The sequence below is a fragment of the Poeciliopsis prolifica genome, unplaced genomic scaffold (genome assembly GCF_027474105.1).
Source record: "Poeciliopsis prolifica strain line A6 unplaced genomic scaffold, Auburn_PproV2 SCAFFOLD107, whole genome shotgun sequence".
In the NCBI taxonomy this organism is placed as follows: Eukaryota; Metazoa; Chordata; class Actinopteri; order Cyprinodontiformes; family Poeciliidae; genus Poeciliopsis; species Poeciliopsis prolifica.
The window spans coordinates 718,034-790,122 of record NW_026562482.1 but is presented as its reverse complement, the minus strand read 5'-3'; the positions used below and the strand labels follow the sequence as shown (position 1 = coordinate 790,122).

Genomic DNA, 72,089 nt, shown 5'->3' with positions numbered 1-72,089 from the left:
TAGTTCTAATTTATAATTCTAAAGGCCAGCTCCTTCCTCAGAGCTCTGCCACAGTAAAAACTACAGTGATGCGTTTTTGTAGTTCTAATTTATAATTCTAAAGGCCAGCTCCTTCCTCAGAGCTCTGCCACAGTAAAAACTACAGTGATGCGTATTTGTAGTTCTAATTTATAATTCTAAAGGCCAGCTCCTTCCTCAGAGCTCTGCCACAGTAAAAACTACAGTGATGCGTTTTTGTAGTTCTAATTTATAATTCTAAAGGCCAGCTCCTTCCTCAGAGCTCTGCCACAGTAAAAACTACAGTGATGCGTTTTTGTAGTTCTAATTTATAATTCTAAAGGCCAGCTCCTTCCTCAGAGCTCTGCCATAGTAAAAACTACAGTGATGCGTTTTTGTAGTTCTAATTATAATTCTAAAGGCCAGCTCCTTCCTCAGAGCTCTGCCATAGTAAAAACTACAGTGATGCGTATTTGTAGTTCTAATTTATAATTCTAAAGGCCAGCTCCTTCCTCAGAGCTCTGCCATAGTAAAAACTACAGTGATGCGTTTTTGTAGTTCTAATTTATAATTCTAAAGGCCAGCTCCTTCCTCAGAGCTCTGCCATAGTAAAAACTACAGTGATGCGTTTTTGTAGTTCTAATTTATAATTCTAAAGGCCAGCTCCTTCCTCAGAGCTCTGCCACAGTAAAAACTACAGTGATGCGTATTTGTAGTTCTAATTTATAATTCTAAAGGCCAGCTCCTTCCTCAGAGCTCTGCCACAGTAAAAACTACAGTGATGCGTTTTTGTAGTTCTAATTTATAATTCTAAAGGCCAGCTCCTTCCTCAGAGCTCTGCCACAGTAAAAACTACAGTGATGCGTATTTGTAGTTCTAATTTATAATTCTAAAGGCCAGCTCCTTCCTCAGAGCTCTGCCACAGTAAAAACTACAGTGATGCGTTTTTGTAGTTCTAATTTATAATTCTAAAGGCCAGCTCCTTCCTCAGAGCTCTGCCACAGTAAAAACTACAGTGATGCGTATTTGTAGTTCTAATTTATAATTCTAAAGGCCAGCTCCTTCCTCAGAGCTCTGCCACAGTAAAAACTACAGTGATGCGTATTTGTAGTTCTAATTTATAATTCTAAAGGCCAGCTCCTTCCTCAGAGCTCTGCCACAGTAAAAACTACAGTGATGCGTTTTTGTAGTTCTAATTTATAATTCTAAAGGCCAGCTCCTTCCTCAGAGCTCTGCCACAGTAAAAACTACAGTGATGCGTATTTGTAGTTCTAATTTATAATTCTAAAGGCCAGCTCCTTCCTCAGAGCTCTGCCACAGTAAAAACTACAGTGATGCGTTTTTGTAGTTCTAATTTATAATTCTAAAGGCCAGCTCCTTCCTCAGAGCTCTGCCACAGTAAAAACTACAGTGATGCGTATTTGTAGTTCTAATTTATAATTCTAAAGGCCAGCTCCTTCCTCAGAGCTCTGCCATAGTAAAAACTACAGTGATGCGTATTTGTAGTTCTAATTTATAATTCTAAAGGCCAGCTCCTTCCTCAGAGCTCTGCCATAGTAAAAACTACAGTGATGCGTTTTTGTAGTTCTAATTAGCTGCTTGGCCCTGCTGTGCTTCGTTGCTATGGTAATTAATCCTCTGCAACTGTCATGTGTGTGAGACAGAAAGAATTCTATCTTTGTGAGACACCCAGTCAGTTTTGACTGAAAAAAGCGGTCCGAACAACTCCTTCCCATTCGGAAACCGTGATACGTATAGGAAAACCGTTTGAAGCGTATGAGAGGGCTATCTTTCGTCTCCGATAGTCCCGCTATTCATATCTGTACATCACTCACAGTAATAACAGCGACGAGATAAAAATCTAAAGTGTGAGGTCTGACATTTTTCAGAAATACATGGAAGTGAACCTTGCTGAGCGAGTCGAAATCCTGTCGCATCACTTCGCTCTGAAGGCCCTAGATAGAAAACCGTAAGCCCTAGGAAAATTTTGAAAACATTTTACCGGAGCAGGCATGCGTATCTATGTCATGACCGAGTTTGATACCGATAGGGCGATATTTGTGGTCGTGACGGCGATTTCAAAATTTATTTTGGGTCAGAATCTCACTGCTTCCCACACTCTAACGAATCGTTGATTACACTCTAGTTTGGGCAGTTTCTAACTGACAAGAATTTTTGATGGTTTTTCGCTTTTTACTTTTTTATCGTTATCGTAATCCCCACCAAAAAGTAATAGCACCCCTCCCGGCGCCGAGCCGCCGATTTGATACCACTTTTGTGGGTGGGCTCGCAGCGGTACGCCCGGTTGACGGAAAAAAAATAAAAATAAAGAGACATTCTATTGGGTGTAGATTAATAGGTGCCTACCATGCAATGCATGGTCACAAGTCAAAGGTCAAGCCTAGGGTTAACCCTGACCCTAATCCGGCCTGATTCAAACCCGAAAGATGGCTCAAGCTTTGTCACAGCTGTGTGGTGAAGTGTTGCTTGATTGTTACACGTTTCAGCTTGGTTGAAACAAATGTAACAAATGATGTTTTTTTCCTGCTTCTTCTTTCTCCTGTAAACATGAACAAGTTTTGTAAATGAAGGAGCGACTGCAGTCTTCTTCCCCAAACTGTCTTTTATTAAAAAGTCACAAAATCATAAAGTCATAAAATTATACAATGAACATTCCTAACTGTAATCATGCCCTAGTGTCCTTCTGTTGCGTTAAAACAATCATATTATCCACCAGCTGTGACAGCATCAACGTGCAAAATCAAAACAATTCAATAATAAATTTAAATCTCACAGATTAAGATTAAAAAAACCATCGATTGTTTTGTAAAGCTAGGCACAAACTTGAGTTTGTCGGAGCAGAAATACGTTAAAGCGTTATTTTTAAGGGAAAAGATTTCTGGCGCCAGAAAGGTCGATCTGACCCGATTTTATCTGGAAAGTACAAAATGTTGGACCAAAACTCAGGTTGGAAAGTACGCTGTTTAGATAGATAAGAACAACAATTATTATTAATTGACTTGTTTTGCAGTTCTGAGATGGAGCAGATGTTCAGCTGAGAGGTCAGTAAGAAATTCGTGGAAACTCCAACACACACTCAGTCAATGGGCAGCCAGAATCTTGACGCAAACCGACGTCATTGGAAGCTATAAGAATGTTTGTAGACAAAGAAAGGGGAGATTTTGGGGACTTTTGATTTTGAGACTTTGAGATTTGAGAAACTATGTTTTGTACGATGCATCCATGGTAATGTGTTAATAAATCCCCCGGCCCGTCGTGGCTGGCAGTAAGAACTCGTCTCTGTGGTTTGTTATGTTTATCTATATATTCTCCCACTAGCTCAGGTTATAACAGAAAATAATATTAGCTACCATAACTATGCTGATGACACACAGCTCTACATTACGATGTCACCAGGTGACTCTGAACCCATCCAATCACTGAATAAATGCTTAGAGCAGATAAATGTGTGGATGCGCCAAAACTGTCTCCAGCTGAACAAAAACAAAACTGAAGTCATTATTTTTGGACCTAAAGAGGAACGATCTAAAGTCAATGCTCAGCTTCAGTTATTACAACTAAAAACTAGCGATCAGCCCGAAACCTGGGAGTAGTGATGGACTCGGACTTGAACCTCCAGAGCCACATAAAGACAGTTACAAAGTCGGCCTTCTATCACCTGAAGAACATCTCCAGGATTAGAGGACTAATGTCTCAGCCAGATCTAGAGAAACTCATCCATGCGTTTATCTTTAGTCACATTGATTATTGCAACAGCGTCTTCACAGGCCTGTCCAACAAATCAATCAAAGAGCTGCAGCTGATCCAGAAGCTGCTGCTCCTGTTCTCACTAGAACCAGGAAGATAGAGACATAACAGCAGTTTTAAAGTCCCTCCACTGGCTCCCTGTAGCTCAAAGAATAGATTTTAAAATACTGTTGGTAGTTTATAAATCACTGAACGGTTTAGCACCACAATACATCAAAGATCTGCTGTTGTTGTATCAACCTTCCAGACTCTCAGGTTCTGGTTCTGGTTCTGCTCTGCATCCCCAGAACCAGAACCAAAAGAGGAGAAGCAGCTTTCAGCATCTATGGACCAAAAATTTGGAACAAACTTCCAGAAAACTGTAAAACAGCGGAAACCCTGACTTCTTTTAATTTGAAATGTAATATGTACCAATGTATTGTCTATTATATGTTGCATGACTTTGTGTTCTTGTGTTTATGATGTAAAGCACTTTGAAATGCCTTGCTGCTGAAATGTGGTATACTAATAACATTTGATTGATTGATTGATATATTTGAGAGTTTTTCGCCTCACAATTCTCCAATAAGTTATGCTCTCTTTTTGAAAAGAAACCTCATAATGAGAAGAATTAATTTCTTAGGAGAAAAGGCATCTGTTTTGGTTGCCTGTGTACAGGGCACATAAGTAAAGAATGCAGAAAACACCTTTCATGTAAAATCTGTGGTTTCAGACATGCAAGCATACTCCATATTCACAACAATAAGAATGAAGTTCAACTTGTTGCTGAAGGAGCGAAATCTTCTGACACAGTTCAGACGAGTGGTCTTACTGGGGCTGGTGGACAGGACTGCAAGCTTGCTATTGTACCAGTCAAAGTGAAATCAAAGAAAGGTCAACGGATACTGGAAACGTATGCCTTTTTGGACCAAGGGAGTTCAGCATCCTTTTGTACAGTGGCTCTTTTGGATAAGCTGAATCTCATTGGGAGAAAAACAAAGATTCTCTTGTGCACCATGGGACAAGAGAAAGTTGTAGACAGCTTCATTGTACCTGAACTAGAAAATGCCAGATTTGACAATGACATGTATTATGACATGCCTGACCTCTTTACTCAGCACAAAATGCCTGTAGATCTGAGTAATATTCCAAAGCAACAAGATCTGGCTAATTGGCCACACTTGAAGCATGTTCATTCCAGAGATCAAAGCGCAGGTGGAGCTTTTGATTGGCATGAACATGCCCAGAACTCTAGAACCTTTGGAGGTCATCAGGAGCGAAGGTAATGGACCTTTCGCCATTAAAACTGTGCTCGGTTGTACAGTGAATGGTCCAATTGAACGAGAATGTTGGGAAAGAAGAAGTTGTATGTCAACTGTCACCATGAAAAGAATTTCTGTTGCTACATTGGACAACCTATGGAAGCAACAATTCAAGATAGATTTTCCTGAGAACAGCCATGATGAGCCGATGGGGCTGTCAAAGGAAGACTCTAAGTTTCTAGAGTTGGCCAGCAAGACAGTAAGGCCAGCAAGACTTTGCGTGATGGACACTACAACATTGACTTGCCTTTGAGAGACCGAGACATAAGAATGCCTGATAACTGTGTAATTGCGGAACAACTTGCTTTAAGTTTAAAGAAAAGGCTAATCAGAGATAAAGACTTCGACAAAGACTATATTGACTTTATGAAAGACCTTCTATCCAAAGATTATGCAAAAAGGGTGCCAACCATAGACTTGGGGCACAGTGATGGAAAGGTTTGGTATATCCCTCTCCATGGGGTGTACCAACCTACCAAGGGAAAGATTTGGGTTGTCCTCGACTGTGCTGCATCATTCCAGGGCATTTCTCTCAATGCACAACTCCTGAGTGGTCCCGATTTAACAAATAGCCTGGTTGGCGTGCTGACTAGGTTCAGAAAAGAGCCTGTTGTTTTGATGTCTGACATTGAAGCCATGTTCCAACAGGTGCATGTGTCAGATAAAGATGCTGACCTATTGAGGTTTTTCTGGTGGCCTTGTGGTGACTTCAGTCAGACCATGCAGGAGTACCGCGTGTGTGTTCATTTATTTGGAGCAACATCATCTCTGAGCTGTGCTAATTACACCCTGTGGAAATGTGCAGAAGATAACAAAGCATATATTAGCCAGCAGGTGATTGATACCGTTCTATATAGTTTCTATGTGGATGACTGTTGTCAAGAAAGTCCAAGATCATCCCACTTCCCCATGCTGGAGATTTAAGTTAACAGTAACAACAAATAAAGTTATCTTTAAAATAAGTCACACAAGTGACATCTAGACCCAGACTGCAATAAAATAAATCTGGTTGTGTGTTGTTTTGTCTCCTGCAAACTTAGCTTTAATTATTCTTATTTTTTCTATCTAATCATAAGAAATCATAGTCAGAGAGAGATGAGACAGGAAGAGCAGGTTTCCTGGAAAAAGAGGAAGTAAGTTTCCAGCTTGCAGCTGTATAAAAATAGCTGAGACCAGTCCTTTTTTAGAAGCATAAAAGTTTTAAAGGACAAAATCTAAACATTTTGAGTAATTAGATAAGATTTAAAGTAAAGTACTGATATTAATATTGGTTTACTTATAACAATATTTACTGACACTTGTGGAAAAACGTACAAGTAAAACAAGTAACTGTAACTTTGGTATCAAATAAGGAAAGAGTAAAATGTTGTGGTTATCATACAATTATAAATTAATGCTAAATTAAAGAAACTAATAGGTTTATGAATGTGATTTTGACATTGCACTTGAAATGGTGTAAAACATGTAACTGCTATTAAAGATGTGTGTGTTGGAGGTAGATAGTAGGTGAAAGGTCAGGGGTCAAATGGGGACTAACAGGAAAGCAGAGACGACCAAGACCGTATTAGGACATAGATTGTTGAAGAACTTATTTTGTGTCAGAGACATGGGAGGAACGTTGAGCAACCCTGAGACATTAGCCAAGACATCAGGACAAAATGTCTCAAAGACAGTGATGGATATGAGTTTATCTGTCCAAACATGTTACCCAATAAATCACAGCAACAGTGTTAGCCAATGAAAATGCACTGAAAGCGGGTATAAACCCTATATAAAGAGGAATCTTTGGTTGGATCCTCCAGGCAGCTTCGAGTCAAGACCGAGACGGACAAAGAACTCTGCAGCTGAAGAAGAGCCAGAGACACAAAGACGAAGACTGTCCTGCACACGGGGACCAACCCATCAGCCCCGCAACATGTGGCTTCAAATCGGACTTCTCTCATCGGCTGGGTTCAGACCCCAAGGACAAAGATGAAGACCAAGATGAAGATCAAGGCAAAGATGAAGACCAAGACAAAGACAAAGACCCAAGTCCTGTGTGACCTCACCATGGATGCAGAGACTAAAGCTCATCAGACCAACAGAGATCCCTGCCTTCATCAATCAACCTCCTTCTGCTGCAACACCTTCTTCATCATCGATCCGGGTCTGGGGTTCGAGACACCAAACTCCGTCCGTCTCTCTCTCTCTCAAAGGTTCCCTTTTTAGTTCTTAGTATCAGCGTTAGGGAAAGACAGGCTAGATGATTGATTTTACTTATTTGATTATTTCTGCTACTTAATTAAGCTGTACTGACCCTTGTAAAATTGCTTTACTAATAAAATATTTAGCATAAAGAAAATCTAAAAGATGTTGTGGACATTCAATTAATGAGTCACCTCAAAGTTCTTTGATGGTAGTAAAATAGCTGTGATGTTTGATTCTGGGGAAGAAAACTAGGTCATGTTTTATAGGTTGCTTTAGCCCAAATTTAAAACAACATCCTTGGGACTCGCCCGAGTCACTAAAACCAGCCTGATTCAGTAACAAGTGCAAGTTGCAAAAAAGAGAAGGAGCGACTGTTAACAGATGTGCTCTGTGAAACTAGTTGGCTGCAGGCTGCTCAGTCTGGCTAATTAACAGGGGAAGAAGGACGAGACATCTGGATGTAGGCCGTCAGTAACCAGGCGAATCCTTTCTAGAAACCAGCTTAAACAGAGTTTACTTCAGTTCTGGATCGGGTAAATCCCAGCAGATTTAGGAAACTCAATTTACCCGTTAGATGGAGAGCTGGTAGCACATCTGCCCTCTCAGAAGAGGAAGTAGTGACTGAGAGAGTAGAGAGTGAAGGAAGAGGGGGGGTTGCAGCGGCAACGACAGCTTTTAAGTAACTTTTATACATATCTATAAAGGTTTATATTTGAGAATTAACTGTAGAGTTAATGTTTTTTTTACAAAGTAAATTAAACTGGAAAATCAAGAATTAAATAAAATGTTTTAAGTTTTTAGGAATGTGGTGAGATGAAAAACTAACATGAAAGATACACACATAGTTTTGGACAAATGTAAAAAAGCTCCAACTACAAAGAGCTGCTTAGTAGAGTTAGCATTAAAGGTTATTGGACTACTGGTGAGCAGTCGGGTTCGGCTGAACCTTTCAGCCGAACCCAACATTTTAAAAAATCTGGATCAGATTTGAAAATGACATATTTCCTTAAAACTATGAAAATTTGTACAGAATGTAGGAAGAGGCAGATTTTAGGAAACGGTTTGGTTTGTTATTAGTGTTTGTCATTCTGATGGGGATGAATCTGAAACAGCCCAACCAATGAACCACCAGCTTCCTACCTTCACAAACGTCATTAAACAATGCTGTCCTCCTATTTGGTCACATAATCAATAATTTCTTTTACCATTTCCAAGGAACAACAACTTAACCTTTGACGCGACATACTTATGGCATGTTTTCCTACTTGGTTTTCTGTAAACATGTGGATGTGCTAAAATAATGTCTTGGTTTCCCTTCAGACTGTAGAAACAAATCCATTTCCTGCTGAGCAACATTGGATTTGACACAATATTAATCTGACTGACAAATGGAAACAGCAAACATCAGAGAAGACAGTTTTTCCTGTGTAATCAACCAAACAGTTGAAGATCAGGGCGATGAATTCACCTGTTCATTTCAGTTTATTTCTATAGCAACAATTCACAGCAGATTTCACTGAGCTGTCGACTTGCAACACTGGTTTAGACCCAGTTGATTGTAGTTCTAGTTAGAACAAGGTTACTGGTCTCTACACATGCAAGACATGGTGGATAAAATTCTAAGCCAGTGTAAAATATGTGCTGAAAACAATGCTCAAAAAAGCATAAAACCAAGTATCGGACACATTCCAGTTGCAGAAGAACCTTTTAGACATTTGCTGACACTTCAGTGTCATCGACATCCAGTAATTCATGAAGAAAGTTTCTCTTTCAGAAGTTTTGGTCCAAAAATGACAACTTCTCTCTTTAAAATCAAGAAAACCATCAAAGTCCCAGAGGAAATAAAGACAAAACTGCTCAACAGTTAAGAGGTTAAGTTGTTATTAACAGAAAGATTTTTCTTTTATTATCACTAGTCAACAGAAGAACAGAAATATTCTTCTGTTGACTAGTCTTAGAAAAATGCCAATTGTTTTTGAATATTCCAGTTTTTGGTCAAATCCCAATAAAATGTGCTTTTAACAGGTTTTCTTGTTCCAGGCATTAGTGTGTTCTGGAAACTACGTATGTTACTGTCAGAAACCAAAGTTCTCATGCATGCCGCAATGTCTCTGATGTAAATAACCCTGGGAGGAAAAGGTGTTTGAATAGGGGCTGATTTTGGCAGCATGTACGGAATGTGTTCCTACTTGATTTAGTCTCTCAGTTCCCCCTTCACACAATAGAGCTACAAAAACAAATCCATTTCCTGCTGAACAACATGTTTAGAAGCCATCCAGATTTTCAAGAACTGCTCTTCTGTTAGTAAATATTATTGAAGCAGAAATAACAAGAGAGAAAACAATTTTAGTCTGCTTTATCAACCAGATAAAATATTTTGCCTTAATACACCCACAGTGAGCATTTGATTACATCCAACTGAACGGTTTAACACCACAATACATCAAAGATCTGCTGTTGTTGTATCAACCTTCCAGACTCTCAGGTTCTGGTTCTGGTTCTGATCTGCATCCCCAGAACCAGAACCAAGAGAGGAGAAGCAGCTTTCAGCATCTATGCACCAAACATCTGGAACAAACTTCCAGAAAACTGTAAAACAGCAGAAACCCTGACTTCCTTTAAATCTCAACTAAAAACCAGCTGATTAGAGTTTCATTTGAAATGTAATATGTAACAATGTATTGTCTATTATATGTTGCATGACTTTGTGTTTATGATGTAAAGCACTTTGAAATGCCTTGCTGCTGAAATGTGCTATACTAATAAACCCTCAATCACGCTTTCTACTGCATTTACTGCATCTACGCTTTCCAGTTTATCAGCAGATAAACTGGAAAAAACGGTTTAGACAAATACTTGAAATTTAGTTTGAAATTTCAAAAATAAAGCAAATAATGGCTAAATGTAATATAAACAATTTAAACAGGCACTGAGAGGTTAAAACCCAAATTCAACAATTATGATCCAAGAAAATCTCAATAAAAGTGGATTATTTACTCCCCTGACTTTAGACAATGTGAACTTATTCTGCACAATCTAGTCGTGGATAATATCCCAGAACCAGTCTGAATGTGGCGATAAAACCAAAATAAAAATATTCAATTAGAAACAATTGTAGATTAATGTTTCTAATCTAAAGAGAAATAATTTCTGTAGATTAGAAACTTTCTTATCTACAGTGTAGATTGTATTTTATGAATTATATCTGTTAATTATTGACTGTTGCACAATGTTTTAAAACATCTGTTCGAGTATAATGTGTTTATTGTCAGACCGAACGAATCAAACTGAAGCTCAGCGTCGTTGGGAAGTCAAAGGTGAAAGAGCTCCTCATTTCCACATCAATGTTTAACTCTGTGAACATCATCCACTTCCTGACTGAAAACCTGCATTTACTGCATTTACTTCATCTACTGCATTTTACTGCATCTACTGCATTACTGCATACTGCATACTGCATTTACTGCATCTACTGCATTTACTGATCTACTGCAATTACTGCATCTACTGCATTTACTGCATTTACTGACTGCATCTACTGCATTTACTGCATTTACTGCATCTACTGCATTACAGCATTTACTGCATCTACTGCATTTACTGCATCCGCATTTACTGATCTACTGCATTTACTGATCTACCGCTTTACTGCATCTACTGCATTTACTTCTACTGCATTTACTGATCTACTGCATTTACTGCATCTACTGCATTTACTGCATTTACTTCATTTACTGCATCTACTGCATTTACTGCATTTACTGCATCTACTGCATTTACAGCATTTACTGCATTTACTTCATTTACTGCATCTACTGCATTTACTGCATCTACTGCATTTACTGCATCTACTGCATTTACTGATCTACTGCATTTACTGCATTTACTTCATTTACTGCATCTACTTCATTTACTGCATTTTCATTTACTGCATCTACTGCATTTACTGCATCTACTGCATTTACTGCATCTTACCGCATTTACTGCATTTACTTCATTTACTGCATCTACTGCATTTACTGCATTTCTTCATTTACTGCATCTACTTCATTTACTGCATCTACTGCATTTACTGATCTACTGCATTTACTGCAATACTTCATTTACTGCATACTGCATTACTGCATCTACTGCATTTACAGCATTTACTGCATTTACTGCATCTACCGCATTTACTGATCTACTGCATTTACTGCATTTACTGCATTTACTGCATCTACTGCATTTACTGCATTTACTTCATTTACTGCATTTACTGCATTTACTCATTTACTGCATTTTCATTACTGCATTTACTGCATCTACTGCATTTACTGCATCTACTGCATTTACAGCATTTACTGCATCTACTGCATTTACTGCATTTACTGCATTTACTGCATTTACTTCATTTACTGCATTTACTGCATCTACTGCATTTACTGCATCTACTGCATTTACTGCATCTACTGCATTTACAGCATTTACTGCATCTACCGCATTTACTGCATCTACTGCATTTACTGCATCTACCGCATTTACTGCATCTACCGCATTTACTGCATTTACTGCATTTACTGCATCTACTGCATTTACTGCATCTACCGCATTTACTGCATCTACTGCATTTACTGCATTTACTGCATCTACTGCATTTACTGCATCTACTGCATTTACTGCATCTACTGCATTTACAGCATTTACTGCATCTACCGCATTTACTGCATCTACTGCATTTACAGCATTTACTGCATCTAGTGCATTTACTGCATTTACTGCATCTACTGCATTTACTGCATTTACTGCATCTACTGCATTTACTGCATTTACTGCATTTACTGCATCTACCGCATTTACTGCATTTACTGCATTTACTACATCTACCGCATTTACTGCATGTACTGCATCTACTGCATTTACTGCATGTACTGCATTTATTGCATCTACTGCATTTACTGCATCTACTGCATTTACTGCATCTACTGCATTTACTGATCTACTGCATTTACTGCATTTACTGCATCTACCGCATTTACTGCATTTACTGCATTTACTGCATCTACCGCATTTACTGCATCTACTGCATTTACTGCATCTACTGCATTTACAGCATTTACTGCATCTAGTGCATTTACTGCATCTACCGCATTTACTGCATCTACTGCATTTACAGCATTTACTGCATCTAGTGCATTTACTGCATTTACTGCATCTACTGCATTACTGCATCTACCGCATTTACTGATCTACTGCATTTACTGCATCTACCGCATTTACTGCATCTACTGCATTTACTGCATCTACTGCATTTACTGCATCTACTGCATTTACAGCATTTACTGCATCTACTGCATTTACTGCATCTACTGCATTTACTGCATTTACTGCATCTACTGCATTTACTGCATCTACTGCATCTACTGCATTTACTGCATTTACGGCATCTACTGCATTTACTGCATCTACCGCATTTACGGCATCTACCGCATTTACTGCATGTACTGCATCTACTGCATTTACTGCATGTACTGCATTTATTGCATCTACTGCATTTACTGCATTTACTGCATCTACTGCATTTACTGCATTTACTGCATCTACCGCATTTACTGCATTTACTGCATTTACTGCATCTACCGCATCTACTGCATTTACTGCATCTACCGCATTTACTGCATCTACCGCATTTACTGCATTTACTGCATCTACCGCATTTACTGCATTTACTGCATCTACCGCATTTACTGCATTTACTGCATTTACTGCATCTACCGCATCTACTGCATTTACTGCATCTACCGCATTTACTGCATTTACTGCATCTACTGCATTTACTGCATCTACCGCATTTACTGCATTTACTGCATTTACTGCATCTACCGCATTTACTGCATCTACTGCATTTACTGCATCTACTGCATTTACTGCATCTACCGCATTTACTGCATTTACTGCATCTACTGCATTTACTGCATCTACCGCATTTACTGCATTTACTGCATCTACCGCATTTACTGCATTTACTGCATCTACCGCATTTACGGCATCTACTGCATTTACTGCATTTACTGCATTTACTGCATCTACTGCATTTACTGCATCTACTGCATTTACTGCATCTACTGCATTTACTGCATTTACTGCATTTACTGCATCTACTGCATTTACTGCATTTACTGCATTTACTGCATCTACTGCATCTACTGCATCTACTGCATCTACTGCATTTACTGCATTTACGGCATCTACTGCATTTACTGCATCTACCGCATTTACGGCGTCTACCGCATTTACGGCATCTACCGCATCTACTGCATTTACTGCATCTACTGCATTTACTGCATCTACTGCATTTACTGCATCTACTGCATTTACTGCATTTACTGCATTTACTGCATCTACTGCATTTACTGCATTTACTTCATTTACAGCATTTACTGCATCTACTGCATTTACTGCATTTACTGCATTTACGGCATCTACTGCATTTACTGCATCTACCGCATTTACGGCATCTACTGCATTTACTGCATCTACTGCATTTACTGCATTTATTGCATCTACTGCATTTACTGCATCTACTGCATTTACTGCATTTACTGCATCTACTGCATTTACTGCATCTACCGCATTTACGGGGTCTACCGCATTTACGGCATCTACCGCATTTACTGCATCTACCGCATTTACTGCATGTACTGCATCTACTGCATTTACTGCATCTACTGCATTTACTGCATTTATTGCATCTACTGCATTTACTGCATCTACTGCATTTACTGCATCTACCGCATTTACGGCATCTACTGCATTTACTGCATCTACCGCATTTACTGCATGTACTGCATCTACTGCATTTACTGCATCTACTGCATCTACCGCATTTACTGCATCTACTGCATTTACTGCATGTACTGCATCTACTGCATTTACTGCATTTACTGATCTACTGCATTTACTGCATTTACTGCATCTACTGCATTTACTGCATTTACTGCATCTACTGCATTTACTGCATCTACTGCATTTACTGATCTACTTATTTACTGCATCTACTGCATTTACCTGCATTACTGCATTTACTGCATCTACTGCATTACTGCATTTACTTCATTTACTGCATTTACTGCATTTACTGCATCTACTGCATTTACTGCATCTACTGCATTTACTGCATTTACTGCATCTACTGCATTTACTGCATCTACCGCATTTACTGCATCTACTGCATTTACTGCATCTACCGCATTTACTGCATCTACCGCATTTACTGCATTTACTGCATTTACTGCATCTACTGCATTTACTGCATTTACTGCATCTACTGCATTTTACTGCATCTACGCATTTACTGCATTTACCGCATTTACTGCACTGCATCTACTGCATTACAGCATTTACGCATCTACTGCATTTACTGCATCTACTGCATTTACAGCATTTACTGCATCTACTGCATTTACTGCATCTACTGCATTTACTGCATCTACTGCATTTACTGCATTTACTGCATCTACTGCATTTACTGCATCTACTGCATTTACTGCATCTACTGCATTTACTGCATCTACTGCATTTACTGCATCTACCGCATTTACTGCATGTACTGCATCTACTGCATTTACTGCATCTACTGCATTTACTGCATCTACCGCATTTACTGCATTTACTGCATCTACCGCATTTACTGCATTTACTGCATCTACCGCATTTACTGCATTTACTGCATTTACTGCATCTACCGCATTTATGCATTACTGCATTTACTGCATCTACCGCATCTACTGCACTTACTGCATCTACCGCATTTTACTGCATTACTGCATTTACTGCATCTACTGCATCTACTGCATTTACTGCATCTACCGCATTTACTGCATTTACTGCATCTACCGCATTTACTGCATTTACTGCATTTACTGCATCTACCGCATTTACTGCATTTACTGCATTTACTGCATCTACTGCATTTACTGCATCTACTGCATTTACTGCATCTACCGCATTTACTGCATTTACTGCATTACTGCATTTACTTGCATCTACTGCATTTACTGCATCTACCGCATTACTGCATTTACTGCATCTACCGCATTTACTGCATTTACTGCATCTACCGCATTTACTGCATTTACTGCATTTACTGCATTTACTGCATCTACCGCATTTACTGCATTTACTGCATCTACTGCATTTACTGCATCTACCACATTTACGGCATCTACTTTACTGCATTTACTGCATCTACCGCATTTACTGCATCTACTGCATTTACGCATCTACTGGTCCCAGAATGTTAAGACGAGTCGCTGCTTCAGAATCTGCAAATCACTGCAACTGACCATACAGATTTATCTGTGTCATGGTCACAGATAATGCATTTACTGCATTTACATTTTATCTACTGCATTTACAGCATTTACTGCATCTACTGCATTACATCTTTACTGCATCTGGCATACTGCATTTACTGCATCTACTGCATTTACTGCATTACTGCATCTACTGCATTTACTGCATCTACTGCATTTACTGCATCTACTGCATTTACTGCATGTACTGCATCTACTGCATTTACTGCATCTACTGCATTTACTGCATCTACCGCATTTACTGCATTTACTGCATCTACTGCATTTACTGCATCTACCGCATTTACTGCATCTACTGCATTTACTGCATCTACTGCATTTACTGCATCTACTGCATCTACCGCATTTACTGCATCTACCGCATTTACTGCATTTACTGCATCTACCGCATCTACTGCATTTACTGCATCTACTGCATTTACTGCATCTACTGCATTTACTGCATCTACTGCATCTACTGCATTTACTGCATCTACCGCATTTACTGCATTTACTGCATCTACTGCATTTACTGCATCTACTGCATCTACTGCATTTACTGCATCTACCGCATTTACTGCATTTACTGCATCTATTGCATTTACTGCATCTACCGCATTTACTGCATTTACTGCATTTACTGCATCTACCGCATTTACTGCATCTACTGCATTTACTGCATCTACTGCATTTACTGCATCTACCGCATTTACTGCATCTACTGCATTTACTGCATCTACCGCATTTACTGCATTTACTGCATCTACCGCATTTACTGCATTTACTGCATCTACCGCATTTACGGCATCTACTGCATTTACTTCATTTACTGCATCTACCGCATTTACTGCATCTACCGCATCTACTGCATTTACTGCATCTACCGCATTTACTGCATCTACTGCATTTACTGCATCTACTGCATTTACTTCATTTACTGCATTTACTGCATTACTGCATTTACTGTATTTACTGCATTTACTTCATTTACTGCATTACAGCATCTACTGCATTTACTGCATTTACTCATTTACAGCATTTACTGCATCTACTGTATTTACTGCATTTACTTCATTTACTGCATTTACAGCATCTACTGCATTTACTGCATCTACCGCATTTACGGCGTCTACCGCATTTACGGCATCTACTGCATTTACTGCATCTACTGCATTTACTGCATTTATTGCATCTACTGCATTTACTGCATCTACTGCATTTACTGCATTTACTGCATCTACTGCATTTACTGCATCTACCGCATTTACGGGGTCTACCGCATTTACGGCATCTACCGCATTTACTGCATGTACTGCATTTACTGATCTACTGCATTTACTGCATTTACTGCATCTACTGCATTTACTGCATCTACTGCATTTACTGCATCTACTGCATTTACTGCATCTACCGCATTTACTGCATTTACTGCATCTACTGCATTTACTGCATCTACTGCATTTACTGCATGTACTGCATTTACTGATCTACTGCATTTACTGCATTTACTGCATCTACTGCATTTACTGCATCTACAGCATTTACTGCATTTACTGCATTTACTGCATCTACTGCATTTACTGCATCTACTGCATTTACTGCATCTACCGCATTTACTGATCTACTTCATTTACTGCATTTACTGCATCTACCGCATTTACGGCATCTACTGCATTTACTGCATTTACTGCATCTACTGCATTTACTGCATTTACTGCATCTACCGCATTTACTGCATCTCCTGCATTTACTGCATCTACCGCATTTACTGCATCTACCGCATTTACTGCATCTACTGCATCTACTGCATTTACTGCATGTACTGCATTTATTGCATCTACTGCATTTACTGCATCTACTGCATTTACTGCATCTACTGCATTTACTGCATTTATTGCATCTACTGCATTTACTGCATTTACTGCATCTACTGCATTTACTGCATTTACTGCATTTACTGCATTTACTGCATTTACTGCATCTACCGCATTTACTGCATTTACTGCATCTACCGCATTTACTGCATCTACTGCATTTACGGCATCTACTGCATTTACTGCATCTACCGCATTTACTGCATCTACTGCATTTACGCATCTACTGCATTTACGCATCTACCGCATTTACTGCATTTACTGCATCTACCGCATTTACTGCTGCATTTACTGCATCTACCGCATTTACTGCATTTACTGCATTTACGCATTTACTGCATTTACTGCATCTACCGCATTACTGCATTTACTGCATCTACTGCATTTACTGCATCTACCGCATTTACTGCATCTACCGCATTTACTGCATCTACTGCATTTACTGCATTTACGCATCTACTGGTCCCAGAATGTTAAGACGAGTCGCTGCTGTCAGAATCTGCAAATCACTGCAACTGACCATGACACAGATTTATCTGCAACTTCTATCACAGACAAAACAAAGTCAATAAATGCAAGTTGCTGCTCTTGTGCTGCATCAACATTTAAAATCCATTTGGCTGATTTAAGCTAAATGAACTTGATGGGAGAACCATCACACACCCACATCAGCTGCAAAACGAGCCAGAGCGGAGTCGGGACACTACGGCAAGACGTTTGTATATTTATTCAATTATGCAATCACCCATAGTTTCTTTCTTCTTTTTTTTAAATTTAAAACTACAATTGAAACTTTTGCTGAAACCAGCTCAATGTTTTGCTAGCACCAAACTCACAGGTCTTTTGATGCAAAAGTTGAACACTGTACACATTTCAGTGAACTTGTTACATTTTAAAGATGCAGGAGTCGATCAGTGCATGTCAGGCTCACCAGTGAACCAGACATTTGCTTTTGCTACTCCACATGTTGGCGTTTTAAATGTTGACTAGTCATCAGCCTGCTAGTTTTACTAGTCATCAGCCTGCTAGTTTTACTAGTCATCAGCCTGCTAGTTTTACTAGTCATCAGCCTGCTAGTTTTACTAGTCATCAGCCTGCTAGTTTTACTAGTCATCAGCCTGCTAGTTTTACTAGTTTCTCCTGGAAGTTTGGTGAACTTCCAGGAGAAAAAGTTTTAAGAGTGATAAACTAATGTCTCTAAAAGTATTTTTTAAATCAGTGCATGTTAAAATGTGGGGAGGAAGATTTACCTGGTGCAGTTTAGTTTTAAACTGCAGACCCGGTTCTGAGTTATTTCTGCCGTAATGTGACCTCTAGCTGACCTTTTCATGAACAACACAGGCTGGACCCAACGTCCGGTTCGCATTCATCCAACCTGGATACCATCGATACCCGGCAAATCTCACTGTTCTGCATCCTGATTCTCACAAGCAGGAAGACAAACTGAACGGGGGTTTAGTTTAGTTGCTGTGACAGATTTAAAAAAAATGTTTTCTTTAACATCTCTGCTTTTCAGTCTTTCATCAAAGTTCACATGGATGCTCTGATGGAGAGAAGGGAGGTTTGACAGCATGTACTATACTAGATCTTATCTGAACAGGCGATGGTGCGTGAGTGTGTTGACACCTCTTGTCTGTGGATTGACAAAAAAATCTATTTCCTGCTGAGCAACATTTTTAAAAGCTGACCAGATTTTCAAGCAATGCTGCTTTGACTTTCTGTAAATGTTTCTGAGACAGAAATAACCATAGAGAAAAGTCTGCTTGCTTCTATCAATCAAACTGAAACACTTTCTCACTTGTGAACAAAACCCTAAGATACCTGAACTCCTCCAAATGAGGAAGGAACAAGAAAAAATGGAGAGGAGTTCAGGTCACTGTCCAGACTCAGACCTGCCTGCCTCTTATAGACAAACAGTCATAAAAATCCACTTGTGCTAACCTTCAAGCCAGACAAAGGAATGTAGCTTTGGAACTGGTTTGGCTGGAGAAATTCAGAACAGGAGAGAAAAGGAAAGTGTGCAAGCAGCAAGTCAGAGGCAAACAGAAGTTGTAAAAGATTATTTTGGTAATCAAGTATTCTATTGATTATCATACCAATTATTCAAGTAATGAATAAAAAGTTTATATAATAGCCATAACAGCATATAAACTAAAGATATCAACATTGAACCAATTTTTTTATTTCAGCATGCCTAACAAAAACTTTTCCATAATTTAGAAAATTAACTTGTAACAACCATTAATTTTCTAACTTCACCTGAAGAAAGGCTTCATGAAAATCTGAAATTATAAGGAACTTAGTAGAGCCATTTGTAAAAATGTGTATGCTCCAGTTTTCTGTTTATGTTTTTTTTTTTTTATCTTCAGTCAATTTAATACATGAACTCTCACTTTGTCCAGCCATTTATGTGAATGGTGGGATTTGGCTCCATCACACAGAAACCCATCTACCAGCTGTGTACCACCGTGACGTGGTCCAGCGCCCTGCTGCACTCAGTCTGCAAACAGAGTAATGTTACCTTTACTTTCTAGTTTGTCCGTAAAGCTACACTTACATTAAGCATCAACGAGACCACAGCTGCCTGCCGTGTTCAGTCTGCCTGCTCACCTGTATAAACACACCTGCTGCACTGTTCCCAGCTGTTTGCTCTGAACACCAGGTATTGCTACAGACATTTAAGGATGATTATGGATCCCCAAAACCAAGAAAATCCAGACATTATCATCATTCCATGAAATGCCCCCCTTTTACCTGGCCCAAACTTGAAAATTACTGCAAACACTTGGTACTCCTCAACAACTCAGAGGTGGAAGGATTCACACAGTAAGGAACATTTTGTTTCACAAAGTTTCTGTATTCTTGGAAAGGTGGATGATAAACAGACTCAAAGAAGTTTCATTTGTAATAAGTCCTGTACCTTTTTCTTGCTTGTCAAAGTTGAAAATACTAATGATCAGTGGTTAGAAAGCTGCTATGTGGTGTGAATGAAAAAAATACCTAACTGTCAAATTTCAAATGGAGAAACTTGTATAATAGTAGTAACTAGTTGCATGGTTTCAAGTAAACGGCAAACAGCGCCTCCTAGGGACCTGTTTAACCTTTTGTATTTGCACTTGTGTTTTTTAAGCCTTAATCCATGTACATCTTTACCACAAATGATGTGTTTTAAGATGCTTTTTATGCATTTTGAGGGAGCTTCATGCCCCAAAAAGATTTACTACAAGAATAATAAACATGTACTTTTCAATAGCCTTGCAGTTAATCTTTGGTATTCAAGTCTATTGTAAACTTTGATTAAGGGAGTTAAAATACTATATATTTTTTTCATAATTTATTAACCCAAAGTTTAAACAAAAGCTAATAAAACAGAAGGGTTTCTGTTGTCCTTCTAAATGAATTATCAACAGTAATTAAATGTAAATGCATCTCCTAGTCTTTGTTAATTAACAAACAAGTTAAAAAGTCTATTATTCTTTATTTTATGCCCTTTCATTTTGTGTCTGGCTGCTGTTTGTTGTGTTTTAACTTCAGGAAATGTTTCAGGGTGTGTTATTGGTCTCTTCAGCCAAAGATTTCATTTCATGATGAGCACATGTCAGAAACCATGTGATCAGTGTTTTGTCCTCCCTGACAGTATAAAACCGCAGCACACTGACTGACTTTAGATCTGCCTTCTCTCCCTGAGTTTCACAAGGAGCCACGGGGCAACTTACACACAGGTAGGCTCAGATTTTAATTAGTTTAGCTATATGAAATAAGAAACAACAGAATATTCACACAAATAGCATAGTTCAGAAAAATTAGGAAATTTTGAGGTTACTATTTTGCTTTTTCATCATTTGTAATTTAGCAATTTTAAATGGGAGTTTAATAATCAAAGAGCTCATGTATTTACTAACAAACAAATTTTTATCAAAATGGTATGTTATTAATGTCATGGTGACAGATATGAATAAATGTCTAATATTTGGTAACTGCTGTAGAAATGAATGAGAACAGCAGCTATATCTTTTTGATTTTTCTTGTTAGACACAAAGTGGTGTTCCAACGTGTGGAGATCTTTGGACGACTTCCTCACAATGGAAAGATCGTGAGTAACACTTAAATCGTCTCAACATCTGAAACCAGATGAACGTTATGTCAAATAATATCTGAGAAAGTCTCTAGTAGACATTTTAATGTGATAAGTGATTTTACCTTTGCTGTGGAACATTAACTAATGACTTTGTGACAGAAGCTCTTATTCAAAGCACAAATGCTAAACAGATCCTAAACATCTCTCAGCTGATGTTAAAAATTGTTCACAGAATATTTTAACCAAAGATAACAAAATGCACAAAGATGAAAACATGAATAAGTCTTGTGAAACAGTGCTGGACAGTTTTCACTTAACCCAAATGATTGGCTACTAAATTAAGACAGACCATCATCTGTTGCACTCATCGGCTCTGCTCTCAATTTAGCTGTAATTAAGGTGCTCATTTTGATGATGCCATTACTAAAATAGTGCAGGACGGATATGTAAAGGTAGTTTAAGTTATATAGCAGATTTCCAGAAACAAGGCAATACAAAGAGCTTTACAGGAACTAAAAGGAAATAACAAACCAAAAGAAAGAGCAAAGAAAAAGTTAATAATGTTGATACAAAGTAAATAAATTAGATACTCCTATTTTTTCCTGTGAGCAAGAGGAAAATGTCCTTATGAAAAACTGCACCCCTAAGTCAAGCTCCAGATTAACATGTCTCCCCTCCAATCCTCTCCCAGCAGGGGGTCATTTTGTTTGTTTTGTGTAATTGCACAGTGTCACCACAAGATGGCACAAACAAAACCATCACTCATGGATTTTTTCCACAAGCCTGTTCAAGTCACAAAGTATCACATAAAACAAATGTTTACTTTGTTAAAATTCAAACATTAAGACTTTGTAATGTAAATTTTACATTTTATTTAAATTGCACTTTTCAAACAGATGAGTTTCACATAAAATGCTTTACAGCAGGGGTGTCAAACTCCTGTCCTCAAGGGACACTGTCCTGCAGTTTTTCGATGTGCCACAGGTACAAAACACAGGAATGAAATGGCTTAATTACCTCCTCCTTGTGTGCATCAGTTCTCCAGAGCCTTGCTAATCACCTATTATTCTATTGAGGTGGTGCAGCAGAGGCTCATCTAAAAGTTGCAGGACACCGGCCCTTAAGGACTGGATGGTGACGCCCCTGCTTTACAGGATTTAACAGGTTGGAATATCTATCTATATATATATACATATAGGTGTGTATGTTAGTCTGTTAAGTCAAGATTATTACCCTCCTCCACAAAATTTAAAATTTTTCTGCTTAAACAGGTCATCAACTTTTCAATACTGCTTTTCCAAACATCAGTTTTATTTTAAATACTTGTATAACTATCAGTCAAAAATGATCAGCCCCTCAGATGCCAACAGTCAATTATGTCTTTCGTTCTGGGTTAGAGCATGTTGTAATTTATTATAGTTTGTATCAAGTCTTTACTGCCTATCCAGAGGAATTCCAGCCCATTCTTCTGATTGGTAACACTTTATTTGAAGCAGTGTATATGAGACTGACATGACGCTGTCATAAACACGACACAACCGCTCTTATATTGTTGAGTGTTTTCATTACATGTCATTCTGTACATAAAGACACTCTTAATGCATAGTTGACATTGTTGAAAATATTTTATTACAGTAGCCAAGACAAATAGTCTGTCAAACAGCCGTTTGCTATGTAACGCAGATGTGCAATAATGTTTAAGAACCTACAAGTTTCTCTAACCAGCTAAAAATAGCAGTAAAAAAATAGAGAAATGAAACATTACAAACCATAAAATAGTTTCAAATCTACAAATTTATAAACAAACTTGAAAAAACAGACTAGTTCAAAGATCAGAGACTTGACTGAAGTCTTTTGCTCCAAGACATGAACATCATCAAAAGACTTTAAAGAAGCATCCTCTGTGCCATTTACCTGGAAGTCTAATGACAGACCAATGCTTGATCTGAATATCTTTTCCAAACAGACATCTTGTCGGCATATAGCAGTGTTTAATATAGCAAGAAGACTAGGTAGCATCTGAGATCAGAAGACTAAATTCATCAACTGGAGCTGCTGTCAGTAATCAATAAAACAACACAAAATAACTGCTTTCAATACTATGCATTTTAAAGAGGGAAATAAGTAAACATTACAAGACAAAACATACAAAAAACAAAAATACAACATATACACAGTACTGCAGTAGATCTTCTATATAATTGTGCACAAAGAGTCCTTCACTTTTCCCCGCCTGGTCAGCACAACGTCTGACCGACACACATTTAAAAGTCCATGATGTGTTTGTCCAGATATTTAAGAGGAAAATATCCAAGACACACATCTCAAGATGAATAATGAGATGTGTGTCTATGTAGTGAGATGGAGGGGGAAATATTGTGGACCATCAGCCTCCTACCAGACCAGTATGGAGTCAATTTCAGGTTCTCCAGCCAGTTATCAGAAGCTCACCATCCCTTAACCCAAAAAGGGTCACCTGGCCTGTATTGAAATAAACAGGTCCAGTAAATTACCATCCTGCTAGTTAACTAGACTGTTTTTTCAGTTATATCCAGAAATAAATACAATCATATCCACAATCAAATCTTTAAAATAAAGATATCAGCATTCATCATTTCATTATCTTAAATACATGTATTGAATTTAAAAAGTTAGATGGTATGTTTGATGAACAATTAGCATTGGATACCACCACCAACATGTAAAACAACAAAACATTGTGTTCATTACTCACCAATTCCATTTATAGATCACTGTATGAGAACTTCATGGCTCCAAGCTCACTGGATACCCAGATCTACATGATTTTTATATTATGAGGTTTAAAAGTACATAACAAAGAGATGAACTAATTCTTTGGAAGCACAAACCTGCAGCTCCTTTGTCTCCAGCTCTCCCCCTCACACCTGATTGGGAAAAGCTGGAGCAGGCCTAAAAAAAACCACTCCAGGTGCAATGATTGGCTGAATACTCTGTGTGATTGATTATCACTCTAACCAATGGAGCAGCAAAGGCAGGATTAAGGGCAGTTTACCCTGGGTTACACGCACAAAGATAATTTTTCTAACTATGTAGGCATTCTTGATGTCGCACAGCAAGCTGCCCAGTAGAAATAGTGTTCACATCAAACTGGTTCTCATGTGACACCAGGCTGATAAATTTGAGAATAGGGGTTACATGATTTAATATTGTCATACAGTTGACATCAACATGATAAAAGTTGATACAGAGTTGTCCCTGAGACCTTATAGGAAGACACATGAAAATGCTTCATATCAACAGGTTAGATTAGCAATATACATGCAAATATTGACATGGTGTGTTATGCAGAACTATAAGAATAAAAAACAAGATGTCATCCCAGACTTCTTTGCCAGCAGCAGAGCAGAGGTGGTCCAATATGTTGAATCCGACCTTTTTTTTCTGAACAACGGTTCAGAAAAACCATAGAGCCTGCAAGTCAGTAGGATCTGCAGTAGGATGCTGCGCTGCAGCGGTTATCCATCTTTGCAGGATGGCATGTGACTGCAATTCTCTGTCCCACACTGACTGGTGTGTTGAGGGTTCCCCGATAGAGAAGAAACAGGACTAGTGTCCAAATATCTCATCAGACTTGCTAGTTCTCACTAGAATTGTGTGAAATAAAGGGGTTTGTCACGACAGAATTTTAGGTAATCAGTACACTTGAGCATGAAGACCCAACTGTCCATGCACAGTATGCTCAGAGTCCGCGTGGTTCAGGAAATGCCCGAGTATGTAGGGGTCTTTAGTTTGCTTTCTTATTGATGCTCTAGGGTAACACTAAGTAACCACCTGAGTAGCTTCCTGAGTAACCAGTGACTATTTGACAGGTAAAATCAATTATACCCAGAAAAATTTGTAAAATCTTTATAACTTTCTTGTTACACACTTAAATGCAACACAAGTGTGCATTCGCTCACCAAAATGAAAAAGAAGCTGTTCTTGATAAACTTGTATAAATAGTTCTAATACTAAAATATATTTTCTAATACCAAAGTAGTGAAGTCCTCCTATAACCTAAATAAGATGTCTCCAACTCTAGTCCTCAAGATCTAATGTCCTGCAGGTGTTAGATATATCGTCTCTACAACACAGTTGAATCAAATGATTGAAACCCTTCTTCAGTATACCATCAAAATTGGGAAATGCCTGAAGATGAGTGATTCATTTGATTGGAGTAGGATTGCATCTAAAACTTTGTGGACTGTAGATCTTGACGACAAGGGTTAGAGACCCCTGTCCTGCACAGTACCGTATGCAAACCTCCATGAAGCTTCAAAATGAACCATCAGCACAGAATACGCCATCAGAGGAATTATCTTTACTTCTGCTTCCAGTGTGATATAAAACACAAATCATTCCAAGTTTAGATTGAGATTAACTACAAACCTCTTGAAGTGTTACACAGCCAGTGAGTGTTTTGTCTCATACACCCAGTGCTGTTGTTGACAGACTACAGTACTCACTATGTCTCAGCTACATTTGCTCATTTCGTTATTCATTTACCCTACCCTATGCTACATGCTGAGACATTGTGACATTAAAATTGGATAAGAAACTCAAGGTTAAAAAAGCTCTTTCCAGTGCGCTGAAGTTGAACTGAACTGAAGTTGGCAGTGGATATCTTAAATGCAGTTAATACTTTTAGAAGTGGGAAAGTGTTTTTCTAAGTTTGGTGAGTTACTTTCACACGGTAATCTGATCTATAACGATCTTAATCAATGGTACCTGTTCTGTGTTTTCATGGCTTCTACTTTACAAATACAACCATAAGTTATAAAATGTTTTATAGCAGAAAAACTTTGTCAACTAGTGAATTAGTATATTAGTATATTTAGTATCAAATGTACAAATAACAAATGCTTCAACTGAAAAAGAGCCAAATTTATGTAGGGTACTCAGTGAATTCTACAGCAAAATTTGCACCGACCATGAATATTTCTATGATTACAATTAAGCCCAAAATCATTCATACCATTAGCAGATTTAATTTCAATATGATTTTCGTTCAAAAGAGAACTTTGTTTTTCAGAGAAAATGAGACAAGGTTCTCATAAACAACAGAAAACCAGTGGAAAACAATTCTTTATTTTTATTTACCATCCATTAAAAGAAATGCATTGAAAAAGTTATCCATAATAATATATGGAAAAATATTTGGCATTACAGCAGTAAAACCATTCTTCCAACGGTTGAGCAGCTCTCTGCATCTTGGCCCTTGTGATGGTTTATCTTTGTATTGAGGTTCAAGTCTTTTAGGATAGAGGGCCTCATTGTGACCACACCAAACCTTACCTCATTTCATATTAGGTCATGACACGGACTTAACCATTTAAGGACATTATGGCTTCCTGTAGGTCAAATTAAAAGATTAAACCTAAATCTGCCAGGGGTAGGAATAATTTTGGGCCTATTTTCTATACATCTTACATCTATAAGGGGTAAATTATTGATTTTTTCTACAGGAATTTCTCCACCAAATACAAGGATGTCATCTCTAAAAGTCTTCTGATCCAACCAGGATCTCCTGCTATCTACCAGCTAAAGCTAAAAAAGGAGGAGCTTGGACCTCTGACAAAAGTAACCTTGGGTAAAAAGAACATCAGCAAGATAAACAAAATCATCTTACTTGTTGGAGAATCAGGGGCTGGAAAATCAACCCTGATCAACACGATGGTCAACTACACCATGGGAGTTAAGTGGGAGGATAAAATCTGGTTTCAGATTGTAGAGGAGGACGGGAGGAGTCAGTCTGACAGTCAGACATCAGACGTGATTGTGTACGAGATCTTTGGATTTGAAGGTAAAACTATGCCGTTCTCCCTGACCATCATCGATACTCCTGGATTTGGAGACACCAGAGGGATTGAATATGACGCAATAGTCAGTCACAGATTGTTTGACTTGTTTCGATCAGAAGACGGAGTTCATGAGATTCATGCAGTGGGTTTGGTGATGAAGGCTACAGATAATCGTGTTAGTGACAGGTTATCATATGTCCTGAACTCAGTGATGTCTCTTTTTGGAAGAAACCTTGAGAACAACATTGTTGCTCTTCTCACTCACTCAGATGGACAGAGACCCAGAAACGCCATCGAAGCCCTTCAACAAACAAAAATTAAATGTGCCAAAAATGAAAAGAACCAGCCTGTTCACTTTCTGTTTGATAACTGCCAGAATGAAGACCGAACAGAAGAAGACGACGCAGAATTCCTGCAAATGGCAGACAAAATTTCAGACAAAGGAATGAGAGCACTCACAGGATTCCTGGAAAAAACTGCACCTACAACTGATGACCACTGCTGAAGTTTTGAATGAGCGCATCAGCCTGATATCCTCTCTCCAAAACCTCCAGGACAGAATCCAACTGACTGAACAGAAAGAGGTGGAAATTAATAAAACCCTAGAAGCTATCAGGAAACATTCAGAGGAAATGAAGAAGAATAAAAACTTCACTGTAGAAATTACAGAAGTCTACAAGGCGAAGGAACCTACTAAAGGTAAAAAGTTGATGAGGCTTAGTTATTTTGAAAAAGCTGTGTGCTGCACAGTCTGTGAGGAAAACTGTCACTATCCTGGATGTACACTTGTTCCGAGTCCGCAACACTGCGAGGTGATAAAGAGAGGCCGCTGCACTGTCTGCACTGGGAAGTGTCCTGCATCGGCTCATGTGAGAGAGGCCTGGAGATATGTCAACAAGACCAGAAGAGTTCAGTGGACTGTGAAAGCTATGGAAGAGAAGTATATGAAGAACAAGGCTGACTGTGAGAAGAAGTTAAGTCTTTTAGAACATATGCAAAAGGAATTGAAGGAACTTTCAACAGAGAAGTCCCAACTTGTTGAAGAAGCTTTCAAACATGTGGTCAGACTGGAGCAGATCGCCCTGAAGGTTGATTCAGTTTCTACATTTTTGTACTTGGACTTTCTGATTGAGAAGATGAAAGAAAATGGAGATCGAGCGAAGGTGCAGAAGCTGGAGGAGATCAAGAGCAGACAGGATGAAGGAACTAAATTAGCTCTGCAGTATGTGTGTGGTAAAATGACAGACACAACGTAATGAACAGAAGATAGTCCAAAACATTCATATCCCCGAACTCAAACTAAATAGGAAGGCTGTAGTAGCTGTATTTAGTAAATTTTCATCTGAAGTGAAAACCACAGACTATTTTAAAAATGTATGTAAATAAATTTGGTGGGAATGATACTTATGAGAAGCATTTAACCACAAGTGTTAGTAAACACTGTAGATGATCAAGCTTTTACAATGGAATGTTTGTTGTATTTGTATATTTGTCAATAATGTCCAAATAAGTTAGGTGGACAATGTGGGATCACTGGAACCAGAATTACACCAATCCAAATGTATGCTAAGTCTTAATTATTAGCACAATGTGGCAGCAGATACATTAGTTCAGGCATCTTTTAAAGGTCTGGGCTTAAATGATGCCAAATAAGGAGTGTGAAATTACAAGTCCAAAAAACTGCATGTGCAGTTAGTGGGAATGCTGCACACCATCTACAAAGACACTTCCCAGTTCTCACTGGGAAGTTCTCACTTCCCAGTGAGGTAGTGCAGATCACCCTGTTTTAATTAGGGTTTTCTATGTGATACTGGCTCTCATCATGGAATGTCTTAGTGCAGAATGGCCATAAGAAAAATGAACTTGAAAGACATGGACTTTCAGGGGTAGCAATAATACTAGTGACAATAATGAAGACAATAATAATAATAATAATAATTAAAGCTGCAAGCAGCCTCGAACGGCCCTCGCAGCCAAGCGCCGCTCCGGCCTATTGCCACCGCGGGGTACTAGCAACCGTCGCCTCACGTCAGCCACCACAGAAGCTCTCACGCAGTTTTCAGCTCCTCCGCCCGCACCGCGGAAGCTGTTGCTCAGTTTCCATCAACGCTGACCACGTGCTAACACAGAAGTTGTTGCGCAGTTTCCGCGCCCGTCCACCAGGCGGTACGCACTGATGCGTTCGGAGGCGCTCCTTGACGATTCAAAAAATGTGGTGCAGATTCATTGATTTAGCGAGGAAATATAGCTGGCGGATTAATGTAGGACGCGCAGTGGAGTGAAAATATATTTCAATGCTGTTGTTCTCTTTAGAGGTCAACAAAGGTGATACGTATCCAATTTGGCGTCAGTCGGATGATCCACGTGTCATTTACAGCCGATCATATGCACATGGCGAAGTACTACAGTTCGTCATTTTTCATCATTTTCAGCTGTGTTTCTAAAGCACTCTATTTCATTGTTGGAGTAATACTTACTCAGAGTGGCGAATTACTGAAATGGTTTGTAAGAAGTAAGAAAACGCTACATTTACTGCATGATTTAATTCAACAAAAAATTATCTGAGACATTTCTATCCTTTTAGAAATGTCATGGCAACGCTCTCACAAAGTTTTCACGCCCATCCGCCCGTGGATCTGTTTTTCATTGATGGAGGAACACTGACACCTACTGGCGAAATACTGATATTGTTCTTCCTTTTTATCTGCTGTTTCATTTGTGGAGCAATACTGACCCCAAGTGGCGAATTACTGAAATGGTTTATAAACCCCAAAAATGGGATCAAAATCTGAACTTCAATCTAAAATGGCTGACTTCCTCTGGGGTTTAGACCATGGCTCCAAGAGACTTTTTTGTAAGTCCTGACATGGTACACACGTGTACAAAGTTTCGTAATTGTAGGTTAAAGCATGGCTTGGGGCTGATCATTTAAAATTTTCTAGGGGCGCTATAGATAAATTAGGCCACACCCTACAAATATTGTGATGGATTCCAGTCGGGGAGTGGATGAAGATCCATCCTTGTGAGTTTGGAGCAGCTGTGCCCAAAAATGTGGAATTGAGAGCCAAACGTATGGCAATGGCGTTACAGGTCACTTCGCCACGCCGCCACGCCCAGCTGCTCCATCGAAGCTGGTCGCGGTTGGAATCCTCAACACACCAACATGTCTTCTGTGTCTGGGCACAGTTTCATGTTGATGAGGTCAACAGGGTCAGATAGCGACCGTTCAGAGTAAAACATGACACTTCCTTTTCTCAGGGGCGTGGCCTAAGTGATGTCATCATTCCACCATAGGGTATTGTAGGACACCCGATGATGATCAATCCCAGAAAGTTTGGTGCCTCTGTGAGTTTCTGTGTAGGAGATATAGCAGTTTCTTTTTTTACGGCGAGTAGGTGAACTTTGACCCCGGCTAACCCCCCTTCAGCATACTCAAAAACTCACCGTTTTGATAACTTTAGATGGGACATGCCTTATGAGCAGACTGACCGAGTTTGAAGCCGATCAATCGAAATCTCTAGGAGGAGTTCGATCAAATAGGAAGGCTGTAAACTGCAAAAATGGGGTCAAAATCTGAACTTCAATCCAAAATGGCCGACTTCCTGTGGGGTTTAGACCATGGCTCCAAGAGACTTTCTTTTAAGTCCTGACATGATACAAATGTGTACAAAGTTTTGTAATTGTAGGTTAAAGCATGGCTTGGGGCTGATCATTTAAAATTTTCTAGGGGGCGCTATAGAAAAATTAGGCCACGCCCACCAAATATTGTGATGGATTCCTGTAGGGGAGTAGATGAGGGACCATCCTTGTGAGTTTGGAGCAGCTGGGCCTGAAAATGTGGAATTGAGAGCCAAACGTATGGCGATGGCGTTACAGGTCACTTCGCCACGCCGCCACGCCCATCTGCTCCATCGAAGCTGGTCGGGGTTGGAATCCTCAACACACCAACATGTTCTCTGTGTCTTGGCACAGTTTCATGTTGATGAGGTGAAAGGGGTGAGATAGCGACCGTTCTCAGTAAAACATGACACTTCCTGTTCTCAGGGGGCGTGGTCTAAGTGATGTCATCATTCGACCACATGGTATTGTAGGGCAGCTAATGATGATTAATCACAGTAACTCTGGTGCCTCTGTGAGTTTCTGTGTAGGAGATATAGCAGTTTATGTTTTTATGGCGAGTAGGTGAACTTTGACCCCTGCTAAACCCCCTTCAGCATTCTCAAAAACTCACAGTTTTGATAACTTTAGATGGGACATGCCTTATGAACAGACTGACCGAATTTGAAGCCGATCAATCGAAATCCCTAGGAGGAGTTCGATCAAATACGAAGGCTGTAAACGGCAAAAATGGCCTCAAAATTGGACCTTCAATCCAAAATGGCCGACTTCCTGTGATACTTGCACTATGACATTAATTGTAAATTTTGAGCGTCCTGGGGAGCTCTACAAGTGTACCAAATTTCATGTCTCTAGGATAAAGTAAGTGAATAGCAAAGGGTCCTTTGAAAATTTCTAGGTGGCGCTATTGAGCCATTTCTTATGGGATTTTTGCAATGACCTTAAAATACAAAATTTTGAAACTCCCTTTACGCGTCCGCCAAGTTTGGTGAGTTTTTGAATATGATAAAGCCCTCAAAAAGCCAATTCATTTGGGTGGAAGAATAATAATAATAATAATAATAATAATAATAAGAAACAGTAGGAAAACAATAGGCCTTCGCAGCGCTTAGCTGCTCGGGCCTAATAATAATAATAATAATAATAATAATAATAATAATAATAATATGCTTACTTTAAATAAGTACTTCAAAGTGATAGAACAGTGAAAACATTTACAATAAATCAAAATAAAGCTCTAAACATCCATATTTGACTCCATAACTCAAAGAGTGCACAAGAGCTATTTTAATTGTTTTACCTTCAACATTATTTTGAATTCATGATGGTTTTCTGGTCTCTGTTGGCTTGGGGTCAGGGTTAATGTTCAGCTTTGTACAAACATGGTACAATATTCAAATCCAATCAGTTGATTGCATAAATATTATCAGCAGTCTTTCAGTATTATTTTATCTCAAGCTGATACTTCTATAATGCAGTTTACTGCTGGCTATATAGATGTGCTCCAGAAGAAAATTCAGCCACAAAGTTGTTACATTGTCATAAAGTGATGGCATGATGGTTTTATTAGGTAATCCTGCAGCTGAATTAATATAATTCAAGCTTCAACTTTCTGCATTATACTAAACACTAAACTGGTTTTGATGTGATTGAAAAGTAAGAATCTCAAACTTTGATAATATATTTTTTCTGTCTTATTTGTAGAAGTAGAGAAGTGTTGATTGCATTGAAACTATAAAACTGTCAAGTTTGGTAAAAGTATTTGTACAACACTAGTTCTGATCAGATGAACCAGCTCAGAACTAATTGAAAAGCTTTTTAAAAAGTGATGCCTGTAGGAGTCATGGTAATCAGAAAGGGATTTAATTAATTGACATAGTTATTTGTTTCATATATTTATTTTTTGTGCAATAAGCACTTTCATACAACAATATGAAAATAAAATCTATTAAGATGATAGTGGTTATGCTATGTGAGGACATCTTTGTTTTTAGCACAGCAGGAAATACCTGAAGTGGTGATGTGTGGAATTACTTGTTGCTTGCTTGCATTTATAATCATATTCAATTTTCTTTGTACTATGGACAGATTTGACTTGTTAACTGAGAATATTTAAGATGAATTTGTGAATAATATTTTTCTTTGATGGTGAATAAAGGAATCTGTACTAGATTGTTTGTGTTGATTTCTTACTTTTAAACTATTTCAAAGTAAATGCTGTATTTTCAGAATATTTAAGATAGTTTATTACATCTCAAACACATGAAATGATAGTTGTTCCAGTAAAGCAACACCAACTCCGACCAGTAAGATTGAAAATTAAGTCAAACAGAAATTATTTAATGGTTGTTTAGTTTGAAAAGGTGTAGACTGCGGCTAGTCAGCTTGTACGAGCTTTCAGTGTTCATTACAAATAAACCAATTCCATTCTTCATTGCTTTACTTCAATGAATATTACCAAACAAATTCAAACAGAAGAAAAAAATGAAGCAGAAACATTAAAAAGTAAATTGTCATACAATATGATTTAATCTTGCTAAAATTGCTAGCAGTGCGTATGTGAACAGAAGAGTCATTAAACTGCAATAATTGTTTTCAGATCCCAGAAGAGGAAAAATAGAAATTTATTAATTAAACATAGCCTGGTAAAACTAGCCCCTTATTTCAATGCATTCCTTCATTCAGAGGATATGGGCTCTCAGCTACTGTGAAATTATTGCTTCCTGGAGATGTTGACTCTGATGAAGTTTTAAATTATACCCAGTTCGACACTAACACACAAATTGCAAAGACATCCAAACTAGGCATGTGTTATGTTGATTCGATATTTGAAAATGTGTTCAAGATGGCCTGAATGGCTGCCTTCACTTCCTCCACTGCCAATGCTAAAACTACATGCAGACGTTCACGGACTGGGTCAATACGAAAGCAATACCCATGTTACTCTTTCTGGAGTAGAGTTTAGAGAGCAATATAAAGTTTGACACATACCAGAAATTTGGATGTGGTCAAGACAAAATTATATGCTTGATGTTAAATAAGTGCTAAAAATAGGGGAAGTTATAGTAATAAGCAAGCAGAGTGCAAAGTCAGAGGTCTGGATTAAGTGCTTTAATTGAGCTCTGACACAATATCATTGGGAAATATCTGGGCTGGGAAATTTTTAGACCCAAACTAAATTCTAATATAGAAAATACATTCATAGGTGGGATTTTGTCTCAAATACTGTATGCAATAATACCTCGCTCTAGATTAAATTGCTTTATAATCTACTTTGCAATATCAGAAACTTAAGTTAGTTGGTTTTTTGTTACTTTTTGTTTTGACTTCAGACATTTAGTTCACTAAGGAAACATGTACAAAACATGAAAGGTTCTTTGAGCAAGTTTGTACTCTTTTTCTTTACAGGACGAAGAATTACTCTTTGTCAAAATTGATCTCCAAATGTGTTCAGATCTCCTCAGGACATCCAAAGATCTATCAACTGAAAACAGAAACGAAGAAGTTTGGAGCTCTGTCCAAAGTGACTTTTGGTACAAAAGACACTAAGCAGATTAATAAAACCATCTTACTTGTTGGTGAAACAGGGTCAGGAAAATCCTCTTTGGTCAATGCTGTTTTCAACCATGTAATGGGAGTTCAGTTTGAGGATGGGGTCTGGTTTCAGATCGTAGATAGGCAAGAAGGTGAAACACCAGATGTGATCATATATGAGATCTGTAGTTGTGAAGGTAAAATTCTGCCCTATTCGATCACCATCATTGATACTCCTGGATATGGAAGCAGCAAAGGAATCGAACAAGATGGCGTCGTCATTGACAGGATGCGGACCTTGTTTGAGACAGAAGACGGTGTTCAGATACTTCATGCAGTGGGTCTGGTGATGAAGGCGACCGATAACAGACTAAGTGACAGATTGATGTACATCTTTGATTCGGTGATGTCTCTGTTTGGAAATGACATGGAGAAAAACATTGTGGCTCTCATCACTCACTCCAATGGAAGAACACCTAAAAATGCTCTTCAAGCTCTTGAAGCTGCAAACCTCAGATGTGCAAAAGATAAAAACAATCAACCAGTTTATTTCTTGTTCAACAATCAGCAGAACGAAGATCACACAGACGAAGCAGAATACTTTACCACAGCTCAAAGAATATCAGACAAAGGAATGCGGGAGTTTACGGCCTTTGTTGAAAAAATGTCACCTCAAAAACTGAAAACAACAACAGAAGTGATGAATGAACGCATCAGACTGACAGCCTGCATCCAAAACCTGCTGGACAGAATCGGGCTGACTGAACAGAAGCAGACAGAAATCAAACAGATTCAGGAAGGACTGAAGATGCATGAAGAAGAGATGAAGGAAAAAGAGGTCACTATACATGTTGATGAGCCCTATGTTACTAGAGAACCTATCAAAGGTGGACAGAAGTGGCTAATCTTCTACCAAGGAGCGGTGACCTGTCCTGTCTGTAAGGAAAACTGCCACAAAGACGGATGCACCAAGACCTGGCTTCCTGAGTTCTGTGAGGTGATGAGAGGAGGCCGCTGCACTGTTTGCTCCAGAAAGTGTCCTGCATCAGCTCATGTTAAAGCAAAGTGGATATACAAGATCGAAACAAGGAGAGTGGAGAAGAAAATACCAAAGATGAAACATGACTCTGAAAATAAAACAAAGTGTGAGGAGCAGACACACTCTCTGGAAAACCTTGAAAAGGAAAAGCAGCAACTTCTGGAACAAAAGTTCAAACTTGTGGATGAGGCCTACCAACATGTCATAAGACTGGAGCAGATTGCTCTCAAGGTGGATTCAGTGTCTATTAATGTCCACTTGGACCTCCTGATTGAGAAGACTAAAGAAAAGGGAGACCAAAGGAAAGTCCAGAAACTGGAGGAACTGAAGAGGAAAGTGGATGAAGGAACCAAAGCAGCACTGAGATACAAAAATGCTTCTCAAGTATAGTTTATGAAGAGAAAGACATTTGTGAAAACATTCATGGGAAACATCCAGAAGTTTAACCCACTGGTTCAGAAATGTTCATCATACGTTGCCTTCAATATGTGGTGGAGGGATTATTGCCTGTCAGTAAAGTTTACAGGTTGAGATAAAAATACAGGATTTTAAAATCAGAAGTACAGTTTATTTGTCTTTAGGTTTTTAATTTAACAATACTTGATGTAAAATCTGTTAAATGGATGACAGAAATTAATCAAATGTACAAGATATGCTGAAAAAATATATGCTAGCATAGCATTAAGCATATCTAAAGGACTTGGTGTTCATACTGGAAATTATTACACAAAGTGTCACACGCACACACACGCACACACACACACACACACACACACACACACACGCACACACACACACACACACACACACACACACACACACACACACACACGCACACACACACACACACACACACACGCACACACACACACGCACACACGCACACACACACACGCACACACACACACACACACACACACACACACACACACACACACACACACGCCTTACCATATTTACTTACTCAACATATTTTAAAACCATTAGAAATAATTTGTTACGTCTTTGAATCCAACTGATTCATTCATTCACATTTTGTTTATTGTGGGTTTTTGGAGTCTGAATAAAATCTGTGTAAAAATTGTTCAATGTATTTTTGTTAGATCATCACTTAGTCCAGAGGTTCCCAAAGATTTCTGGCCCCTCTGTGGATTACAATAATATTCATAGGGTTTTATTGTACCGCTTGCGCCACAAGGCGGAAAAACTTTACCACTGGTTGGAAAAAATCAACTGTGCATATCGTTTCACCAGACATAAACTTTACACCTATTTTGGTTTCAAACTCCACTGAAGTTTTTTTCACACTTCAGTTGGCAGCAAAACACACTACACACCATCTTTACAGTGAAACACTTTGTGTAACTGTCTTTTTTCATTGATCCGTACTGCTTCCTGCGTCCCCCAGGGGGCGCCCCACACTTTGGGGACCACAGATGTAGTCGAATGTGGTCAGGTAAATAGTAAATGCTCTGCATACATATAGTTCCTTATCTATAGCTCCTTATTTATGCACATGCAGGTGTCCATTTCAAAGCTGTTAAAGGTTGATAACAGAGGAATGTCCTGAATGAATAACCCAAAGGAAATCCTGATGAAAATATTGGATATGTCTTAAAACTGGATATACATTTACAAAATGCAAAGTGAAAGAATCATCAGAAGAATTATAAAATCCTCCCATCTCCACGTAATAATTTCAATGTATAAATGTATACATTTTCCAGCTTCCTGACAGTGTTTGAGATATGATTTATAATATTTTACTGCACAGTGGAGCCTGTGATGGGCTGGCGGCCACGGCGAATCTCGAGTCCACTGACTGCTGGAGGTCGGCACCAGCAGCCCCGATGAACCTGCCTGCAGTGTTAGATGATAAAGGATCAGTACTGGCTGTAGGAGGGGCTTAAACATACCTATGAAGAACAAGACATTATATATTAAAAACAAGAAAATATATCAAAGCCAGGTTTCTATAGTCCCAAGTTTCCAGAAGTGGGATGTCCCAAACGCCTTTGTGTCGGCTCTGACAGGTCCTTTCTGAGCGCTGAGTTTCTGCTCATCATTAGAAATGTCATATTTTTGTTTGGAGGTTTAAGAGCAAACACAAGGATAACAAGACATAGTGCCATTTTTAATCAAGTCATGGCACAAAGTATTAAATTAATTATTATTAAACTATTAAAGTCAAAATCCACTTTACAACTGAAAAGCTGAATAATTTTCCTAAAGCCCTGTGTTTGTCTTGGATGGCAGGAGACAGAATTTGTTGGGAGTTTTGGCTTTGGGCCTTGGGTGGGCCTGTCATTCCTACAGTTGTCCACTAGAGGGAGTCCCAGAGCTACGGTTCCCTGCTGGCTGATCAGATGCAGCTGTTATTGATCAGGCTCTTCTACCACACTATATGAGGAGGAGCAAGTTCCAAAAACTTTAAAGATTGGCCTACAAATCATCAAACAAGTATTCAAAAATTCTAATCTTGATAGATATGCAAATGAGATTAAAAATCCTGACTGGACATAAGAAGAATTTCATATGTTTGATAAATATTATTCTGAACAAACATGGTCCTGGCAAGAAGTTCTCAGTGTGTTTGTTACACACACCATAACCATATGATCATTTAAAATAAATGGTGATTAAAGACCAAGCTGAGCTAACTGCAGTTATCTGGACCTCAGTAAGACTGGCTAACATTACTTGAACTGAGAAATTCTATAACAAGACCTCCTGTTAAAAGTCTGTCCGTTCTGGTACAACTACATTACCCATGGTGCATCTGTGTTTTCCTTTGCTTGTTATCGTTGCACATAGCTGGGCTAGTTTTTTGATCTCATGTTCCTGTGTTACTGTTGTAAGGAGTGGCGTCTGCGGGTGACATCCACCATCAATCCCTTTTTATCCTGTTTGTGTAAAACCTGTGTGCGTTCTATATGATATAACCACACACACACACACACATACATAAACTCATCTACTGTACCACCTTTCATCCCATATTCATCGATGCTTGTCAGTCTACAATAAACCTTCGAAGCTGCATCTGCGGAGTTGCCTATTCCTTCTAACAGAGGAAGATTCAATTGATGAGAGATCTGAATTAGTGCCTGTCTGACGCACACAGAGTTCTTACACCTCCTATCAAAGTAAAATGTACAAAGGTAAAAAGACAGTAAACAATTAGGGATAACAGTAAATTCACTCTTGAAAGGCAATACCTTCACTTCCTACTACTTGGAGACAGATTTTTAAATGATAAAATAGCTAATCATTAAAACAATTATTTTCTAAAGATAAATTCCTTCAGAATATTACAAATATATTGTAATAGATTGACACTGAATAAACCTGTTATACTCAGGGTTTTCAGTCTCTGAAATGGAGAGATCCACCAGGTAACTCAATCCAGGATCAAGTCACCTATGAATGCGAATAGAGCAAAAGCCTCGGTGTGATGGAACGGAGGTAACACGGTAACACGCAACGGGAGAAAAACAAGCCTGAAAGTTTGGATTTCTCAATAGACTTAACGATGGCATAAGAATATCAAAACATTCTTAATAAAAAGTGCAAAACCGAAAAGTATAAAAACAGCAGTACTGTTGATGCTGCAAAACAGTGAGAGTTAGCATGACACAGTGTTATATCAGCAGCAGAGGCTTAGCAATATTATTGTTGCTGCACTTCCTTTTATTGGTGGACTAACTAAATGGGCTGTCAGGGACCTGGGGTGTCCTCCATAAGTTAGTGCTTTCTTAAATGTATTGTGCTTTGTGCACATACAGATCAGCAGTGATGATCAGCAGAATATCAGGATTCCAATTCCTCATTGTTTGAGTGTTGAGCCTTGTGGTAAAATCTAATTCCTCTGCAGTCTCTTGTAATTGTAATTGGAACAAATATTGCCTAAAGGCCAAACCTTCACTAGATATCTGCAGAAAGGGTACATCTGTATAACAAATAAAGGAGGTGAGGCTCTTTGGAACTTGTATATAGTAGACTTTCCTAGAATAAACATATCCTGCAAGTGATCTCCATAATGGGTAGTAATATATTATTAAAGGATGTTCAGAATATGAAACTACAAAAACAGCCTCATGTCATTCATACTGTATTGTTTCAGTTGGATTATTGCTTTGTTTGGTCCAACAAACAATTTTATATCTCCCTCTCTGCTTAACGGACTGACTGTCACACTGCCAGAGTTAGGAAGTCTGGGACAGCTGGATCGGAGGGACAGCAAGCTGAGGCCGTCAGGAGAGGAGCTGTGTCAAAGTTATGCACAAATAAATGTTTGGTGAGTGTGACGGGGTTCTTTTATGACTTGGGCCACCACACATAAAGATTGACGGACCAAGGCCAGAGATTATCTTAATAAATTTTATTTTCTATCAAAACAGTGAATAATAGGTGGTCGATGAAGGATACTTATAAAAATGTCCAAAATGAGTTAAAAATCAACACAGCACAGCAGTACCTTCAAATCCCAGTTCATCACCTCCAATGTGACACCTCTAGAGTCCAGGTGCAGACTGCCCTCTGTGAAACAGAGCCCTGCTTTTATAGCTGCAGGCTCCGCCCAGAGGAAGTCCCATCAAACTAAACAAAACTAAACAATTATTTCTAACTCAAATCCTTGAAATATACAAAATAATAATAAGGAAGGAAAAATAAATAAATTTACAATCAAAATACACCCAAACAAAAAACAAAAACAACCAGCACATTGTGATGATGCCACATCACATAATTGGCTCCCGGCTCCTGGGTGAAGTTGTTTCCGCCTCCAAGCCGGAAACAACTTCACCCAAAAGAAAACCGGAAAAACATCTACCTGGAATAACCGATTAGAATGAACGTCAAACGAAAACACCGTGTGTGCACCGACGATGAATGGCCTCAATCCAAACTAAAAGGAAAAGAAACAGGTAAGTTTAGAATTGTGCATGTTTGCTAACAGGGACTCTCCAATCGTGACGGCTCCTCCGTCACAGTGAGCAAAAGTATCTAAAAATAGCTTTAATAGCAACTCATTTCCACCAAACACAACATAGATTCACAGCAGTGATGTTGAAATGGACCATTTTTGTGAAGCACAACTTGACCCTGAGATGTTTGGTGGTCAGCATCTGATCCAGAAAGAGCCAAAAAATGACAAATTTTCAAGAATGACAATGCATCAGTGAGTATTTTGTTAATGATTTTTACTGTTAATTATAGCAAACAACAAAATCATAGCTGAAGGCAATGCTGCTATCTCCTCTTTAACAGGGACCAAGAAGAAGTGGTCCAGTTAGTCAAGATGTTTGTTGGACATTTATTCATCTATTTTTGGTCCACAGAAACTCATGTTCAGGCTTAGAGTCAAGAAAACCATTAACACAAATACCAATTTACGATAGCAACAATAAATAATGAACATGACCGAATAACAGGCAATATACAAGTACTGATGAACAAAAAACTGACAGGTTATGTGAGAAATATAATTAAAATATTCATATTTTTCTGAGATTTTGAGTGAATTTTGTTCTTAACATTAATTTTATTGCATAACGTGTGTGTGTGTGTGTGTGTGTGTGTGTGAGAGATGAAGCTACTAAGTGAATGGAAGTCAAGACAATGTCCTAAAATGGGCAGAAATACACACCTGTGTGAGAGTTCAAAACAATGTTGAAATAAAACCAAACACATAAAATAAACTTTTGAAAAACTAAACTAGTATTTTCATCTCAATTTTTATTGGGGCCTGCCCATAGCAATGCATAAATCCAGCAGTGACTGACTTCCCTTGCAAATCAGTCACTGCCATTCAAGGCATAGGCGCTGCAATAATATTAGCTTGCATTATCTTTTCTCTCAGGTTACCACATTAACTTTAGCAACTGTGGGCAACTGTGGCTGTGTGGCAGAGTTGTCGTCTTGCAAATAGCACAATATAACTCCAAGTAAATCAAACTTCTGTGAAATCAAACTGTCCACTTAGAAAGCAACACTGATTGACAATCAATATCACCTGTTGTTGTGCAAATGGAATAGACAACAGGTGGAAATTATTTTCATATTTATTTCATTCATTCAGATCTAGGATGTGTTATTTGAGTGTTCCTTTTATTTTTTTGAGCAGTGTATTTCTCTTCATAAACTATACTTGAGAAGCATTTTTGTATCTCAGTGCTGCTTTGGTTCCTTCATCCACTTTCCTCTTCAGTTCCTCCAGTTTCTGGACTTTCCTTTGGTCTCCCTTTTCTTTAGTCTTCTCAATCAGGAGGTCCAAGTGGACATTAATAGACACTGAATCCACCTTGAGAGCAATCTGCTCCAGTCTTATGACATGTTGGTAGGCCTCATCCACAAGTTTGAACTTTTGTTCCAGAAGTTGCTGCTTTTCCTTTTCAAGGTTTTCCAGAGAGTGTGTCTGCTCCTCACACTTTGTTTTATTTTCAGAGTCATTTTCATCTTTGGTATTTTCTTCTCCACTCTCCTTGTTTCGATCTTGTATATCCACTTTGCTTTAACATGAGCTGATGCAGGACACTTTCTGGAGCAAACAGTGCAGCGGCCTCCTCTCATCACCTCACAGAACTCAGGAAGCCAGGTCTTGGTGCATCCGTCTTTGTGGCAGTTTTCCTTACAGACAGGACAGGTCACCGCTCCTTGGTAGAAGATTAGCCACTTCTGTCCACCTTTGATAGGTTCTCTAGTAACATAGGGCTCATCAACATGTATAGTGACCTCTTTTTCCTTCATCTCTTCTTCATGCATCTTCAGTCCTTCCTGAATCTGTTTGATTTCTGTCTGCTTCTGTTCAGTCAGCCCGATTCTGTCCAGCAGGTTTTTGGATGCAGGCTGTCAGTCTGATGCGTTCATTCATCACTTCTGTTGTTGTTTTCAGTTTTTGAGGTGACATTTTTTCAACAAAGGCCGTAAACTCCCGCATTCCTTTGTCTGATATTCTTTGAGCTGTGGTAAAGTATTCTGCTTCGTCTGTGTGATCTTCGTTCTGCTGATTGTTGAACAAGAAATAAACTGGTTGATTGTTTTTATCTTTTGCACATCTGAGGTTTGCAGCTTCAAGAGCTTGAAGAGCATTTTTAGGTGTTCTTCCATTGGAGTGAGTGATGAGAGCCACAATGTTTTTCTCCATGTCATTTCCAAACAGAGACATCACCGAATCAAAGATGTACATCAATCTGTCACTTAGTCTGTTATCGGTCGCCTTCATCACCAGACCCACTGCATGAAGTATCTGAACACCGTCTTCTGTCTCAAACAAGGTCCGCATCCTGTCAATGACGACGCCATCTTGTTCGATTCCTTTGCTGCTTCCATATCCAGGAGTATCAATGATGGTGATCGAATAGGGCAGAATTTTACCTTCACAACTACAGATCTCATATATGATCACATCTGGTGTTTCACCTTCTTGCCTATCTACGATCTGAAACCAGACCCCATCCTCAAACTGAACTCCCATTACATGGTTGAAAACAGCATTGACCAAAGAGGATTTTCCTGACCCTGTTTCACCAACAAGTAAGATGGTTTTATTAATCTGCTTAGTGTCTTTTGTACCAAAAGTCACTTTGGACAGAGCTCCAAACTTCTTCGTTTCTGTTTTCAGTTGATAGATCTTTGGATGTCCTGAGGAGATTAAGTCACTCGTGGAAATCAGTTTTGTGAGAGTAGGATTCTCGATCCTGCAAAAGAAAAAGCACAAACTTGCTCAAAGGACCTTTGATCTTTGGTACATATAGGAAGAGTAACAAAAAATAAACAAAAATACAAAGTGTAATTGTATTTTTGATAGAGTTTAATGGGAGACATTGTTTGGAGACAACATCCAATTAAAGGCCCATCCAGGTAGCTATTTTTCCCTAAAGTAGTTAAAGTGTTAGTCTTGACAATCTTCTTTTCTAATACTCTACAGGGAACATGCCAGTTAAACTTAAACCTGCATTCCTATTGTTTTCCTCTAAAGTGTTAAATGTTTCTTTATCCTTTAATGATTTCTCCTTCCACCCAGGTACAAACTGGTTTCTCACGATTAAAGCATTTTGTTCTGTATAATATAAATAAACTATGTCGATGAAATGCAACACTAAGAAACCAATGCCTGTTATCCAACAAATATTCCTTTATTCAAAGCCAAAGAAAGACAGATTCACTTTACCAAGCCAGTCAATTGTACAACCAAGAAAATTGATTACAATAATTTTATATCATATTAACATATCTTGAACTGTAAAGAAAATGTTTGTAAAGCATTTTAACAAGTTCTGACTTGGCTTGTCTGATCAGACTCCAGGCTGTACAAACATCTTAACCAACTTCACAGCTCAGAGATTTAATGCATTCAACGGTTCTCCATCCCTTTAAATGACACATCAGAAATGTATTCACTGTAATCTGTTAGGGAAAACTACAAGAAAATCTATTGATTAAAATTAGCATATTTACAGAAATAAAGTTTGCTAAGAAAACAGTTTTCTCATGTTGTAAAAACTAAACTTAAACTTTTTAGGTTTAGTCATTACTGTCCATCTGGAAAGTATAGAAAGCCCTTAACTGTTTCCAGATTATTATTGCAGCCTTTTCCCAAATATTATTAGTTTCCTTCTTCAAACTCTACACAAATGCCCCATCAATAGACTTTGGACATTTTATAAAAAGTTTTGTAAATGCATTAATATTAGAAAACCAATGAATCACATTTACATAAGTATTCACAGCTTTGGGTAAACACAGTGTAGTGAATGCTTCCCACATGCACTGTACAATAATAATGAAGTAAAATATATGGAGGGTTACATAGTGTTGTTTGAATTATAGGAAACTATTTATATCAGTTTCTAAAGAAGACATCTACAGCAGGCTTCACATTTGTTTTGGCCAGGGTTGTGTATTGATGTTCAAGGTGTCAGTATGTTTCTCTTCTGTTCATTACGTTGTGTCTGTCATTTTACCACACACATACTGCAGAGCTAATTTAGTTCCTTCATCCTGTCTGCTCTTGATCTCCTCCAGCTTCTGCACCTTCGCTCGATCTCCATTTTCTTTCATCTTCTCAATCAGAAAGTCCAAGTACAAAAATGTAGAAACTGAATCAACCTTCAGGGCGATCTGCTCCAGTCTGACCACATGTTTGAAGCTTCTTCAACAAGTTGGGACTTCTCTGTTGAAAGTTCCTTCAATTCCTTTTGCATATGTTCTAAAAGACTTAACTTCTTCTCACAGTCAGCCTTGTTCTTCATATACTTCTCTTCCATAGCTTTCACAGTCCACTGAACTCTTCTGGTCTTGTTGACATATCTCCAGGCCTCTCTCACATGAGCCGATGCAGGACACTTCCCAGTGCAGACAGTGCAGCGGCCTCTCTTTATCACCTCGCAGTGTTGCGGACTCGGAACAAGTGTACATCCAGGATAGTGACAGTTTTCCTCACAGACTGTGCAGCACACAGCTTTTTCAAAATAACTAAGCCTCATCAACTTTTTACCTTTAGTAGGTTCCTTCGCCTTGTAGACTTCTGTAATTTCTACAGTGAAGTTTTTATTCTTCTTCATTTCCTCTGAATGTTTCCTGATAGCTTCTAGGGTTTTATTAATTTCCACCTCTTTCTGTTCAGTCAGTTGGATTCTGTCCTGGAGGTTTTGGAGAGAGGATATCAGGCTGATGCGCTCATTCAAAACTTCAGCAGTGGTCATCAGTCTTGTAGGTGCAGTTTTTTCCAGGAATCCTGTGAGTGCTCTCATTCCTTTGTCTGAAATTTTGTCTGCCATTTGCAGGAATTCTGCGTCGTCTTCTTCTGTTCGGTCTTCATTCTGGCAGTTATCAAACAGAAAGTGAACAGGCTGGTTCTTTTCATTTTTGGCACATTTAATTTTTGTTTGTTGAAGGGCTTCGATGGCGTTTCTGGGTCTCTGTCCATCTGAGTGAGTGAGAAGAGCAACAATGTTGTTCTCAAGGTTTCTTCCAAAAAGAGACATCACTGAGTTCAGGACATATGATAACCTGTCACTAACACGATTATCTGTAGCCTTCATCACCAAACCCACTGCATGAATCTCATGAACTCCGTCTTCTGATCGAAACAAGTCAAACAATCTGTGACTGACTATTGCGTCATATTCAATCCAAATCCAGGAGTATCGATGATGGTCAGGGAGAACGGCATAGTTTTACCTTCAAATCCAAAGATCTCGTACACAATCACGTCTGATGTCTGACTGTCAGACTGACTCCTCCCGTCCTCCTCTACAATCTGAAACCAGATTTTATCCTCCCACTTAACTCCCATGGTGTAGTTGACCATCGTGTTGATCAGGGTTGATTTTCCAGCCCCTGATTCTCCAACAAGTAAGATGATTTTGTTTATCTTGCTGATGTTCTTTTTACCCAAGGTTACTTTTGTCAGAGGTCCAAGCTCCTCCTTTTTTAGCTTTAGCTGGTAGATAGCAGGAGATCCTGGTTGGATCAGAAGACTTTTAGAGATGACATCCTTGTATTTGGTGGAGAAATTCCTGTAGAAAAAATCAATAATTTACCCCTTATAGATGTAAGAAGGGCAGATGTTGGGGTTTTATTTTAAGCAGAAATATACTGGCTGCCCCAAAATTGTTTGTACCCCTGGCAGATTTAGGTTAAACTCTTTTAATGTGACCAATGGGTTTCTTCTGATTAGAAGTCATAATAATGTTCTGAAGTGGTCTAGTCAAATCTCTGCCCTGACAGGAAATATGCAGAAAATTGCTCCACTGTTAAAAGACGGCTTTGAGTTTAATGTATGGTAGATCTTGGTGATTGGTTCAAACATAAGATAGTGCTGTTGCAACGTTTAAAGAATTTGTTCCATTTCCTCAGTATCTCAGAACCACCAGCAGATGGCAGCAAACAGAAATATCACAAGTTGATAGTTTTACACCCTTGTGTGGCACTAGATGATGAAACCCTTGACAAAAAGGGTAATTATCCAAAGGAGGCTCCACTTGAGGGTGACTGATAAAATATGACAACTTGCTGATGAGTATGAATGAGCATATAATTAATTTTGCAGCATCTTAAACAGCAGCAAATCTCACATTAAAGTTTTTTTTATTCCATGAAAATCTCACCAGATTTTAGTACAAAAACTGAATTTCATTTTGGTTTGATTTCACTCTCAAAAAACACTTTAAATGTAAATATGTTGGTGCTGTGGTGGTGGAGGGGTCAAGCACAACCTGCAAACCTTTCCTTCATGTCTTCCCTCTCAGTCATTACCTGCTTTCCTGTCTGAGAAACTTCAAATAAAGCCCAAAAAACCTTAAGAATGTAAAGCATGAGACCCAAACACAGAGGCCTTGGTTCTCGCCGAGGCCTCACAGGTTCAAGACTCGACCTGTTGACCTTTACTGCATGTTTTCCCTGCCCTCACAACTCGCATTCCTGTTTGACCACTACAAATGAAGGTCACCAGAACCAGGCAAAGCTAACTCAGAGAGAAAGGTTGAAGGTAACAGTCTAAACAGTTTGTGTCCAGGATGTGTGGGGTCTGCAGAGATTAACTGCCCTTTTCCTGACTCTTGACCTGTCCTGGACGGAGGGCAGGTTAGCTTCTCTGCAGCCCTTATTGTTTGTTTCAGGCTGGACCTGGTTTTGAGGATGAACCTAAACACACACGTCTTCTGCGCTAAATTATGCTAGAAAATGAAGAACAACAAGCTGTACGCTGATTTTCTCATCAAAGTGGAAAACTGATGAAACATGAAAGCCTGAAGTCGCTAAAGTGTTTCCTGAACTGAACAACACACCCCAAATATGACTTTATGTTGACTCAATTATGTTAGATGTTAGCGCTCTGCTAAAGTTAAGCTACAGTATCATGAGTTGGGCTCAATGCAACTCAGAGACCAGAAACAACACTTTGGGAACACGCTGCACCAGGTCCAGTTAAATGAGCAGAAAATATTTGCTATTGAAATGGAAATACTTTCCAAATTAATGTGGTCTGATCATTTTCTCAGTGGTAGTTTCAGTCAGTGCATTTATTTGTTTAATTGTAAAAAGCTACCATAATTCAATTGGATTAGAGGCTATTAGACAGTTATTTAAAATATGGGAAAGTCAACCAAGAATTTGTTTTATGCATTTTTTAACATAAAAATAGTTTAATCTACAGAATTCCTAATTTATTTGACTTTAAGTGTGTTTGCCTAATACATGAAAAGAATATGCAGAGAAAATGATAGAAAGTTATTGAATAATTTGAAATGCAAAGTTGGCACAAAGGTGGTCAGAAATGGGAAGAATCTGGCTGTATTTATTGCATCACCATAAATATTCTGCAGGTATTTACATTGTCTACTAACACCTGCTGCTGCACTGAGCATAATGTTGCAAACTCCATAATTTTAACATTTACTTATTTGTGTCTGATTTAAATTAGAGGTTTTCTTTCACAGGCTGTGCATATGAACCTGATTAACTAATGCTGGATAAAGTTGTGCACAAAAAGCTACAGGATGAATGTTTTGACCTCAAAATTTTCTAAATTTACAGAAGCTGAATTCTTCTTATATTTTTACTTATTTTCCTCTTATTACACATAAACAATAAGGTAACATTTGCAGAATGCTACTGAAAACTTGTCCTTGGTGTGATCAGTGAAAATGTAAACTTTATTTGTAAAAAATAAACCGATGTTTTTCCTACTTACATTCTTTGCATGATGATGAAGTTGTGATGTTCACTCCAGTCGGGGTTGAAACAGGTTTTGCAACTAACCAAAGACAATAGTTATTATTACTGTTATTTCTCAAATAGTTTTAATGTTTGAGTGTCGTTAATCTCACATCAGGCACACTGTGAATTACTTACCAGCCCTATCTGTTCAAAACTAATTCATGTACAATATTTAGGAAAATCATAATGGAGAAAGTGCAACTACTCATGTAACCATCTATATTCATGTTCAACTAATTGTTAAACAGCTGTTTAAGTATTTATTTAAAAATGTGCACAAAACAAGTAAATGTCTCAGTTTGTAATCGAGCCGTGAAAATTAGAAGGTTTTCCTACCTGTGCAGTCAGACACAGAACTACGCTTCACGATGTTCAGTGAGGCTGTCAAGGCAGGAAGAGTAAAGAGAAATCAGCTTCCAGAGATTTATATTGTGTCCGAAGGGGAGGAAACTCTGGTCACATGATTTCACTGAAGCTTTAGTTGTTCAACAATGAACTAATCTTTGTTACATTGTCTAATTGATTAACTCTGTGCTAAACTGCACACCTGCTAAATAAACTCACTGTCTCATTCTTCATATTTCAGTTTGATTTGCTATGAATATTAATGCCATCAAGAAGTGAAACAAACACTTAAATTTCCATTAATCTCAAGTTTCTGGTTTTAAGTTAAACAAGGTGCTTTTGATTTTAATATCAAACATAACATTTAATTAATTCATGACTGTTCATAGATTTCTAAATATTAAAAACAAGATCAATGGAGCCTGATATCTCAATTTAAGAGTATCATACATTTAGTATGTAGGATCCCAGTTATACCAACACAAGTACTTTAAACTTTTAGAAGAATCTCCAGTCAGACGATGTTGGTGCTGCAAGTCTGGACTTTAAGTTTACATTTATCTTCCATGGCAATTTATTTTATTTCATCAGAAATGCTAAAATGACTACAAATATGTTGCTCAGCAGGAGTTTTCTCTCACACTGGAACAAAATGTTATCACTTCTGCAAACAGAAGCATTTTCATAGCAGCTTTATAGATTTGACCCTCATTGCATTGCTTGTTTGATTCACAACCACTGATCTGAATCAGCTGTTATGGTTGGCTGTGTGCAGATAAAGCATTTTTAAAATGCACAGCATGGTATACAAGGTTTCACTTTTGGACATTCAACCTTTTGTTAACATGCATTGAATAATTATCAGAAGAAAGATCTTGAAGCCTTGTACTCATGATTCACTGTATGTATTTTATGACCTGGGATATCTTTAGGTTTCATACTCTGCTACACACATTTCCCAAAACCTGTAAATGGTGAATGAGAAGACAAGGTGATTTATTGCCATGTATATCATGTCCTGTCGTTGGGGAAGCTGGTGGCCCACAGGCTGTAAGGCAGCTTTACTCTACAGAAAGGAACCCTGAACATGTTTTCATGGCTGCTTGTTTGGCTTTGCTACATCAGGGCTCCATTGCTGAAAATTTGACAATTATATTTTAAGCCTGCTTTTAATTCAGAGCTTTACATTTTTGCACTTTTGTGAAGAGAAACTGAAAGTATTTTAAGCTACCCTCATAGCTTTAATGATTAGAGTATTTTTGTCTACAAAATCAGACGACTGCTTCATTCAGAACCACTGACTGAAACCTCTAGTTCTGGTCGGCCTCAGCTTTTTTCAGATAAGACCTTTTACAATGCACAGTATGTCACGCAACACATGCCACTTCTCCAACTGTCTTCAGCTGATTGACTTATGCAGCTACTGAAGTGTCAGGATGCTCAGTAGTGCTGCTGAGCCCAAACGGATCAGGGAACAGGACTATCTGTTCAGTCTGACTGGAGACGAATGATGAGTTTTGTTTTTGATAGAATTTTACATTCCATGCTGATAAGTGGTTGAAAGAAATCTTCCTGCAGAAATGTGAGTAATGAGGAAAGAGACATCTTTGACTGCCATGTAATCCCTTTGACAGAATCAATACAATCTTTATGTTCATCTCACACAAACCTCGATTTGGTGTTTGTTTTGATGAGTCATTTTAAAATGCACAGCATATGCAACGTGTATATTTGCCAACATTTGAAGCATTAATTATGTATGATTAAATATGTCAGAAAATTGCTTTATTGCATGTATTTTTATTGTAAAGAAGGCAATAGTTAACCTCAGCCATAATTTCTTTTTGTCCTCCTAAAAGAACTCCAGTCACTGATGTGCACAATGCAATGGCCTTTTATTTTAATTGTTTTTCTCTTTTTAAAATCGCCAGTTCTCAGCCTCCTTCCTTACTTCCCATTTGGTTTTTCAGGTTTATGTTAGTTTGTGTTGAACTGGAGAATTTAACTCTGCAGTTGTTCATAGAAAGTTATCGCCTCCATTCCGGGATTAAGGTAATCCATAGTATGTCAGAGTCACTGTTGTATTTATTCATAGCAATCTTCCAGAGGTAATAACTTGTCCTTATCTGTTAGTGAAAATCTGTCCATGATCAAATAGTTTATGAAACTACTACTAAGAATCAAAATAGGTTTGTGTAGCTGTAGCTAGAGATGAGCTTTTCTGTAACACAGCAAGAGGCAAAAAGCAAAAGATGTTGAGAACCACCTCATCTACACTGATATATATGGTGACGCTGTGGGCTGGTTTTCCTTCCAAAGGATTCAAGAAACTTGTTAAGCTGACTACCGAGACATTATGGATAAATACCTGGTAGGTTCTGGCAGAAAATGAAACATTTTTCATTTCAAGCTAATCTGTGAAAAGGGGGCTAAACTCAACCTACCACTGTCTTGTCTGACTCAATAAGGGAGGCAGCTCTGTATCAGCTGACCTGTGAAAGTGTCAACTTGTGATTGAGGGATTGATGCAATGAGAACACATGGTGCCTGCAGACACCTGGATAAAACTGAGACCAAACCTGTTATTTTTCTCAGCATGAATGCAGTGAATTTCTACACTGAAGCGTTCAGACATGACAGACCACAGGACAGCAGCTGAGCTCTGATGTAGCATTAGAGCTAGAATACAGAACAAGGTTAGCAACAAGGTTAGCATATATGCAATCGCAGATATACTAACCTTTTAAAAACTCCAGTACTATCCTTTAGTTTGGCAATAGCACACTAACTGAATTTGGAAAGGTGCCGGGTGATTATTTGATGAAATGCCAGTACAATGTACCTCAATCATTTGATTTTTAATTTTTCCTTAGTGAAATTGCTTGGGTTACTTCATATTCATCAAAGTGACGGTTGTATATCAAAATACAAGTATGATCTAATAAAGATTGCCAGGAAAGGTATTAGCTCCTTTATTAATCAGTCTTGATATCACAGATCTTTCTGATTTTATGTTAGTTATAATTATTCAAGTCACTATTTTCACTAGTTTGTAGAAATCTGTCTTCAGTTTTGATGTCAAAAGGCCAAATTTTGCTGATCATGACTAAAACAAAAGAAGTTGTACATATATAAGACTTATATGTATACATACTTTATACCAATATTTAAGAAGTCCTATAGTGCCTGTGACCACTGGAGGCCAAAGATTATATGCAAGTTAAAAGTATTGTGGTAATAGCAGAATTTAGCTTAATTTGTAGACCTTAGTTGAAACTCATTTTCCATTTTCTCTTTCTTTGTTTATCCAGAGTCGGGTTGCAAGGGAAGCAGTCTAAGAAAGGAGACGTTCCTCTCTCCAGCCACTCGGGGGAATCTCACGTTTCTGATATTAAGCATCAGTTTAAACTAATGCTTCATATAATTACTCAGAGATAAAGTGGTAACATTTGAGCAAATATAGAAATGGCATTGAATACATGGGGAAAACAGTTAACAAGGTGAGCTGAGAGTCCTGTAACATATATTCTACTTGATTCTCAGTTTCCCTTCCTATGAGTTCATGAATAGTTCAATCAGTCCAGCCTGCAGGGATTTAAACCCAAGACCTTTCAGAGGACAGGAAGCAGTGCTGACAAGTGTGCACCAGGGTAACCATAAATAGCATGAGGAACATATTTCATATAATTCAGGTACCAGATGATCTGACACCAAACAACTTGATGACCAAATATATTTCCTCGTTAACGCCGCCCTATATAACTGTACTAGTAAACACTCAGAAACATATTGGTAACGGTACTATATTATGGTGGTAGTTTATTACTTATTTTCCCATTTGAATCTAAACCTGTGGTTAGGGTTACATAAGAAAGCACATCTGCTTTAGATTAAGACATTTTGCATAAATCCAGTTCTTTGGGGGGATATTTTTTTCATTTTGACTGTTTTACTAAATAAACATGGTAAAATCTTTAATGTGCTTTTTGTTCTTACAGTTTGACAGAAATCATTTTATAACATAAAATGTTTACCCTCAGTTCAAAAGCTGTGCTTTGTTTTTAGCAAGACTATCTTTAAACATCTGTGACCTGCCTGTCTCCTCCCACAGAGCTTAAAAAGTCTGAACTCGGCTCGTTCCTCCACTGACGGCCATCAGAACAGATTCCTGAGCCACAACAGGTAAGATCATTACTGGATCAATAGTAATCTGCTGTGACCACCACGTTTGACATATTTAATTAAATTAATTGAATGCTAAACAATTACTTCAGTTATTTAAAAAGGTTTCTGTGACAAAAAAGAAACTGGGTGTTTCCTTGTTTTTGGTAATGTTTATATCTTTTTCTATTATATTTTAGATTTTTATTTAGGCTTTGAGCTCACCTGTATATTCAGCCTAATAAAAAGCACGTGCCACGTCTCATATTTCATATCTGCGGCTTTCTGCTTGTTCACCAGTCCAGCTGCTACTCGTACTGCAGCCTTTTGTATGATTGTGATCTAGATTTCTAGCAATCAGGTCACAGATCTGTCTGATTATGACGCTACACACACACTGAAATATTCCAGCTATTGAGTAAATCATATTTCTCTGATATAGTTTGCTCAACAATACCTGACTTATGCTCTGACAATCCGTCCGTATTTATGTAATTTCATGTTAAAATGAGGGAACAGAGCTTTATAAACAGCAACAGCCTGACATGTTGACTGTCGAATAAATTACATCTTTGGAAGTCAAGAGATCATTTTGATTCATATTAAGCCAAAACTTTTTTGTTCAAAATAAAAACTTGACAAATGTAGAAAGTGGTTCATATAAAAAGACACTTCTTCACTCTGCAGCACAGATGAAGCACTCGCTCATCTGTTGAGGATGAGTTTGTAAAGGAATCGCTTTTATTCCAGTTGCAGCTCTGCATCACAAACATCCACAGATCTAAACTGGGAGAACCTCCAGATCCAGATTCCTTCCTGATGCCGATGTTTCGTATTTCTTTCAGCGTTGAAGAGTTCCTGCATCTCCTCCAGGACTCACAATCTGGGTAAGAAATATTTATCCATGTTTGATCACTTCTGCTCTGTTTTTGTGACTGAATCAGGTGATGGTGACCTAAAGGATTTAGCAGACCAATACAAAAGTCAGTACTTTGCAAAGATAATTAAAATTAAATATTTTATTTATTAGAAAACGCTGGACTATACAGGGTCAGCAAGTCAGAATTTAAACAATGGATTTGATGTCGCCATGATAAACAGGAAACCAGAGCAAAGACAGAAACACAGGATATTATTGAAGGCTGAAGTACAGGAGCTTGGTGACTCCATAAACATTGTTGGTCAGACTTAGTATAAACCTGAAATAAACAGAGAACTTATCACAGATTTTCAGCAATTTGTAAGGAAAGAATAACTGATGAAACTAATAGAAAAAACCAGATATATAAAGCATGAGAACATAACTGAATATCTTGAACTCATGGCATCATAATCCATACTTACTGTTCTTCCATCCATAGCAAGTAAAGTCCCTCATCATCCTCCATACTCTGCTGGTGGGTTTCTGCTCCACTGCATTCGTTTTTATTTTCCATATCTCTCTCTGATTGCTCTTCTGGTTCAGGAACTCCTCAATGTCCCTGGCAGTGCAGGGATTATTAGTTCAGTCACTTTCCTCTGCTGGCCTCCACTCTACAATCATAATGTACTGCAGTCTGTTTGATGCCAGACTTGCTGTCATTCGTTTCACCCTTTATACATTTGTAAATATGTTCAGATTCTACATTTAAAATTGTGCTGCCACAATGTCAATTGCAGGTTAATTACAAAGATATTTTATAAATCACATTTCAAAAGATTTGTTTGAAAAAGTTCCCCGAACTGCAATCTTATGGCCACATCCTAAAAGAAAATTGTGATTCAGCTTTTTGATCTACTTCTACTGCTTAGTTTTGATCATTGTAATGTGAATGTTTTCCAGAAATAATATCCAGGTGCTATGTCCTCATCTTCTGACAGATCTTCACTGAAATTAGGAAAACATAACAACATGGACATGTGAGTAAATTAAAAATCTTCTCCTATGTAATGCAGAAAAAAAACGGATTACTGCAGATTTTTTATACCTTCATGTTTAGCTTACAAAGTAAATATTTAGCTTAGCAAATAAATACTTACTCTGTAACCTTTATAAATAACATGGTGAAAGAATGACTGGTTAAATAACCCTAACTGTTATTAATTTTTGACTGTAACTTTGAAAATGACACCCCATAGCAGCTGACGTTTTTCATAGAATGAAATCTTATTCCTCTTGATTTTTTTCAGCTGCTTTGTAATAATTAACTGTGCACTTAACTTATATTTAAATTCGCATTGCGTCTGTCATCCATGAGTCACTATCTGATGGGTTTCTTGGAAAATAAAGTTTTCTCTCAGAGGAAAACTACGTCATCAACAACAGAGGGTTACAAGTCAAAACAGATACATTCAGGGAACAAACTCCTGCTGGACACAGGATTCCTTGGATAGTCATCGACAAACATGTAATGATCAAATAATGATTGGTTAAACTGCTTGCTTTCCACAGTGGCCTGATCAGTGTCGGATGCCCGACAATCCGCCGACTGAAAACTAAGAAACAGACATTTGGGACGCTGACCAGAGTCACTATAGGTGAAAAAGATGTGAGGAAGATAAATAAAACCATCTTGCTTGTTGGAGAAAAGGGGACAGGAAAATCTGCTCTGATCAATGCTCTGGTTAATTACGCCATGGGAGTGAGGTTTGAGGATGAAGTCTGGTTTCAGGTTGTGGAGGAAGAGGAGAATGACCAAACATCAGATGTGACTGTGTATGACGTCTTTGATTTTAAAGATAAACCTCTGCCCTACTCTCTGACCATCATTGATACTCCTGGATGTGGGAGCCACAGAGGGATGAACTGTGATGTGACTGTAAGTCAGAGACTGTTTGACTTATTTCGATCAGAAGATGGAGTTCATGAGATCCATGCAGTGGCAACGGTGATGAAGGCTACTGAGCATCAGTTCAGTGATTCTCTGAGATACATACTGGAGTCAATGATCCCTCTTTTTGGGAAAGGCCTTGAAAACATCACTGTGGCTCTGATCACACACTCAGATGGGACGATACCTACGGCTGCTCTTCAAGCCCTTAAAGGTGCAGGGACTCCATGTGTAACAGACGCGAACAGCCAGCCTGTTCACTTTACATTCAATAACTGTCAGAATGAGGCTCGAACAGAGGAAACTAGCTTAGATCTGGAAAAAGCATGGAGAGTGACAGAGGCAGGGATGAGTCAGTTCATGTCTTTTCTTAAAAAGGCTTCACCTCAGCAGCTACAGGTGATGTTTGGGTTTAACTCACAAATAAGACTTGCAGCCACTATCCAAAATCTAGAGGAGAAAATCAGGCTAAATGAACTGAAGCAGAAAGAAATTAGGCAGCTTCAAGACGCTCTGAAGAAACAAAAAGAAGAGAAGAAAATTGAGAACGTCATCGAAGTAGATGAAGTCTGCATAGAACAAGAACCTATTGGTGGTGAGATGTCCTTCTTAAAATCGGCTGTCTGCTGCACCGTCTGTAAGGAGAACTGCCACTATCCAGGATGTACGATGGCCCTGAACCATGAAGAGTGTGAGGTCATGAACAACAGTCGCTGCACTGTTTGCACTGGTAAATGTCCCGTTTCAACACATATTAAAGCCGACTGGAGGTACGTGGCCAAGACAAAAAAAGTGCAGAGAACCAAAGAGGAATATAAAAAGATGTATAAGAAAGCATCAAACCATAAGATAAAGCTTCTTGAGATTCTGGAAAAGGAGATTGAAAGTCTAAAGTCAGAGAAGACACAACTGATAGAAAACTCCTTCAAAAAAGTTGCAAACTTGGATCAGACAGTTCTTAAAGTTTGCTCCCTTTCCACCTACATAAGTTTGGACTTCCTGATTGAGAAGATGGAAGAACAAGGAGACTCAGAGAAGCAACAGAAACTGCAGCAGATGGACCAGCAGATGGATGGAAGGGTCAAAGCCTTGCTCAACTGCAAGTAAGATCAATTATTATCTCTTCATTTAACAATAAGTCCTATACAGTCCTGTAAATTATTTATTGCCTTATATTCTGAATTTTTAACACTTACATACTGAAAACCTGAGACAATGTTTTGTACAATGTATATTTTGAATAGAACCAACTTATCTTTATACATTTAAAATAAATGTGCTTTCTCTGCAGCAACAACGATCCACAAGAAATCTTGGCCAACAATGAGCCGATTCGTTCTGGATCCACTAAAGTCTACCAGCTCAAAACAAAGAAAAAAGTCATTGGAACCTTGACCAGACTGACTGTAGGCACAAAAACCACAACAACCAAATAAAAACCATCCTGCTTGTTGGTGAAACAGGGGCAGGGAAATCGACTCTGATCAACGCTCTGGTCAACTACGCCATGGGAGTGACATTGGAAGATAAAGCCTGGTACCAGATCGTAGAAGATGAGAAAAGGAGTCAGACAGAAAGCCAGACATCAGATGTGATTGTGTACGAACTCTTTGGTTTTGAAGGTAAAACTCTGCCCTTCTCTCTGACCATCATTGATACTCCTGGATTTGGAGACACCAGAGGGATTGAATATGATGTTGTTGTCAGTGAAAGATTATTTCAATTGTTTCAATCAAAAAATGGCATAAAAGAACTTCATGCAGTGGGTCTGGTAGTAAAGTCGAGCGTGAATCGACTGAGTGACCGACTTAAGTACATCTTTGAGTCAGTGATGTCTCTGTTTGGGAAAGACATAGAGAAAAACATTGTAGCTTTGGTCACTCACTCCAATGGAAGAAAACCAAGGGTCTTGCTTCAAGCTCTCAATGCTGCCAAGATTAAATGTGCCAAAGATGAGGAACAACCTGTTCACTTCCTCTTCAATAACTGCCGACATGAAGAGCAGATAGAAGAAAAGCATTATAAAAATGCTGACAAGATAGCAGTGAAAGGTCTGAGTGGCTTTGCTGCCTTTCTGGAGAAAACTGCACCCCGAAAACTAGACATGACTTTAGATGTTTCTCAATGAACGATCAGACTGTCCGCCTGCATCCAAAACCTGCAGGAAAGGATCCGACTGTCTGAGCTGAAAGAGGCAGAAATTAAACAGATTAAAGAAGCTATGGAGATACAGAAAAATAGCAAAACTAATGAGACGGTCACTGTAGAATTTGATGAAGCCTACAAAGGCAAAGAAGCCATTGAAGGAGACATTTGGCTGATGATTTTAGTAAAAGGGGCCGTATGCTGTACAATCTGTGAGGAGAACTGTCACTATCCTGGATGTTCAAGCTCTAGAAAGCCTGAGGACTGTGAGGTGATGAAAGATGGCCGGTGCACTGTGTGCACTTTAAAGTGTCCTGCATCTGCTCATGTGAAAGGGAAGTGGAGATATGTTAACAAGACGAAAAGGGTTCGGAGAAGCCTGAATGAGATTAAAAGAAAATCGAAACGAGAAAAATTGTTGGAATTTTTTGGGTAATCTTGAGGAAGACTTGGAAAAGCTGAAGGCAGAAAAGTCACAGCTGCTGGAAGAAGCTCTCCAACATATTGACAATTTGGGGAAGATTGCTTTGAACGTTAATTCAGTGTCCACATTTGTCCCATATGACTTTTGATCGAAAAGCTGAATGAAAGAGGAGAAGCAAAAAAAATTCAGAAAACTGGAGGAGATAAAAACAAAATGGATGAAGGAACCAGCAATCATCCTGTCTGTATGGGATAAAATGAAAGCAGCTACCCAAAAAATTCAACAGACTTTCAAGTAGCAAATCTGGAATCAGCTGAAAGGGATCTTTTCAGTGCATCTTTAAATTAATGCACTTGTTGCTTGGATAAATGTTCTGGATAAGGTTTTCTTATGTAAGCTGTTAAATACTTTAAAACAGCACATGTCAAACAGTTCTACACATTCCTAATGTTAAAATCAGTCCAGCACTACTAGAAAATAAAAAATGCTAATGCTATCAGAAGAAACAAACCACTGTTGACGTGAGGAACCAGCCAAAGCGCAGCAAGGTCGGGTCTCAGATTGATACTTTCCAATTTCCTTTCATTGAACTCAATATTCTCCTGTTCATAAACCAAAGATTTACGATCACAAGATAAAGGTAACTGGATCAAAAAAAAAACATCATTTTTGTTTTTGATTGTTTTTATTTTCACACAATGACAAAATAAAAATCCTTTATGAAAATCCCAATACTAAAAATATCCCTCTTGTCCGTGCACTGGCACTGTAGCTTCCTTAGCATGTTCATTACAACCGTCAGCTTCAGCATTGTGATTAATGACTGAGCTGCTTTTCATACTTCATTATAATTTATCATAGTTTAGATGACATTTCAAATGGCAGCTGGAGGAGCACAGTTGGTATTTTTCTGGCTGAGTTTGGTGATTATATTACATATGATTTAAATGTTCATAATATGATTGTATTGCCTCAGCAGCAGCATCATGATTATGGTTTTGACTACATGAACTGTTTCACTCTCCTTGATTTTCAACTGCTTTATTACTAATAATGCATAGTGATTTTACTTACATTTTATACTTCAATTTCCTAATAAACTATTATCCTTAGAGATGCATTGGAATTGTAAGAAATTATTAGATCATTGTTTGACATTATGTTCATATTTTACTATATTTTCTTCTATTTGTAATCATTTGATGTCAATTCTGTGAAATATGAACACATCTGATTAATAAATGCCTGAAAAAGCTTTGTTCTTGTCACTTGTGTTTTAAGAACAAAACAAAATCGAGATAAAATCTCATTAATTTGCCTTCATTTTAAAGGGGCAGTATTATGTAAAATTGATCAGCACATCATGTTTCAATGTTATTCTCATGAAAAACACACTCAGAGTGTTGTCTTGATCTTTTCATGTAAGTTTGAGAAATTAATCTCCATAAATCAATCTCAGCTGTGCAAAATGCCTGCGTGGACAGAGCTATGCCATTCACATAAAGTCAATTTTCTTTTAAATCTCATTTGATACATATGGCATTTTTACAGCTGAAGGTGACATGACTACTTCATTATGCTATTGAACTAGCAAAAACAGTTGTAATTAGAATTGAATTGATAGAGGCAGGCAGCAGGAATCAAACCAGCAACCCACTGATTGAGAGGTAAACGCCTACAAGGGTCAGCACTTTTACTTATTAAATACATATGCAATGCGGCATAAAGCGAGAGCCGTATTTAACTTCACAAACGTCACACTCCTGCACAGGATCAAAACACAACAATGTTCTGCAGTTAAAACTTTGATTGTTCCCCACTTCATGCCTATTTTAATCTCCATGAAAAGCTTTTATGCCAATGTGTTCATGAATAGAATATATATTATATTAATAGAAAGATAATGATGTCTGAACAGCTGACATACAGAGTTTAAGTCATTTTTTAGTCAGTTAACCAATGGAAACGTTCCCTTTGTATTTTCCACACTCACTCAGTCTGCTCATACAACTTAAACAGTTTTTAAGATTCATTTTGTAAAATGAAATGCATTTCTGAAAACCTTATCTGGACACTCCCAACAGCCGCCATGAGGGTGTTCCAACAGGCAGGGTGTTTCAAAGACGTCTGCTGGCGTGGAAAAATACATACATAAGAGATACTATTGTTTAGTACAAGATAACATTTCCTGATCAGCAACATATTTGCGAGTCAGATTTGATTCCCTGGTTTTTCATACATCTGCTTAACCTCATGGTTCATTTTGCTAGTGACTACTTGCATTTTTTTGGGCAATGGCATCAATTTTTATCCAGTTCTTCATAGTGTAAAAGGCATGTTCTGTGCAATCTAACAACTTTCCTGAAGTCTTTGGAAGAAAGACTTCAGGCCTATATTATAAACATGTCTATTAGTATGTACAAGTTCACAGGTGTCAAACTTCAGTCCTCCAGGTGTCCTGCAGTTTTTAGATGAGCCACAGGTACAAAACACTGGGATTACCAGTGTAATTCCTGGTGTAGATCAGATCTCCAGAGGCTTAATGACCAAATTATTCTATTCAGGTGGTGCAGCAGAGGCTCATCTAAAAGTTGCAGGACACCGGCCCTTGAGGACTGGAGTCTGACAACCTGTCCAAGGTGGTTCTTGACATTCATTGTTTCTTGTCAGTCATTATTAAGTGTTGTACTAAAACAAGCCCTAAAATAGATCAGCTACACAAACTTTATGGCTCCATTTGGAAATGACAAATCTCCACATGAAACCGGTGTGACCGCCACGACCAAACCACCTTCCTGTTTCTGGGTTTTCCCACATGCTGCTGCTCACTGTGGTTGTTGGCATGTAGAACAATCTGACGTCTCCAAATCTGAATCGACTAATATGTGAAACTTGACGATTGGTGGTGAGTTATGTTACTGACTACGATCTGATTCAATGTTGTACCTGCAACAATAGCTGGTATAGTTTCCTGCTGCTACTTTCGAACGGTTAACGTTGCATCAACCTCCTCAAACAATTCACTACTCGACGGTGAGTCGATGTCATATTTAAACCAAAAGTAGAGCGTTATTTCTGGCTACGCTCCGCCAGTTAGCATTAGCTATTAACTCGATTATCAGTTGCTCAGGTCAGTTCAATCCACGTATTTAATTACTGAATGTAAAACCAAACTAAATAAGCTGAATCAAAGGCAATACCTTTATCATTTAATGGCAACTCCCCTAATCCTAGATTTGATAATTGTTGGTTGTTAGTTGTATTCCATGCTGATGCAGCAATGAAGTCTGGTACCAAAGATATTTTGGTTTGTAGCTACATTGATCAAATTTGTAAGTTTGATTGATTTATTTGTTGTTGTGTGCAACGACTGTCAACTTCTTTATTGAACCAAGTTGAACTGGAATTATGAAGTGCAGTGTTTGAAATAATTTTCTTTCTTTTCCATGTTAAATTATGAAGTTAGAATCAGATCTGATACATATTGACCTGCACATATATCTGTGTGTGTGTGTGTGAATATTTATGCATATGAGGACTTAATGTGTGTTTTGTGGCCTTCTAATGTCCTATTACAAGGTCACATACTGACTGTTTTTGTGCTACGTGTCATGCTGTGCATTTTAAAATGTTCCATCTAAATACATCTGAGCCAACATTGTCAGGGTTTGTATGAAAGGAATGTGAAGATAGCATTCTGTTTAGGTGATAGCATTGTGTCGCTGTCAGACAAAAACAAGACAAATCTCCACATGAAGCCTGTGTGACCGCCATGACCAAACCACCGGCGGTGCAAAGGTGACAGATATGTCACTTGTTTCATATCTGTAAGATTTCTTTCAAATACTTATCAGGACTGAATACAAAAATTTGATGACATAAAAATCATCAATAGCAGGTAATTGGTTGTTCTAACGTAAAACATCTCAAGCATTTTGCAATAAGCAACTATAAAAGGGAATTAAACAGTTATCTGGTGCCTTGAATCCCTTTCTGCCCCGTTAAGCCCAGAATAGCAGCCACAACATCAGGAAGACGTCACCATCAAGCCCACTGGACCCGTCACAGAAAATAGCTGACTACTTAGTATTATTCACATTTCAATTTATGAAAAAACATGACCAAATGTTTTGCTCCAAGGAAAGCAGATGCATTGCATTTTTACTGGAATATTTTTTTATTATTTCTCAAAATAAACAAACAAAAACATATTACATGTTTGACATTTTGTGACACATCAGATTTTCTCCAATTCCCATAATAACTTAAAGGCAATAACATGTGGATAATAATGGAGTACAAGCTATTTTAAATCAGAAAAACAAAACAGACCTTAAGTGGTGAATTACTCATCCTTGTTTAGCACGTTATCATAAATAAATTAGTTTTGATGTTTGGAGAAGCGACATGTCTTGTGCACTATGCTGGGCCTTTTAAAATGTTTCATCAGAAAACAGTTGACACCAACCATAGCAGGGTGTTTCGGTGCAGTGGTTCTGAATGAAACAACTGAATGTCATCCGGCTTTACAACAAACCGTCTCAAAGCCGATTACAGCAGAAAAATGTTGCTTCTTTCTACTGAAGCTCAGTAAAGCTGAAACACTACAATGACAAACCTCTGTGGATCAGGAGCAGACAAACTCCTTTTGCAAAGGTTATTGAAATAAGTGTCTACAGCTGCTTTGAAGATCCTTCAAGGCAAGTAAAGAACTGAAACTTTACTATATTAATCTGCCTCTGGGGGACATTGCTTTAAAATCTTCAGGTTTTAACATTAGAAAGTTTCCCTACTTGTGCAGAACAACCGCCCTGCTGCTTTAAAATCTACTGAGCTGCATGTCAGAAACTTGGAATCAAGTCAAACGTTGGTGACAGACACTAAATGTACAATACACTATAAATCCAGGGCGCAAACATTTTAGTATCATTAAAACATTTTTTCTTTTTGTTCTGTCGAGGTGAGAAAACTTTTGCCACCTGTCCACTAAGATGTGAGCTGAAACCCTGAGGTAAAGAGCCAATCAAGAAAGCATCTACTATGTATAGGTATCCGTTTTGTAGCGCAAAGTAGCCCTTCGACATTTAGACAACCAGCTTCTCCCTTCGCATGTAGGCTGCGACAGGTCATATGAAAGCAAATAAATAAATGTAAATCTTCTCCAGTTACCTAAGTTTAAATAAAACAAAATTATATATGTCAAACACATTTTCACTGGAAAAAACCTTTTATAAGTTATTTTATTGTCAGGAAACATCCTTCCAAATAATCGAGCTTGTCAGGATGTTGTCTTATTATAAACATATTTTAATATTTGGCATTATTCCTAATAGGATAATTTAAAAAATGTATTCTCAGTACCTAAATATATACAGAAATTACTGAACATGACATTAAAAGTGTAACTTCTAGTGAGCTTAGTGTTTTCAATGTCCTTAAAACTTCAATAAATAGATTTATAATCTGATTCAGAAAAAAAGACTTCTAATAGTAAATTAGTCACAATAAATATATCACGATGAACCATGAGGTCTCAAGCCTAAAAGATCTTTCTTAGGATAACATTTGTTATTCAGTACATATCAACAATCGTTTGAATGCCCAAAAACGAAACTTTAGATATGATGCATTTTAAGAAGCTTTATCTGAACACGGGCGACAGCATCAGATCGGCTGATTCAGATCAGTGGCTGTGAATGAAACCGTCTTCTGACCTTGCAAAGCAATGAGGGTCAAATCTATAAAGCTGCTATGAAAACATTTAGTTTCAGTTTTCTGCAGTGATTTTTTTCCCAATACAGGTTTAAAAATCTACTGAAAACAAACCTGAGTATTTTTACTTGAGATAAAAACAATGTGGTACAAAAATAAATCTTTTGCGCAGTTTTCCAGACTTGTACCACAAACTTTGACCAGACGCAGTTAAGCTTCTGCTAATGAAACGTTCAACATACTTATGTTCACTGGTAATTATACTGACAAAGGAGAAACTCATTACTCTGCACACAGTTAAAGGAAAAACAATTTCTTTTTGTTTTTTCATCAAGGAGTGGAAATGCCTGGTGTAAAGCCAATAAAGATAAATGTGTCATTTTACCTTCTTACGTTCAGCATTCCTCAGTTAGTTTGGATAGAAGGAGAGCCTGATGTGCCAGCAATGACAACAATTAAATATGTTTTAATTCAGGATTTAGAAGTCCAGTCCTATGAAGGTATTTTACATAAAACCAATTTGTTGTTGGTTGCTCCAAAAGACAGACAGTTACAGTTCAAATCAGGCAGGACATGTAATACTTATCATTAGGACAACATCACTTCCTTCAGATTGTCAAGAGTTTTAATTTAAGAGACACAATAGTTTAACACTTGAGTTTGTCTTTTTCATGCTTGTCTTGAGAAATGCTATAAAACACTGAACAGTTAAATGTTTCCTAGTACAAAGAAACTGGAACTGATTACCAGACACCTAAACAATGTAAAGTTAAGTTTGATAGTGTTATAAGTTTTATGAAAACAAAACTGAAATATTGAAACCCTGGAGTCCGTTTCCCTACACTGTTTAGGTGTGACTTTATCAAGCAGGTAAAGAAAGCTTTCAGCTGAACAAAAAACACTTCAGTGAAGTCATGTGACCAGTTTCCTCCTCTGTGGGAGAATATAAATCCCTGAATGCTGACTCTCTTCACTCTTCTTGCTTTCACTGAGCATCGTAAAGAGCAGCAGGTGGTTGTCTGCACAGGTAGGAAACTTTCTAATGTTAGAACCTGAATTTTGGAGATTAGAATAAAAACTGAAACATCAAACTGGACCGCTTAAACTGTTGAATCATTTGATGAATATGAACGTTGGGTTTTACAGCTGATTTGATGTTTTAAAACAGATCTGCTAATTCCAGTTGTGCTTCCTCTGTCAGGTCACTTCTGTGCACACAACAAAGTGTGTCTGATGAATGACTTTAACACACCGACATAAAAACAAGATTAAAACAGATAACAGCAGTAACTTTACTGTTGTGTTTGATTAGTCATAAGAACCTGTTTCAACCTCACAGGAGTGATCTTCAAGGCTTCATCATCATGCAAAGAATGTAAGTCAAACATTTATAGTTACAGTTTATGTAAATCTGTACTTAACTATTGATTAAAAAAACATATTTAACATGTTTCCAATCACTTTATCATTTATGCATAGTAAAAGGAGAGTAAAGAGTTTTTTAAGATGAAGAGAAACGTTATAACTTAACTGAAGATATAGTTTTAAAAAGGACAAATGTCTGTATGTTATAAGGTCACAGATTCTCATCCAGAGACTTTTCCAGTATGTTTCTTTCAGGATGAAACAGATAAAAGCACTGAATGGAAGTACCAGTGAAAAACCTGGAGGAAACATCATATTAATGTTCATTAATATGAACATTATTTACTTTTCAGAATAATTGTTTCCATTTTTATTCCGGTCTGGGTACTCAGAACATGAGAATGGAAACTCTTCTCTTCATAATCAACAGCTCTTCCGAACCCAATCAGTCCAAGCAATGGCTACCTGGATGTGACACATATTTAAAAAATAAGCATGATATGTACCATTCATTATTAATACTAACTATGTTAATACTTTAGCATTGTACATCATCATACAATGACAATATATTACCCAAATTGCATATTTTGATTTGGCTCTTATAATATTAATTTAAAAAGGCATTTAGGAATTTAAGCTAGTAAATTATAAATTTTTTCAACAGGAATACATCATCTAAATTCAAGGACATCATCTCAAAAAGTCTCCAGATCCAGTCAGGATCCCCATCCGTTTTCCAACTCAGCACAAAGAAAGAGGACTTTGGGCCTCTGACTAGGATAACTCTCGGACAGAAAAACTTGAACAAGGCCAACAGAACGGTGCTGCTGGTTGGTGAAACAGGAGCAGGAAAGTCTACTGTCATCAATGCTCTGGTCAACCACACCATGGGAGTGAAGTTTGAGGATGAGGTCTGGTTTAAGATTGTAGAAGATGAGAAGAGAGGGCAGACTGAAAGTCAGACATCAGATGTGATTGTTTACGAGATCTTTGGGTTTGAAGATCAAACTCTGCCGTTCTCTTTGACCATCATTGATACGCCTGGATTTGGAGACACCAGAGGGATTGAAAAAGATCTTATTGTCAGCCAAAGATTGTTTGAGTTGTTTAGATCAGATGAGGGAATTCAGGAGATTCACGCTGTGGGTCTGGTGGTGAAGGCCACAGATAATCGAGTGAATGATCGCCTTTCATACGTCTTCAATTCAGTCATGTCTCTGTTTGGGAAAAACCTGGAGAAAAGCATTGTGGCTCTCATAACTCACTCAGATGGAAGACAACCTAAAAATGTTCTTCAAGCTCTTGAAGCTACAAAAATAAGATGTGCCAAAAATGAGAAGAATCAACCTATTTATTTTCTTTTTGACAACTCCCAAAGTGATGACCGATCAAGGAAACTGAATTTATAAAAATTGCTACTGAAATTTCAGAGAGAGGACTGAGAACCTTTACGGCCTTCTTGGAGAAGAAAACAGCCCAAAAACTGATGGCGACTACAGATGTCCTGAATGAACGCATCAGCCTGACAGCCTGTATCCAAAACCTGCAGGAGAGAATCCTGCTAATAGAGAGGAAACAAGAGGAACTCAAACAAACTCATGAAGCTCTCATCAAGCAAGTAGAAGACATGAATAAATCAGAGACATTCACTGTTGAAGTTGATGTTGTTTTCAAAGAAAAGGAGCCTCTGAAAAGTCTAAGACTTTTCAGGCAAAATATTTTTGAGAAAGCAATGGTCTGCACCATCTGTAAGGAGAACTGCCACTATCCTGGCTGTACACTTGTTCGCAGTCCCCAACACTGTGAGGTCATTAGAAGAGGGCATTGCACTGTCTGTACTGGTAAATGTCCTGCATCGGCTCATGTGAAGGAAAACTGGAGATATGTCATCAAGACCAAGAAGGTTAAGAAGACTGTAGGAGTTAAGAAAGAGATAAAGACAGAGAAGGGTGATGTTGAGAAGAACTTTAATATTGTCAAAGGTCTTGTAAATGAAATACAGAAACTGAGATCAGAGAAGTTCCAGCTCATCGATGAAGCGTACCAACATGTTATGAAACTGGAGGAGATTGCCCTCAAAGTTAATGCTGTGACCACTTTGGTTCACTTGGATTTCTTGATTGCAAAGATGAAGGAGAAAGGAGACATGAAGAAAGTTCAGAAACTGGATGAGATGAGGACCCAAATGGATGAAGGAACCAAATTAGCACTGCAGTATTTGTGGGGCAGAGTAACAAGCGTGTAAAGAAGTGAAGAACAAACCTGTTTAACAAGAAAGTGTCATGAGGTGCATGACCTCTGAAGGCTGTACTTCATGAAACTGTGATCAGGTTTTTAATAAAGGAATTTAACAAAGTATTTTGATAAGGGCAAAGTGATTTAATTATTTAAGATAATAAATTGCGTTATCATTTGTTCAACTATTATTTAATCTTTGTGGTAACTTGAAAATATGATGCAAAATATCAGAGAAACCACAACAATTAACCAGACTGCATTTCTTGTTTCTTGTGATGAGAAGCGAGAGTAACAAGGAGCAAACCAATATGTTATGACAAAAATGAGGATGTATCATAATGATAAAATTGCAAACTTGATAAATTAGCATTATGTTGGGACCTGTTAGTTTTTGCAATCTTTTCCACTATTCCAATAAAAGTTTGTATAAATGTAAATGTATTCAGAAAGATGGTATGTGCAGCTATGTTCAACAGTAATTACACTACTCTTGGTAACCCGTGTATTATATTTAACAATGGGTAGGTTAGTGTTGGTATTGTTCTGACTGTAGAACAATCTATAGGAAAAACACTTAATTTTAAATGTTTTGACACCATTTTGATGCATTAAAATGTTCATATAATTCAAAGCATAGATCGAAAATATTGAAAATTGTTTTTGTTTTACCTTCTTAAGTATTTTCTTGAACTAAACAGAATTAGTTCAGTTGAAATTCAGATGTTCTCCAAAACAATTTGCCTTAAAAGTACAAGTTGACTGTGTGCAGTGTTGACTAGTATAATACATCAGTTTTAGCTGTAAAATAGACCAGAAATGCTGTCTAAGTTTAGCTCAATATTTTGGACCATTAACACTTTTTTTATTTCCTTTGTGACATATTTGTAAATGAGGTTGTGGTTGACTGTATATATCCTGAGACACTGCAGTTAATGCATAAAATTATCAGTCTTCTGTGAATGAAATGTTTGATAAAAACAGTGTGGTCCGTGTGTTTATTAGATCTGACTCAAACCAGTGATGGAATCTGTACAGACACTTATATCTGTTTAAATTCAGACTCATTGTGAAAATGTAATATTAAAGTTGACAGAAACTTTCTAAATTAGACTGGAAATATTCTCTGCAACTTCATACTCTACCAGTGTGTTTTGGACTATGAGTCTTTAAAGATAGTCTGCTGGTAACAACAGGAATCTGGAGTCTTGCCTTTAGTCCCTTCAACCCTTCATCAGAGCAGGAACAAGTTTGATTTGCTACATTTTTTCCTTCTATATACTCATTTTGATATTGGACACCTAGTATGTGAGACATTACCATCTCAGATTTGCCTTTGTGCAAATCTTAATGCAGCAGAATAATATCCATTATTATTCTGCTGCATTTAAATTCTATTTATTTTTTGTTTGAACAAATACAAATATCTACTGGTGTATCTGACATAAAGCGTAATAATAAACTGACCTAAACATAGGAGATGGTTTTCATGCTTATGTTTTATGTTCCAGTAAACCTCCAAGCAAGGTGAGTGACTCAAAGTGCCCACCGTCATCTTCTACCTCACCGGCTCGTACACCTGCTCCTCTGCCTCGAACTAAACTGAGAGCAGAACCTCCCTCTCTAGACATCAGCAGTGCAGCAGCGAGGTACGTAAGGAGGAATCTTCCCTGAAGCTAATCTTTAAAACATCCACGACAAACACTGTTAGCAGTGTTTGTTAGCACTACTAACACCTGTAACCTTATTATTCGAGCTGTGTATCCACCACATGGCAAATGAATCACATATTTGCAAAGCTGAAAAATGGCATCAATCAATGATTGCTACAATCACACTCACTATTCCAACTACTGACTCACCACCGGGTGGCGCTCTGTGTCTGAATAAGATGGTTTTATACCTGACAGCTTGGCTATGACAAAACTATCAACCTTTTCCACTGTAACCAATCAGAAAATTCAACTGCTTAGGTACTATTGCCCTAAGAAGGGCATCACTAAGATAGCAAAAATATTTCAGAACTAAATTAATTTACATGAAAATACCTAAATTCACTCAAACATAAAAATAGAACCCTACATAACCTATTTATACAGTTTATCAATAAAAACACAATTTAGTTTATAAAGGACATGATGCAAAGGACAAGTGGAAAAAACCTGCAATCACTCTGAAGGTATTGCTGATTATATTTTAGATTAATATTCCTTCAGTGGTTTTGATTCCATCCAAGCTGCTATTGTAAATTATCGTACTTCCTAGATTTAAGATGCCCATATACTGAAGTCAGTGAGTCTTAAATGTTTCTAAGGCTTAAGTATAAGCGTGATAAATATTCAATATTGCTACTTTTAACAAGGATGAAATCAGTATGTAAGTTGTCAAAATGGTTTGAGTAAATTTGTTCCTCTCCTAGGAATTCCCTACGGACACCATGATCTCCAAAAGTACTCTGATTCGACCAGGAAATCCATCCGTTTACCAGCTGAGGCCAAAAAAGGAAATATCTGCAAAGCTGACAAAACTGACAGTTGGTGAAAAAGATGGATGCAAGAGACATAAAACAATCCTATTGGTTGGTGAAACAGGAGCAGGAAAATCCACTTTCATCAATGCGCTGGTCAATTTCACCATGGGAGTGAAGTTTCAGGATGAGGTTTGGCTTCAAATCGTGGAGGAGGTGGACCATGAAACATCTGAAGTGACTGTCTATGAAATATTTGGTTTTGAAGGTAAAGCCATGCCCTACTCTTTGAGCATTATCGATACTCCAGGATTTGGAAGCACCAGAGGGATAGAACATGATGTTAACATCAGTCAGCGGTTATTTGACTTGTTTCAATCAGTGGATGGTGTTCATGCAATTCATGGAGTGGGTCTGGTAATGAAAGCAAGCGATAATCGTCTCAGTGACCGACTGATGTATATCTTGAATTCCATCATGTCGCTTTTTGGAAAAAACATAGAAGACAACATCGTAGCGCTCATCACTCACTCAATGGAAGACACAATGAACGTCATTCAAGCTCTTGAAGTTTCAACCATTAAGTGTGCCAAAGATGAGAAGAAGCAGCCTGTCTACTTCTTGTTTAATAACTGTCAGAGCGAAGACCGGGACGAAGTCGCAGAATACCTGGAAGGGGCCAACAAGATAACAGAGAAAGGACTGACAGAGTTCACTGCCTTTCTGGAAAAGGCGCGACCTCAAAATGTGAAGGCAACTGCTGTTGTTATAAAGGAACGCAGCGAACTGACAGCCTGCATTCAAAATCTGCAGCAAAGAATAATTGAAACTGAACACAAACAGGAGCAAATCAGACAGATTCAACGTGACCTGATGAAATATAAGAAAGAGATGAAAGAGAATGAAAATTTTACTATAGAAATAGAGGAGTCCTACAAAGTCAAAGAACCTATAAATGCCAGAAACTGGTTTAAAGGTGGTTCTTTTGAAGGAGCAATGTGCTGTACTCGCTGTGAGGAGAACTGTCACTATCCTGGATGCAAACTGGCCCCAAGTCCTGCCTTCTGTGATGTCATCAAAGATGGCCACTGCATCGTTTGTAGTGGAAGTGTCCCACATCTGATCATGTGAAAGAAAATTGGAGATATGTGACCAAGACAAGAAATGTTAAGGTGACTCTGAAAGAAATCAAGCAAAAGTATGAAAACAGTAAAACTGAAAGAGAGAAAAACTTGAGTTACTTAGAAGGTCTGGAGACAAAAATTAAACATCTGACTGCAAAGAAAGATGAGCTGCTGGATGAGTCCTACAAGCATGTGGTCAAACTAGAGAAGATTGCTCTGAAAGTTGATTCAGCATCTACTTTAGTCCAGCTGGACTTTCTGATTGAGAAGATGAAAGAGAAAGGAGACAGGAAAGTCCAGAAACTAGAACGAATTAAAAGAAACATGGATGAAGGAAGCAGAGCAGCTTTGCAATACCAGCATGTTGCAGAGAATCAGCTGGAGACGCAACAATAAAGTCATTATTCTGACTTCACTGATTAAATCTTTGATGTTACTTTTTTCATGTAATACAAAATAAATTTATCATCAAACAAAGAGTGGAGGAGGGAAAATCTTGCTCATTGCTACATAATTCCTTATGAAACATCAGAAAGGGTCTCAATTACAGGAATACAGAAAACATGAATGGTCTGGTTTATGAAAGATGTGATGAAACAAACTATAATTAATGGTGGAGGTTATTGTAGGAACAATTGTGTTTATATGCAGTTTCATTTCCACCCACACAGGTGGAGAGTGGTTCATTAAACTGTTTTAGGTAGAAAACATGTTTAAGTGTTCACAACAGTATGACAACAGAAAAATAAAAACATTGTGAAACTCTTTCAAATAATCAGAATGTTCCAAAGGAATCTAAGACGCATAGCTATAAATGTATCCAGACTGCATGAATAAACTGTGAAGATGATTATTTCAAAAAGGCAATAAAGCATTTTTAACCTCATAATTGATTAAACAGATTCGAAAACAAGCATGTTTGTCTCCTGTTTTCTTTGATGCATCTTAGGGAAAATTATATTCTTGTTTTTTTAATCCTGCACTAATTTAGAAACTTTATGTCAGTGCTGCAGCTGACTGAAGTGTT

General features: G+C 38.0%; 3 protein-coding genes and 3 pseudogenes across 3 annotated transcripts; 5 read left to right on the top strand and 1 right to left on the bottom strand.

Moving 5' to 3' along the window:
• Positions 1 to 20,898: 20,898 nt before the first annotated feature.
• Positions 20,899 to 30,574, top strand: LOC129354260 (uncharacterized; annotated as a pseudogene).
• A 14,087-nt stretch (positions 30,575 to 44,661) lies between these two features.
• On the bottom strand, positions 44,662 to 46,088 carry LOC129354275 (septin-1-like; the record flags this gene model as incomplete). Its single annotated transcript, XM_055023775.1, is given in 2 exon segments — positions 44,662 to 45,683; positions 45,686 to 46,088. Coding segments are annotated over 2 exon segments (1,425 nt in total), but the record flags the coding sequence as incomplete, so codon positions are not given.
• Positions 46,089 to 52,109: 6,021 nt separating this feature from the next.
• LOC129354273 (uncharacterized) lies at positions 52,110 to 56,999 on the top strand (the record flags this gene model as incomplete). Its single annotated transcript, XM_055023774.1, has 6 exons — positions 52,110 to 52,116; positions 52,728 to 52,798; positions 53,623 to 53,664; positions 54,638 to 54,676; positions 55,209 to 56,690; positions 56,879 to 56,999. Coding segments are annotated over exons 4-6 (1,611 nt in total), but the record flags the coding sequence as incomplete, so codon positions are not given.
• Positions 57,000 to 57,004: 5 nt separating this feature from the next.
• LOC129354272 (uncharacterized) lies at positions 57,005 to 58,168 on the top strand (annotated as a pseudogene).
• Positions 58,169 to 64,852: 6,684 nt separating this feature from the next.
• LOC129354305 (uncharacterized) lies at positions 64,853 to 68,355 on the top strand (annotated as a pseudogene).
• A 1,552-nt stretch (positions 68,356 to 69,907) lies between these two features.
• Positions 69,908 to 71,580, top strand: LOC129354306 (uncharacterized). Its single transcript, XM_055023810.1, has one exon. The coding sequence runs from the start codon at positions 69,909 to 69,911 to the stop codon at positions 71,067 to 71,069; it is 1,161 nt and encodes a 386-aa protein (XP_054879785.1). The 5' UTR covers position 69,908; the 3' UTR covers positions 71,070 to 71,580.
• The last annotated feature ends 509 nt before the right edge of the window (positions 71,581 to 72,089 follow it).

Excerpts from the sequence above, each read along its gene's own strand:
- LOC129354306 (XM_055023810.1), top strand. The coding sequence starts at position 69,909 with ATGATCTCCAAAAGTACTCTGATTCGACCAGGAAATCCATCCGTTTAC.